The 70,078-nt window shown below is 51.0% G+C and overlaps 3 protein-coding genes across 10 annotated transcripts in view; all 3 read right to left on the reverse strand.

The window, feature by feature from the left end:
• Window positions 1-1,445: 1,445 nt before the first annotated feature.
• Window positions 1,446-28,965, reverse strand: PYROXD2 (pyridine nucleotide-disulphide oxidoreductase domain 2). Its single transcript, XM_021700038.1, is given in 21 exon segments — window positions 1,446-1,516; window positions 2,251-2,371; window positions 3,894-4,000; window positions 4,700-4,798; window positions 4,801-4,853; window positions 6,992-7,148; window positions 7,391-7,463; window positions 8,995-9,020; window positions 9,023-9,128; window positions 9,549-9,690; window positions 11,773-11,870; window positions 11,967-11,992; window positions 11,995-12,024; window positions 13,877-13,948; window positions 13,951-14,029; window positions 16,462-16,617; window positions 21,761-21,834; window positions 21,916-21,951; window positions 21,954-22,008; window positions 24,249-24,268; window positions 28,839-28,965. Coding segments are annotated over 21 exon segments (1,728 nt in total).
• A 1,784-nt stretch (window positions 28,966-30,749) lies between these two features.
• Window positions 30,750-55,719, reverse strand: HPS1 (HPS1 biogenesis of lysosomal organelles complex 3 subunit 1). 8 transcript variants are annotated; one of them, XM_044916123.1, is made up of 21 exons: window positions 55,687-55,719; window positions 54,097-54,210; window positions 52,171-52,278; window positions 51,946-51,954; window positions 47,252-47,389; window positions 46,890-47,032; window positions 46,396-46,504; window positions 44,060-44,220; window positions 43,459-43,561; window positions 42,790-42,888; window positions 42,632-42,701; window positions 40,705-40,760; window positions 39,331-39,498; window positions 39,056-39,235; window positions 38,044-38,105; window positions 37,386-37,520; window positions 37,238-37,303; window positions 36,045-36,189; window positions 33,831-34,049; window positions 31,957-32,039; window positions 30,813-31,491 (listed from the first exon to the last, which is right to left on the reverse strand). In XM_044916123.1, exons 3-21 carry the CDS (start codon window positions 52,276-52,278, stop codon window positions 31,329-31,331), a joined length of 2,217 nt encoding a protein of 738 aa, XP_044772058.1. In that variant the 5' UTR covers window positions 54,097-54,210; window positions 55,687-55,719; the 3' UTR covers window positions 30,813-31,328. The 8 variants fall into 8 exon arrangements, 7 of the variants coding, with proteins under 7 accessions (XP_021555361.1, XP_044772058.1, XP_021555363.1 ...); XR_002480874.1 differs by lacking the exon at window positions 51,946-51,954 and having other exon boundaries at window positions 30,813-31,080; window positions 31,272-31,491; XM_021699686.2 differs by lacking the exon at window positions 51,946-51,954 and having other exon boundaries at window positions 30,750-31,491.
• Window positions 55,720-68,062: 12,343 nt separating this feature from the next.
• HPSE2 (heparanase 2 (inactive)) overlaps window positions 68,063-70,078 on the reverse strand; it is a 683,675-nt gene continuing 681,659 nt past the window's right edge. The window contains exon 13 of the mRNA XM_021699985.1: window positions 68,063-68,228. Within this exon, the coding sequence (XP_021555660.1) occupies window positions 68,063-68,228 (166 nt within the window). The remainder of the gene's footprint in view (window positions 68,229-70,078) is intronic.

The following is a 70,078-nucleotide window of genomic DNA, read 5'->3' on the forward strand; positions in this document are numbered from 1 at the left end:
ACATGCTTCTTCCTCCCTTGGTTCCTTCCTGTCTTCTAAACATTTCCCCCCCCTTGGGTCCCGGGAGGAAGCCTGTAGGGGGTTGAGGGCAAGTGAGGAAAGTATATCTCAGAACCCAGACCAGAACCAGATTTTCAATAAGCTCAGAAGGTCACTTGTGCCAGAGCCGAACACAGACCCTAGGTTGGCAGCCGTTCTTATGGAAAAAGCTCCATGGACTCAAATTTCACTCTGCTCCACCCTAGACACACTGCTGCTAGCAGGCTGGTTTCAGTTCTGGGCGCCAGGTTAAAAAAAGAATATTGAAGAGACCACCTTCTGCAGAACACAGAACGACAGTAGCACCTTCCCTAGCAGGCTTAGCAGCCAGACCGCCGCCACATGCTGAATGTTGGCGGTGAGCCTGGTCCTGGACCAAAGCATGACCTATGGTCTTATTTGATCTTTAAAGCAACTCCTTTGCAGATGAAAAATCTGAGTTGAGCAAGATTAAGTAATGAATTAAGAATTAAGTAATTCATCTTAATCTGTATAAATTTTCCTGGGTAGGGGAGGGAAGAGATTCCCCGGGGAACCTTCTGCTTTCCCTGCTGACGGGGCCCCCTGGACCACAGCAGCCCTGGCTGCTGGAATTGGAGAAGCAGGCTGGGAGAGCTGCACTATATATGGGGCATCTGTATGAATCTTTCTCATCAAGAGTGACGACTCAATTCACTTGAGAATAACACAGGTTTCCATCTAAAGGTTTCAGTGATGTGCCAGGTATAGCTAGTGAGAGGTAGGAAGTTGAATGCTCTCGAATCAGGAATGTGAGCTCCCAGGTGGCCCTCAGCTGCATCCACTTCGCCCTTACCCTTGACTGCAAACTGGTGGTTTTGATGGCTTGAGATGCCAAACTTCGTTCGGACCCCTGGCCCCTATGGATGGCTTTGTGGCTCGTTAGGGAATTGGGTCCTTTCTTACAGTTTGCCAGGAGCGTGATAGCAATAGATGAGCCCCCCCCCGCCCAGGGCAGTCCCCTGGTCTAGCTGGTAGTGGGACTCTGCAGTGAGTATGCGGTGCTTGAATTAAAGCCTTCTGCGGGTCATATGGACTGTTTGCAGCCGAGGTGAGAAGGCTGAGTATCCTAGACAAGCTTATCCCACCTATTATTACATAGTCCTATGCACTTACGAATACGCAGAAAAAGCTAACATATAGGAAAAATGCAAATATCTACTCATACATAGAAAATATATTTAAAACCCCCCCCACAAACTATCTATATAAAACACTGCTTTTAATAGAACAAAACCAGTTCATCCAGGAAGTCAGGGGTGCAAGGTTAACAAGTATCAAATGTAACCGGTATGTGGCTTGAGCACGAGGGCTTGTCGGCCCCAGCCATATCCTGGGGCCCTGACCCAACGGGGACTTAAAATCTCAAGGTCAGAGTTGGTTCAGGGTCACATGCTCTTGGGGTCTCTGAAGACGACATGGGCTGCATTGCGTCCAGCGGCTCCCATGACGCCCCCTCCTGGAAGCCAGTCACCCGGGAACCTAAGCTGTGCTCACAACCCTGCCCAGGGAGCCCGCAGGGCCAGAGCTAACAGAGAAGCCGAGCATCGGTGCCCACGGGCCGCTGCTCAGACTGCGGGCATCAGAAGCCCTAGGATGACTATTAAGACAGATTCCGGGCTCGCCTCCAGGCTTCTTCCCCCAGAGCTCTGCGCAGGGGGCCCAGCGAGCAGTCCAAGCAAGGGCCCCCCTCAGTCTGGAAGTCAATGTGCTGGGTGGTGAAACTGACTCAGGGTGCGAGGGGGAAGCTGTGGGGGTACAGACCTCTCTGGGACGTGTCCATAAGGAATGGCAGCCTTGGCGAGGTCTGTTAAGCTTGGCATAGAGGCCGGGAAGAATTTTTAAATTGGGAAACGCAACGTTACCAATGTTACCAGCCTGTACTGGTCTAAACTCTGGAGGGGGGATTCAGGGACATGGGTCTCTCTCAGCCCAAAGTCGGCATTTGGAGAGCCGCCTCTGCGACCTATTCTCAGGCCTCGTGAGGAGGAGGTGTGAGCTACCCCGAGGGTGGAGGGTGCAGCCAGCTGGCAGAGGCCCCGGCTGCTCCTCATTTCCTGAGCGCTAAGAAGCCTGGGTATGGGGGATGACTTGTTCTCGTTCTCGTGGGACTTCCCTGCTCTCCCTCCTCTCCCCCACCCTGCCGCACTGCTGATCCCAGCCGCACAGGGAAGGGGGCCCCGGGGCACTCACCCGGGTGGGCACCACTTCCGCAGAGATACAGACCTCGGAGGGGACCGTGGTAGCTGGAGTGCGGGGGCTCAGGGCGGGCGAAGTAGAGCTGGTCCAGGGTCATGGCACAGTGGAAGATGTTCTGCGGGAGGCGGGGCCGCAGTGGTTAATGTAGGAGTGTTAGGAGTTTTACAGCCTTTGCGAGTTTCTCCCCCTCCTCCCCTCCCAGGAAGGTTCTTCTCCTTCCAGCATATTTTCTTGGATTCTTATGAAGCAGAAGGTGGAGGGGAAGAGAGAGAACAGGTGCATGTCCTTGGGCTGCAGATGGAGTTTTCCAGAGGCACTTTTCAGGAGGAAAGAAAGGTGAGGAGCATCTTCAGAGTGGGAAGGAACTGAAAGGGGAAAGAAGAGGGAGATTTTAAGGGTTTTATTGAGGTCAATAAATCCTCCTCATTGTGTTTGAAAAATGGAGGATTTGACTTATTTTGGTAGCCTTGGCCAAGAGCCTGGGCCCCCGGGGGTTCATGTCCCAGCAGAGTCACTGTAGATGGCAGACAAGGGGCAGGGGACTCGAGCTCAGTTCTGCTCCCCTGGCCTGGGTCCAAGCAGCCAGGACGTGGGGAGCAAGGGCCAGGGGGAAGGTCAGACTTTAGGGACAGGTCTGGACAAGAAGACTGACACCTGCTGGATGTCACCACAGGGATGTCCTTCCGGCTAACCTTCCCAGCATGTCCCAAGCTGACCTCATCCTCCCCTGTTGAGTCTGCTCTCTCCCACCTTCCCCACCTCGGAGGGCGGCATCACCTTCCCTGCCTGGGCCTCCAGGTGGACCCTTCCCGTCACCTCTGCCCTGACCTCTGCATGCACAAGGTACCGCGACCCCTCAGCTCTGCCTGCCCCACGCCTCCCATAACCCTCTGCTCCATTCAGTCCCCACTGCCTGGTCTCCCGAGCTCTATTCCTGGACCAGCACTGTCCAAAAAAAACATACCATGAACCACATATGCAATTTTTATTTTCTAGGAGCCACAGTAAAATTTAAAAAGAAACCGGTGAAATGAACGTCAATAATATATTTTATTTAACCTAATAGATCTAAAACATTATCATTTCAACATGTGATCAGTATAAAAATTATTAATGAGATGTGTTCCATTTTTTTTTATCCTAAGCCTCTGAAGGTTGGTGGGTAGGTGGCATGTGCAGCCCACCTCCGTTTGGCCTCACCCTACGGGAGCCACCAAGAGCCACATGAAGCTGGTGGCTGCCATATGGACCTGGCCTCCTAGCTGGTCCCTCTGTCCCCAGTGTCAGCAAGGTTTTGATAAATCAGAGAGGGCAAGTCCAAGGACTTGCTGCCTTAAGAGGGGAGCTCCCTCTGAAGAAAGCCAGATGGGAGAGGTGGCCATGGATGTCCAGACAGCGGGGGCCATGGACCTGGTGACTTGCTTATCAGGCACTGTCTCTCCTGTCTGATCTCCTCACTGTTCCCCACTCCCTAGGTCAGACTACTTCTCCGTCCCCTTCCACTGTGGTCTCTGCACCATCCTCCCTTCCCGATACAGGCTGGGTGTGGAGGGACAAGAGAAAGCTGAGTGGGCATGCCAGGGGGTGGGGATGCAGGGAGAAGAATGTGACGAGGGACCCCCCGGTCTTATACTCACCCCTTCAGGAAGCCTGAAGATTCTCTCCAAATCAGGTAGTGTGAGGACGTCCCTGCCCATCACGGAACCCTTGAAGCCAGGAGCGTAGGCCTTGATGCAGTCAAACACTGGGTACCAAACAGCAGAGAAATGAGATGGTGTGAGGAGGAAGAAGATGAGGCGCTAGGATTGTACAACTTGGCCAATTTATGAAAATTCATTAAACTACACACTTAAAATGGGCTTATTTTATCATACGCAAATCATATCTCAATAAGCAAAAAATAAAAACAGTCCATGGGCAAGTAAATAATTCATTACAAAGGCCTGTGGGTCTACCCCACTTTCCCACCCACTCACCCCAACCCTAACCACAAAGTTACTTGTCTCCCATGAATATGCAAAGCTTTCTTCATTTCCTCGCTTTGCTCAAGTTGTCTCTTTGCTTGGAATGCCCACTGCTGCCTGGCCAACTCCTATTCATCCTTTTAAACCCAGCTCAAATGTCCCTTCCTTTGGAAAGCTCTCCTTGTCTCTCTGGCAAATAGCTTCCACCTTTGAATCACATAGTACGTTGTATTGTAAGATTGGTTTCCCCCAAACCGTGACTGGACTGTGAGCAACTTAAGGAGAGGAACTGTGTCTTTTAGGCTTTCTTTGCCCAGTGCCTGGCCCCAGCAGGCATTCACTGTGTTGACTCAGGTTTCGTTCGGTCGGTACTTCTCTTCCTCTGGGACAGGACTTACCAGGTGTTAATCCTGAATGGGGCAATCGGGGGGAGGGGTCCCAGCTGTCACTGTGGAGACAGGACGGGCTGCCCTCTTTACCTTTGTCTGCATATGCGTTTCTCTCCTGCTCATCCCACACCTTGCCTCCAGCCAGTGTGTAGGGCGTGTACTGAGTGAAGAGGGAGACGCCATGGCAGCCGGGGGAGCCAGGGTGGAGTCCAGCGAGGAAGGGATGCAGAGTTCAGTCAGAGGCCTGCCGCAGCGGGGAGGAGAGAGGGTCAGGTGTGAAGAGAAGCAGCCGCCCCAAGGGAAGGGGCTGGGAGTGGCTCTGAGGTGACAGGGACCGGAGGAAGGCAGGCCTGGGGTGAGATGAGGGGGTGTCTGTGAGGCTGTGGCGGTTGCTGGCCCGCAGGGGCTCTGTGCCCCCTGGGACGGCCCAGACCACCCCGGAGGAGCTCCCAGCCTCGGATGCACAGCCCCCACTCTCAGGTCCCATGTAGCCTCCCTCCACCTGCGTGCCTGTCCCCGCCTGCCTCCACCACCCCGTGCGCTGTGACGGGCCCAGCAGACAGCACACACGGGGGAAGGGGCCAGGCCCAGGGCAGCAGCCGTCAGGCAGCCGATTTCAGCCCGGATTACCCCGTCTGCACACCTTGCCCTGAGCAGCCTGTGCAAACCAGAGCTGCTGGGGCTGCAGCCACCCGCCAGAGCCCCGACGGTCTCCCGCCCCTCCCCTGCTTACAATGCCGTGTCTACTCGGAGCACACTGCCCTCCAATCTCCAAATATGACCACCTTCGAGGCCGCGTGAAACGCCCTCTCTCCCCGCATCCCTCACTTGCGATGTGTCCTCGGAACCTGGATGTCCACTAGGCATCTCCAGAGTCACTTGTCCAAACCCGAATGCCTAAAGCCTGCTCCTCCCCGCACACACCAGGTTCCCCTTTTTTATAAAGACAAACACATTCTTCCAGTGGCCCTTCTTTTGCTCACACCCCACTTCCTGTCAGCAGCAAATGCGGGCAGCTTCACCTTCAAATACCCAGTTATCTGGCCACTTCTCGTCACTTCCGCCATCCCCACCTTGGTCCAGGCCACCGTCTTCTGTCCCTTGGATTCTGCAGTAGTCACCAATTGCAACAGATGCCTTTTTTCCTCCTCTTTCCAAAATGGAAGTCAGGCTTGGCACAAACTTTCCAGGAGTAAAAGCCAGGAGTGGCTGACAGGGCCCAGCTGTAGCTCTGGGACCCTCCCCACCTCCCCTCGCTCCCAGGTTCTCTTTCTCCAGCCTCTCTGGCTACATCCCTGTGCCTCCAACACAGCAGTCCACTCCTGCCCCAGGGCCTTTGCACATGACTTGCCCTCTGCCTGGATGTTCTTCCTCAGATATTTATAAGACCTTTATTCTCATTTCCTATGGGTCTCAGCTCAAACACCATGCTGTCAGAGATGCCTTTCTTTCCTGACCTCCTTATGAAGACTAGCGAACCATCTGCTCCTCTGACTTATTTTTCTCCATACTATCAGTGCATGTTTGTTGATTGTCTTGCCTTCCACCATAGCAAGTCAGTGAACCGAGGGCAGAAGCCATGTTGATTTTGCTTGCTGCTCTGTGCCCAGGTCCCTGGACTAAGCCTGGCACAGAGTAGAAGCTCCAAAATATTTATGAATGAATAAATGGACATTGCCTTCTAGCCTTCTCCCAGGGTGCACATTCTCTTTACACCATGCTATAAGAATTTGTGTGCCTGCCCTGTGATAAGCTTTGTGTCTCTTTCAGGCCCCTGCCTGACCCCAACTCCCCTAACCCACACTTAATAGAGAGTCCCACACAGAACAGGTTTTCAATAAGCTCTGGGGGACAATTGACAGTATGGAAAGATACTTGCTCCTGAAACATCCCTGCCTGTCTCCGAAGCATGGAGATTCAGCTGGGCTGGGAGGTCGGAAATGCTTTTAGAAGTTTTGCATGAAGGCGGCTTATCAGAGACAAGAGAATATGGAGCAGGGAGATCGGGTGAGTGTGTGCCCTCTGATGGGCTGCTGAGTCAGAGAGACCTCTTCTCTCCCAGAAAGCATTTTCTCCAGTTCTTCCCAAATGCCAGCGCTGTTCTCTCTGCAATCCTTTGCCCCTTCTGCTAATCTGTGACACTTGGCTGCACCGCATCCTACTCTTTACTCTTCACCTGCCCTGGCCCACAGACTTATCGCCTGGGATGAGCTTCCTCTCCTTGGAACCTAAGTATGGATTTAGGTAGATCCTAAGACACTGTGACTGTTAAGTACCAGGAGGAAGAGGCAATGCCCTCTGTGTCTAGATAGTCACCCACCCCTTCCCCAGCCCCTGTGTGTAGGAGTGTCCCAGGGGACACAAAGCCCAGGGCCCACCCACCTGTGGGAAGGCAGGCCGTCCACGGCATCTTCGAAGGCCTGGTGGGGGAGGAGTGTGTCTTCACAGTTCAGGTGGATGGAGCCCTGGTGATGGGGCAGTGGCTGGCCGCCGGGAGCATTGGGGGCCACCAGGAAGTCAGGCAGCCTGTCGACAGCCACTGAGGGACCAAAGAGGAGGGCGAGGGCCCAAAGGCTTCAGTCCTCGGCTTCCAGGATCCTCCTTCTCTGCCCATCACCCTGCTCACCCAAGTGGTGGATTGGAAAGAAAAAGTATGGGGGGGGGCAGGGTGGAGGCGAGGGAGTAGAGATGATGATATAAGTCAGTTTTTCCAAAACTGGGAGATTTCTCACTCAGATAATGTCAAAAGAGACAGCTTTGCAATCTGTGTGTGCCTCTTACCGTTGATCTTGGTAACAGGTGACTTGGTGTCCAGCTGGGAGATCCTCTCCGTGAACTCCTTAGGAAGCCATTCCTGGAAGAAGGTTCCATGAAAAGGCCTGGGGATGGCCGAGGCCCCAAGGGGGCTGCCTTCTTCCTTTGCTCAGGATGGTCCCTCAACCTCCACTGCCAGGAATCCTTTCTATCCTTCAGAGCTCAGCCAAAGCACATCTTCTGTGAGGGCCTCCTGGATCCCCCCTGCCCCCAGCTCATCACTAACCACTTCTTCCTTCGAACTCTGCTGGAGCAAATATAAGTGGTCCACACCAACTCCAACTTTGGATGTGGCCAGTGGGCTGAAGGCCCCTTTCCTCCTCCAGTCTGTAAGCTCTTGAAAGTCTTTTTTTTTTTTTTTTAAGATTTTATTTATTTATATGACAGAGAGAGGCAGCGAGAACAGGAACACAAGCAGGGGGAGTGGGAGAGGGAGAAGCAGCCTTCCCGCTGAGCAGGGAGCCCGATGTGGGACTCGATCCCAGGACCCTGGGATCATGACCTGAGCCGAAGGCAGACGCTTAACGACTGAGCCACCCAGGAGCCCTGTAAGCTCTTGAAAGTCTTGATTATCTCAGAATTATCTCGACAAGATGCTTTTGAACTGATGTTTGTTGAATTTTCTTAGTGGAATCACTCAGAAAAAGTGGTGCCTTGTCCCCCCAAATAGTCCCAAGAATTGTTGGAAGATCCATACTCATATACATATTATCATATGTTTTGGTGACAGGGAAGGTGCGATCAGTTGCCACAATTGCCCCCAATCCTCACCCCTCCCTGTATCCAGACACCTTTGTAACCTCTTCCCACTGTGACTCTGGGCTTGGGACAAGGTGAACGCTAGCAAGTAGGATGCAAACAGAATCCTGAAAAACACGTGCATGAGTGAGTTTGCTCACTTTTGCCCTCTGCCAGATTGGAGAACATGCCTCACTTATCATACTGGAGGATGAAAGACACATAGAGCAGAGCTGGTCAACCTGGTCATTCCAGCAGAAACGGTCTTGGACCAGCCACAGCCAGCCTGCCTGGGCACATGAGCGAGGCCAGCCAAGATAGCAGGGCCCACTAGTTGACCCACAGCTGTTGGAAGGTGCCTGAGCAAGCCCAGATCAGCTGAACTCAGCCAAGTTCAACTGAATTCTCCAGTTCTGAGTGCTAAGTCAGTATTTCTTATTAAATGCCCAGAGGCTGTGTGGTTGTTTCACGCGGCCTTGATATGGCCATAGATAACGGACACAGACGGTGGAACCAGAGTTGGTTAGAGCAGCGAATCAGGGTGGTAGGAAAACTCTGGATTAAAAGTCAGACCTGGGTTCTAACTCTGGTTCTGCCAATTGCCAGCTGCATAGCCTAAGTCACCTCATTCCCCTGGACTTTTCTCCCCACATGTGAGGCTTCTTCCCTGTTTGCTACCTGCCTGTTAGGTAAGGGAGAGAAGGACTGGCTTCCCCTAGTGCAGAGAGAGTGGGCACTTGCATCTCCCATCCTCATGTAGTCCTGGCACCCTTGACCAACACCCCCGCTCCCCCATCTTGGCAGACATCTTGCCTCCAGCCCCCAGGCCTCACCTGTGGTGTCAGCTTCAGGAAGCTGGCTGTGGGGATGTGTGGGACAGCACCACTTTGCTCCTCAGCTCCGAGCCATCTTGCAGCACGACTCCTTGGATGCGCCCTTCACTGCTCACCAGCACTTTAGCCACTGTCTAGAGCCCACCAGAGCGAGACCCTGGAAACTCCCCAGGAAGGAAAATACAGGTTGGATCTTGGGGGATCTCCACTGTCTGTGCTGCTCCTGGGTGCTCACAGCTTCCGCATCTGAATCCACCCTGCTGGGCTCTGCGGCAATGTGGTGAAGCCTCAGCCCACCCACTCCAACGCAAAGGCTCGGCTTGAATGGGGGCTAGGGGCCAGAGCATTCAAAGGGGGGTGGTCAGAAGAACTGGGACCTGGTTGACAGCTGCTCAGCCATTAATAGGCTGCTCAGCCATTAACAGGCTGCACAAACTTAGCCCCTTGATTCCAAAGCCCCACTTTGTGCATTGGTAAAATGAGGAACCCTCTGAATTTGACATTTGGTTCCATACTGGGATCCATGCAAATAATCGGGGTGGCGGGAAATTCACCTTTTCAGTGAAGATGCTTGCTCCGTGTGCGGTGGCTGAGCTTGAGATGGCATCAGAGAGGGCACCCATGCCACCCTGGACATAGCCCCAGGCCACCTGCATCCCCTCCAGGCCCCCCATCACGTGATGGAGAAGCACATACCTGAGGACAGACCACTGGGGTCAGTGGTTGGAGGTGCGGTTTAACTCCCCAGAGCTCTAGGGGAAGACTGCAAACAGTCTTCTCTTTCTGGTACCTTTAGCCTCTCCCTGTCCCCGTGCTGCCTTTCCCATCAGCCTTTAAACGGGCTCTAGGCTCCTGTAAGGGCTTTTGCCTCACGCCCCACATTCTCTCCCCATGCAAACGTGTCTGCGGGCGGAGCGTTAGCACCAACCACACGGCGGCGATGCCCAAACCCGCCGCCTTAACTCTCTCCTGAGCGCCAGCTGCCCCGAGATCCCCACTTGCGGGGGCTTTTCTGGCTGGCAGCTGAAACCCACCTCCTTCCCCATTCCCCAACCCGTTTTTCCTTCATTCTCCCCATTCTAGTGATGGCAGCTTCCGTTTCCCACAGAAAGCTGAGGGCCAGTCGCTTGAGTCCCGCCCATGCCTCACCACCTCCATGCCGTCAGGCGCCACAACCCTGCCTCCCAAAGAACTTTCCAGTTCCCCCTCCCTGAGGCCTCTTTCCTGGGCCAGGCCTCTCCTCCCTTCCTTCAACTCCTGCGGTGCTGTCCTCCTAGTTGGACCACCTTCTCCCACTCCTCCTTCCCTGAAGACCTGGAGCCCCATCACAGACTTAGCCAAGTCCTGCCACTTCTCTCCTTGGATGCCTTTGCTGGCTCAACGTTGCTCTCAGGGGCATGGCCAGTTTCCGGACATGCCTCCAGGGCTCCAGCCTCATCCCTCACCAAGCTCCCCCTCTCAGCCTGCACCCCTGCCAAAGCAAACCTCCACATGGTCCCGGCTCAGCCCCCAGCATTTGCACGGACTGATCCGGCAGCCTAGAAGCCCCTTCCTCCCTTGTGTCTGTTTAGCTAATTCCTCCTGTCCTGAGAGTCTCAGATTAAACCTCTCTTCCTCATGGAGGCCTCCTCTGACCCTGGACAGCGTTGCTTCCCTGCCCCACCCCCATCCCAATCCTCACAGAACTCCACTATCGTCATTTGCTCTGTGTCTACCCCTCCTAGGAGGGTCTCAGTGCCCTTCATGCCCTGGCCCTGCACCTGGCACAGGTAAGGGCTCCATCAATATTCACTGGAGGAATTAATGAAGAAACAAATTACTTAAAGGCGCACTTCACACACTGGGCAGTAGCTACGCCTCCCGGAGAGCCACAGAAAAAAGGACAGGAGGCCCCAGTGGAAGATGCAAACTGGCTGGTGGATCATAGAGTAGGCCAAGGTAGGGCAACCATTGCCAACCCCCCTTTTCCATGGCCCTGGGGAGTTCGGAGCTGGCTTAGTGTGTGCTGAAAAACCCCTTCCAAGGGTGGTTCTCATCCTTTGAGAGGAAAGCCACATTGACACCTCCTAGCTGCATCTTCTGATGCACTGGAAATGGCCCAACACTTGGCAGCCTCCTCTATCCCAAGACACAAGCGCACACACACACACACACACACACCCTCCATTCCTGCTCCTACAAGGGGCTCATTAAGTCACACCACAGGTACAGACTTCACTGGGTCTTGCTGCCCCCTCTTGGCTCGGCTGTCAACATGCCCCCCTCACAAAGGGAAAGGCAGTGCCCCCCCCCCACCGCCATGAAGGCATCTGTGCGTGTGTGTCCTGGGACCCCAGGGAAAGGATCTGTGGGGGACAGAGGGGCAATGGAACTTTGTGGGAGGAGAAGAGATAGAAAGAGGGGAGAGAGAGAAGAGGGGTAGAAGGGAGAGAGAGAAAAAGGAGGAAGAGGAGGAGGAGGAGAAAGAGAGCTGTTCATGTTGAGCTATCATAGTGGGAGAGAGGCTTTTCTCGCTGGAGCATTAGGGAGAAGTGGCTAAGAAGGAAGATTTTGGAGGGTCAGCTGGGAATCAGCTCTGCCACCACTAGCTGTGTGACTTGGGGCAAGACCTGTCCCTACTCTGAACCATGGCTCTCAGGTGTGGCTTTGAGGGTTCGATGAGTGCCTGGCTTCGTGCCTGGCTCACTGGGAGAGCTTGGTGAGAGACAGCTGTTAGCACTTTTGTTGGGAGATTCACTCTGCTACCGCTGCACCCCACCCCCCCTGCCCTGCACTGACCCCCTCCCCGGAGTGTGGGGACTTGTCATGGCTCCAATCACAGCATCTGTGGCCAGAGTGGCTTTTAGAGGCTCGAACTCAAACCACTGATCCAGCACCTGGGACAGCAAAATGGCAGGGAGAAGGGCATAGGGGCCCCGGGGAGAGAGTCCCCTTCACTGTGGGGTCCAGCCTGAGGCTGGGGAGCCCCTCACCTTTGTAATTGGAGCTATGAGGACTAATACTGGGGCAGCTGGGCTTCTAGCACATGACCTGAAAGAGAAGACCCATAAAACGTAAATTGAGACAGGAAAGAAGGAGTCATTCCAATCTGCGGTATCTCTGTTCTTATTTCTTTATCTGTAAAATGGGAGTAATATTTCATATCCCCAAGAGCTACTATGAGTTCTCTGGGAAGCTACAATAGTAGCTACTATGAGTAGCTACAATAAGCTATTATTTCATATCCCCCAGAGCTATATAAGGAATAAATGACATATGTAAAGTGTTTGCAAGTTCATAGGCACTGAATACGTTTTAGTGGTTGGAATTATTTTTGGAAAAATGTTAACTTGTACCTTAGTCCCTTACTTCGAACTCTGTAAGGCCCATGCCCTGGGAGGTAGCCAGCTAGGCCGGTCCACAGCTCTGAAGCTGATTCACACTATCTCAGAGAGTATCTGGGCAGTAAGGCCCCGAGGGCATGGATCGTGATCTCTAGCAACTTTAGCCCCAGTGCCTGGCTTAGTGTGTGGCACATAGCACTTGCTTAATAAATTTTAACACATGAAGCTTCTTGGACTGGTCCTCTGAGAGGCCATGTCTACTTCTGGCATTTGTGATAGATGCTACTGGTTCTGATCCTTCACTCCTCCCCATAGCCACACACTTTTTCCAAGCAACTCTGCAGTGCCTCCCACTGTAGCTGGGATGACCTGCCCTGCTCCTTGAGTCTGGGCTCACCCACGTGATTTGCTTTGGCCAATGGGATGTTTACAGATGGGAGGCAAACAGATGCTTGAAACTGGCCCACACATTGCTCTATGCTTCTGCCATTGACGTAAGATGGCCATCCCTGGGCCAGCCTGCTGCTTCCAGGAAGAGGGTGGGAAGCACTTGGAGCACAGCTAGCCTGGCTGATGTGCCCCACCCATAAACCCACCTGTGAGACCAGACCAGACCGGACTGTGCAGACACGTGAGAAATAGAGGTTTATTTTTACATGCTACTTGAGTTTTGTAGCTGTTACACAGCAATTTTGTAGCCATAGCTAACTCATTCAGCACTTTTCTAGAATGCAGAAGCTAACCTGGTCTTCATATCCTGGAGGAATGGCAGAAAATAGCAGCATGCTTGGTGAAATGTCCCTTCTCATACCCGTGGCAGGCATCACTAATTCATCACAGAATTTTTTCTTGCTGAGCCCAAATCTAGCATCCTTCCGGTATGGGGGCATCTCTTCAAACTCTCTTGGCCCCTCTCTCTTATTCTAGCCAAGACTATGGTGACAAGCTCCATGCAGGCTTCAATCAGCTTCCCACGGTAAAACCCGGCAGCATCTCACCTCAGATCTGTAAGATGTGCCTCATCATTTCTTCCCCGGGGTGTCCCTGGCACCATGACAGGACACCCACAGGAACCCACTGGGCACCCATGGATGCACTGCCCAGAAGTTAATGCTCCAGGTGGGAGTTAAACCCCGTGGGGCACTCTTTGACCAGTGGGGGACAGAACCTGATGGATAAATGTTTCCCCTTTTTTCTCTTGGGAACGGTCCTGATGTGCACTTCCTAAGGCCCCCTGGGTGGTCCTCCTAGGATCCAGCACCTGTCACCTGTGATCCAATAGCACACCTGGGACTGACCCTTCCTCTTTCCAGTTTCACTCCCCCTTTCCTTGGGGTCACCCATCAAAATGAACTACGTGCATACAAGGCTTCACCTCAGGCTCTATTTCTAGGGCCGCCAGGCTAATATCTGCTCAGCAGAGTGCTCTGGGCAGCCCCTATTCATGGACGGCAGTTGGCAGGCTTATGAAGGCTCAAGCTCATGTCCAATCATCAAGAAAATGGGCTCAACATCCTGAACGTCACTCATCATGCCTGATGCCTGCACTTTGGACTTACCTGCCTGCAGCAGCGGCTTGAGCGTGGAGAGCGACTGGAGCCTTTGCAGCAGGGAACCCCTCTGGAGGGCCTCATGTCCACGGGGACTGCGTCCAGCAGAGGGTCTATGGCTAATGCCAACTGATTCATGAACGCTTCATATTTGGGAAAGGCCTGGAACAGAGAGCTCTGAGTCAAGGCCCCATTGCTTAGCATCCCACGAGGACATTGCCCCCACGCTCTGACCTCCATCCCATCCCCACATGGCCTGCGGCTCCTGGCCAAGCCTCCGTGGCTCCTCAGGCCTCACGCCCAGCCTTGGCTCAGCTCGGCCATGGAAAATTACTCCCAGTTCCAGGCCTGTGAGCTGACGTCAGCACTAGGGGAGGCCAGAGAGATCTTAAGCAGATGAGCCACCAGGGTGGTGGCAGGGACAAGGGGTTATGCTGGCTGAGACCAGCCGTCAGCCACAGAAAACTGGCAAATATCCTAGCATGTGGTCTCTGTGATAAACCAGAAAACCACTTAAAGTTTCTTCTCTCGGTCCTGTCTTTCCACATATTACTGGTGGAAGTAAGATCTCTTCCCCTGTATTGCAGCATGATGACTGTTCTTTCCTGGTCGTCTGCAAATCTATGTCCTCTTGACATACACAGAAACAGAAGCCTACATCCCTTCACTCAACAAGCCCCAATAACAGAATCCATTTCTTTTCTCTTTTCTCCTTTCTTTTTTTCTCTTTTCTTTTTTTCTTTCTTTTTCTTTCTTTCTTTCTTTCTTTCTTTCTTTCTTTCTTTCTTTCTTTCTTTTTTTCTTTCTTTTTCTTTCTTTCTTTCTTTCTTTCTTTCTTTCTTTCTTTCTTTCTTTCTTTTCTTTCTTTCTTTCTTTCTTTCTTTCTTTCTTTCTTTCTTTCTTTCTTTTCTTTCTTTCTTTCTTTCTTTTTTCCTTCCTTCCTTCCTTCCTTCCTTCCTTCCTTCCTTCCTTCCTTCCTTCCTTCCTTCCTTCCCTCTCTTTCAGAATCCATTTCAATAGTGTGGTTAGAACACACCCTTCCTTCGCTGGGTGGGTGACAGGAGCATGGATGGATGCCTGTTCCACCGGCAGCCCTATCTTGATCCCCAGCCCCCAGCTTTCAATTTTTGGTTCATCTATACTAATGAATATATCCATAGAATTTTAATAAGGTTGCATAAAAAAAAGTTCTGCACTGAAGTATGTTTGAGAAGTCTTGATAAAAATGACCTTAAACAGCCTACAGTAGGCCCTCCATGTGGCAACGTGAGAAGACAAGACCAGAAAAGGGTTTCCTTACTTTCCACAACGGGATGTGGCCCCTGCCTCCTCCTATGGTCACTAGCATGCCAGCCACTGTCCACCAGGCCCAGCAACGTGGCCTCGCCCTGAATCCTCTCCAGTGCACCTGGGCAGTTCAGGGTTTTGAGGAGAGGGTGGAGGCACTGGCCCCCAACCCCCTGCACAGAAAAGAGGCCGTTTCAAGAAGCAAGCTCCCCAGGTGATTCTGATCATCAGCCGGCTTTAGAAGCCACTGATTGAGGAGAGATACTGTGGGGCCGTGGTTCTCTGGGTTTTACCCAACACTAGATTACAAAAAGCAATGGGATAGGAGTTCATGCTGTGCCTTCAGCTTGTATTTAGGCTTGGTACAAAAATATGTCCCTTCAAAGGATCTATATCTGCAAAACCAATCACATCAGGTCTGTAACATTATTCAATGGCTCATATACATGAAGCTACCCAACAAATTCCTAATAATGCAATCCCAAGAAAAAATGTGCATTCTCCATCAGACGTATGTCTTCCTTCCACCAGACCTGCATGCTTTCATGGAAAATTTCTTGCCTTGGGCTGCCAGGGGATTGATGCCAAGTCAAATGAATATTTATTACAATTCTCTTATCCTAAATACTTGGTCCAGTTCATTCTATCCTTAATTGTCTTTGATCCTCCCTTCATCGTTCTTTTTGGCTTCACGGGCTTTAACATTGATAACCACCTGGAGTTCTTTCTAAAAGCAAGAAAGATGGAAAACACATATAGTATAAGTACATACCAGTGGATTCCCTTTTGAAATTCAGCTGGCTGAGACCACCTGAACAGTGGCCTCATACTGAACACACACAGGTTTGAGGGTGTCCAGTGTCCACTGGTCTTTTTTTTAAAGATTTTATTTATTTCAGAAAGAGAGAGAGAGAGCGAGTGAGAGAGAAAGCACAAACTGGGGTAGGGGCAGAGGGAGAGGGAGAAGCAGACTCCCCGCTAAGCTGGGAGCCTGATGTGGAGCTCGATCCCAGGACCCTGGGATCATGACCTGAGCCGAAGGCAGCCGCTTAACCCACTGAGCCACCCAGGTGCCTCCAGTGTCCACTGGTCTTAATCAGTGTTCTCCATCCCCTTCTCTTCGAAGTGCCTGAGATCAGAGGCTACCTCAGACTGGAGCCCTCCTAGGGCAGGTGGAATGGCCTGTCCAAGGCCTCATGGTCTTTGGACAACATGTTCTTGGATGACTAACCAGGCCCAATTCCTTTCAAGAGCCACCTACATGCTGGCGAGGGAGAAGGAGATCTGTTGCCGGTCCCCTTCCCTACCTGGGCATCTTGCCATGAGAACTGGGCAATCTGCTTCTGGTTTTCCTCAATGTCTGTGCCCAGAAGAAGGGAACTGGGCACCTTGCTCCCCATACCCTCTTCCAGCATTGGGGTAAAGGAGTAGGGGTTTCGAAGACGAAGCTTCAGCCCGTATTTCTGCAGAACATAGATAGCATAGCAACATTTTAAGGGGTCTGTGTCCTCTGCCCTTGACCCTTCTCTGATTGTGTTTGCAACCATTTAGGTACCTGCATACAGTTCCCCAAGGCAGGCGGTGCTGCTTCTTATTTTTTAATGTAAGTGTATAAAAAGCGCTCTTGCCCAGGCATCCTTTGGCAGGCCATATCACACCACACCACACCACCCCACACCATGCCACGCCATGCCACGTCATACCACACCATCTACACCCCACCATGCCACACCATGCTACCCTGATCACCTCACAACAACTGTAAGTATATCATCCTCATGGTACAAATACAACAGAGGCTCAGTGCAGGGAAGTAAGTTGTCAAAGGTCACCTTAGGAGGTGGATCTAGGTTTCAAAACCACATCTCTGTGACTCCAAAGCTCTGGCCCTCAGCACTAGTCTATAACTACCCCCACTTCAGAAATAAATAATTAAAATGTGAAAATCCATGCTTAGAAGATGGATAAATTATTCACATCAAAAAATTTTATTTACTTTGCAGACTCATTTACGCCAGGGTCACTTTAAATGGAAGTTCCCTCTATGTATTTAAAATATGATTTGATTTACAAATATTTGACTGGCAAACAGAACTTTCCAAGAGCACAGCTACTTCTTCGATGGAGGTACAGATAAAACAAAACGGGCCTGTGCTAGCCCCACAAATAAGACCTACTCTTCCCACTAGAGACATCTTTCCCGAAACCACTCTACTGAGGTATGACTGACATACTGAAAGCTGTACACATTTAACGTGTTTAGCCTGATGAATCTGGCATCTAGAGCTTCTTTCCCAGCTTCCTCCCCTCTGTGACGGCTCTGCTCCCATTATCGCCTGAGCGGCAAGGCCTCCCTTACACACCCAGCACTTCCTGCCCCCTCAGCCTGCTTTCTTTGTCTCTGAAACACTCACTGCCACCTGGCTAATTGCATACTTAGTTTCCCCGTCTCCCCTGGGGTAGACTGTGAGCTCTGTGGGCTCAGGGGCATAGTCCCTTTGCTCAGCACCTGGATGTACTGCAATCAATACGCATTCTGTTGACTGAACAAATGAAGGCCATGTTGCAGACAGGGGACATGTCCAGAGACAGAAACGAGATCTGTGAGGAGAAGTTCTGGAAAACACAAGGAAACCAAAAAAGCCTCTCCAACAATTACAGCTGAAGTTTCCCCAAGCCAGAGATACTCCAGATGGCGGGATTGCCATGGGTGGAGCATACTGTGGAGGTGAATCCAAACAGTGGTTGGGGTTTGGGCTGGGAGACTTCCAGGGTTCTTTCTCACACCAAGATGGGGAAAGCTGGAGGAAGTTCCAGCCTGGTTTCCTTCAGGTTAGTAAACTCTTTCTCACCCAGGAAGTATCCTAAGTTTCTCCTTTTCCTTCCTCCTCATCCTGTCCATTACCAAGTCTCACTGGCCCAGTCTCTCCAGAAGTTGTATGCTTCTCTCCATCTCCACTGCCCCTCATGCCAAGCTGCCATCTTGTGAACCACTGCAGCCACTGCCTTGCCCGTCTCCCTGAGACCACAGCTGCTTCCACCACATTCCACGCCACCCAACATGTGGACTGACCTTTCCTGAAGTTACAAACCCCACCCCTCCACTTCCTCTGCCCATGGCACTCCAGGATAAAATGCAGTCCCTCCTTCACAGCCTACAAGGCCCTATCTCAGTTGGCCCCCCAGCCCCTCTCATATACCATCTGCTGCCCCTCTGCCCATCCCTCATCTGCTTTCTTCCACCTTGGGCCCGACCATCTTTACTTCCCTCTGCTCAGGTGACCACAAGGCTGCTAACTTCTTAGCATCTGCATGTCAGCTCAAATGTCACCTCCTCAGGAAAGCTGTCCTGGTTGGGCAGTCCAGGCTGGACCTCTGGTCCCTCACTATCATATTGCCTTGTTTTCCTTTCTTTGGGGGTAACACTTCCTCTACCTGAAGTCCTCTTACTAAGAGCAGAAGCCTTGCCTCCCTCCCTCACCATGGTATCCCCGAGGGCTTCTCCCAGTGCGGGACACAGGGCAGGGCCTCAGAAGAATTTACTGAATGAATGAATCAATAACCCACCCCAAATAAGGGACCTAAGAGTTGCTTCAAGTATAACTAACTGAATATGAGTAATTTTTTGTCTGATTCCAGGACTTTCTCATAAATTGGACCTTTGTCATCCTTGGTGGTTTTAATTATGTGGTGTCAGAATAGAAAGAGGGATGTTAAATCACCATTAGATTTGTTTACATCATGCAGTTCTCCTCTTATAAAAACAGAACCCTTCTTCTGATTCCCACATGAGAGTTCTCAGCATGCACAGCCACCCTGGGTGGAAATTGCTAGGAAGGGACAAGGTGTATACGAGGGACCAGAAGTAAGAGAGATTCAAAAGGTGTGGTGCCTGGCCCCACCACCATCCTGTAGAATCAGCTCTCAGATCAAGGTCCCTCAGGGTCCCATCAGTTTCCAAGGTTGTTCTGATAGACCTGAAAGTTTGAGAGCCCTGCCTTAGGTTTCTGGAAATAAAGCAGGAGCACAGTGATCTGGCTGAGACCCAAAAGATTATTAGTGAGGGATGGAAGGGGTTGCCACTTGAATGGGGTCAAGGCTGGCTCAGGGAGAGCTGGACGAGGCAGCTGCTTGCTGACGTGGGAGACAAGACCCCATCAGGGCAGAACTCTGCCCTCTCAGCCTGGAGTCCACTACTTAATGTGGGGCCACTTTTAAAGCAAACCTGTGATCTAGTGGACAGAACCAGGAGGTGATCCAATCTGATGCTCTCGTTGACAGCTGTGGAAACTAAGACCCAGAAGACAGGCCCCATGGAGGCCCCATGTGGGCGGGGGAAACCATCCTCTGGCTCAGGGATGGGAAGAGGGGCAGTGGCACCAAAGGAAAGACTCACACTTTAGGTGAGAGCTTGGTCTAACTGGGGACAGGCCCCTAGCGGCCAGACCTGACAGGCAGTAGCCAGCTACAGGGCCCCGGGAGGTCTTTCTGGAGCTTGAGTTTCTCAACTGCTGCACGGGAGTAATAATGCTAGCTGCCAGTTATGCGGTACTGACCATGGCCCAGACAAACCTATTAACCACCACAATAGTCTTATTAGGTGGGTACTATTACCATCCTCATCTTGTAGATGGGGAAGATGAGGCGCCATGAGGCAGCTAATAAAACCATCAAGCAGGTTTTCAAAACCAGCCTGTTAGGTCCCAGAGTCTGTAAGCTCAGCCCCGTCCTCCGCCCAGGCCGGGCTGCAAGGGGAGCTCCTGTCTGTGACCTCGTCCGCTGCAAACCGCAACGTGCTGGGACGCGTGAGGCTGAGCAGGACTGCTCTGGGATGACTATGCCAGCAGACGGTAGCCCAAGAACGGGGAGAAGGAGGCAGGTGGACCTGGTTCAAGTTCTCTGTCATTTCCTAGTGTGTGAACCTAACTTCACAGAACCTTGGTTCCCTCGTCATAGAACGGGCCGCTAACATTCTTGTCTCACAGGTGAAGACCAATAGCTAGAGTGTTAGAACTTGTAGCCCAAGTTGTAGCACTGGTAAAATAACTGCTCTTTACTGTTGTTTGGAGATGGAACATTCCCAGAGGTCAGCTGTCTTCCTATAGACGCTGTCCAGCTTGTCAGTGTCTTGTTAGAGAAGGTGCTCCGTACTCCACAGGGGGTTAGTTCTGTGTGTCACGAAGCAGGACTGTTCTCTCCCTTGATTTGAGCACCACGCACCATGCAACCCAAGGTCAGAGATCAAAGCATATACTCAATTCAGTGAGGGGTTTCCTAGTTAAAGGAGCCCTATGACAGAAACCATTTTCAAAGGAGTAACTTTTTTTTTAAAGATTTTATTTATTTATTCGAGAGAGAGAGAGACAGTGAGTGAGAGAGAGAGCACACATGAGCAGGAGCAGAGGGAGAGGGAGAAGCAGACTCTCCTGAGCAGGGAGCCCGACGTCAGGCTCGAACCCAGGACCCTGGGATCATGACCTGAGCCGAAGGCAGACACCCAGGCGCCCCTCAAATGAGTAACTTATTTTTATAAAATGAATAGTCACGTGAAATTTTCTGTTCTGTGATCCTGAGTTTTGTAAGTTAGATTTTTCAAAAGGAGGGTCTACCCACAGCCCCCACCCCTAGCCACGTCTGCCACCATGTATAATTGGTGCATTTGCAAGCTGTCTTCAGCTATAGTCTGGCATGGACTGAAGACTGGAGACCCTTGCCCAGGCCTTGGCTAGACTTCATCAAGTCCTGCCTATGGGTGGCTCACTCGCGCTCTCTCTCAGTCTCTCTCTCTCTCTCTCTCAGGAGGCAACAGTGATTGGATAGCTTATTAACTTCAAACTTTCAATTTAGAGCAAAGTTGGTGCTAAAATGCTCACAGCTTCTCATACGGATGACACACAGGACCCTTTTTTCTGAGTGGAGGTGACAGAGGCACCAAGCGGGGAGAAGCTGAGTGGGCTCCAGGAATGTGGTCACCAAGCTTCCGAAAGAGGCAGTGGGGGTGACAGGAATCTGAAAGGACAGGGGCAGAGTTGGGCCAGCCTGTGGACTGAGGTTAAGCTGACTAGAAGTTAACAAGGGGCACTGAGCGTTCTCGGGACTCCCTAAAGCAGCCCAGGAGTCAGAGGAGGTGAAAGTCCCTGGGCGCCAAATATCTGCTCAAGCTGCCTACAGTGGTAGTAGCATCTAAAGTTTAATGAGGGCAGAAATCAGGCTTTTGTCAGAGGCCCAAGGCTTCAAGGCACGTCCCCAGCGAGGGCCAGGCGAGACGCCGGGAAGTGATGGGGCCGGGCAGAGCTGGAACCCCAGTCACATGCAAGGCACCAGCCAGGGCTGCATGTAGGAACATGGGCCTCATGTTGACAAGGCTTGTCTTCCAAAGACGCCCAATTTTTATGTGAAATTTTCCATTTTTAAGACACTGGGTAGGCCAGACAAAACCCAACTGTGGGAATGCACTGAAGAGAGCATGTGGGGTAGACAAACCCTTGGATGGAAGACAGAACCCAGGTGCAGGGAACCATGTGGGGCAAAATAGGGAGACTTCACCCCAGGTTAGGAAGCTGGAACTGCCCCCTCCCCCACCTTTGGGCCATGGGGGAGCTCTACCTTCAGCTCCAGGTCAGTGTAAATCTGTGGCCTCAGCAGGCTGAGGAGGTAGGACGCTCGGGAGAACTTAAACCCTGAAACGGAATCTGGTGAAGAGGGTCACCGGCGGTCACCAACAGTCATGCCCTGCCACCCCATCACCTCTCAGGGCTCACCTGGGATGATCTCCTCTGGGACAGCTGCACCCCCACCACAGGGCGTCTCTCGAAGACTGCTGTGTTCACCCCCAGTCTCTGCAGGCACGCTGCCTGGGGGGCACACAGGGCCCTCCTTTCATCCCGGGGGCCGACCTGCCAGCTCAGGGGCCTCGCTACAGGGCCGCCCCCTGGCTCATGCTGTTCCTGCCTCTGGAATGCCATTCCCTTGCTTCCTCCGTGAATTCCCACTTGCCCAGATGTCTCGTAAGATTCAACATGACTGCTCCTGCCCCTCCACGTCCCAGGGGCGACCTTCCCTCCTGCATGGCCTGGTGGCTCTGTCAAGTCCTACTACACCGTGCCCATCCCTGCCTGGGGTGCCCAGTTCCTCCGGGGGGGCGAGCCTCATGCCTCCCCACAAGCACCAAGAGGCAGGGGTGCCTGGGGTGCTCTGTCAGTGAAGCAGTTGCCTTCGGCTCAGGTCACGGTCCTGGGGTCCTGGGATCGAGTCCTGTGTCGGGCTCCCTGCTCAGTGGGAAGCCCACTTCTCCCTCTGTGGGCCGCTCCCCCTGCTTGTGCTCATTCTCTTTCTCTTTCTGTCAAATAAATAAAATCTTTGACAAGTAAATAAAGTTCACTTGCCAGACACTGTTTAATCCAGCCCACAACCCTAGAGGTGGCCACTATGACTCTCCCCATTTCACAGATGAGGAAACGGAGGCCCAAGGTTAATGGCTTGCCTCAGGCTCACGGAGCTCCTGAGTAGAGGTGTTGGGAATTGAACCTAGAGGGTCTGGACTGAGATCTATACTCCTGACCCATCCCAGCAAGGAAGAAAACAGCAGCCCTGGCACTGGGGCGCAGCCTGGCCCTCAGAGGTACGCTGTGCTGTTCTCGCATTAGGCACGAGCAGCCTCACAGAATGGTCTGAGACCACTGAAAATGGGATAGAGCAAGACCACTTCACAGTTTTGCCTGAGTACAAACATGGGCTCTGAGTCACCCACAAAATACCCTCCACCTCCTCTCGCAGCCAAAATAAGTGGCCACTACTTCCTTACCAGTCACCCTCTCCTGTTCCTGGCCCCCCTCCCCAGTAGATAAGGTTTATCAAGATGCCCAGTCACAGGGGGTGTTCCTGCTTTCTGACGGTATCCAATCTAGAGCAAACCCTACTTCCTTAGACTGTCCCCCCAGTCATCCAACCAGAGCTCAAATCCTAGAACAGGTTCTTCCAACCCCCTCCTTCCTGAGCCACCTCACGTCCCCCTGCTCCCCGGTCCCCCACAGCCGGTCACCCCCTGACTCTGCAAACTGCAGGTCTGTGCCCGGGGGGGGGCCTGGGTCTTGGGCCGAAGGGGCGGACACCAGCCTCCCCTGGGCTGAGTCCCCGTCTGCGAGGCTTTGTGTGGCAGGTCCTCGAAGCACATCATCTGTTAGCTCCGCAGCAGCTCTGTGAGTGGGTGTTTTTATTCTCATCTTACCATGGCTCAGAGAGCCTCAATGACTTGCCTTGACCTTCACAGATAGAAAGTGGCAGAGCTGGAGGACAAACCCATATTTATAATTACATAAAATCAATGTTTTAAATTACTGATCAGTTGAGTTATATAATGCTCCCTGTAAAATGTTCAAGTAAAACTACTATGTCAGGGAAAGTGTTTAGATTTAACACTAGTCTCATAGCCCTCCCTCCCTGAAGTGCTGAGTCGTCCTGTATGGATAGCCTAAAGCTGCCACTGCTTCAGGGAGATGTTCCAAGTTTGTCTTGTGAACACCCTCTAGCACGCATGGTGGCCTTGGAGGGGTACCGGGACCAGAGTTTGAGAAGCACAGCCTCAGGGTACCCCTGGCCTGGCTCAACTTTGGACAGAGGAGCCAGTGGTGGTGGGGGCAGGGCCCTGCCTCCCCTGCTGGACTGGCTTCCTCGCTGTCGCCGGGGTACACTTGGGGCTGTGTAGCTGCTGGGTACTTCAGCCTAGACCCAGCTGGGGAGCACGGGGGACACCCGTAATCTGTAGTCGGAGGGCCCCACCTGGCCCCAGCTTCCCAGGCTCTAACACGTTCCTCTGGCTATGCCACTTACGTATTTTCCCATCTCGTCACCATCTTGCTTCTGAATGTCCCCCGACTCTCCCAAAGTTGTGGGGGAAATGCACGTTAGGGGAAGGAGAGGAAGGGGAGCCCCTGATAGCCTCCTTAACTACTGCGGACACCCATTTGACAGCCATGGGTCAGTGCCAGGGAGAGACCAGCCGCCCCCCCCCCCTCCTGGCCAGCACCCTGAGGCTTCTCGAATTCCGGCTGACAGCCACGTGCGCAGGGGCCGGGGCAGCGGGGGAGGCACTCACAGCCACCAGCCCGTTGTGTCCTGCAATGAGACAAGGGGGAGGAGGAAAGCAGCAGTGGTCAGCGGGCAGACAGACACACTCCCTGGGGAATATGGTCACCCATCCCTGTCCCCATGCTCGTGAAGATCGCGGGGAGGTAGCCAAAAGTACCACCTGTATCTGGATGTTGTAATAGCGTCTAGCTTGATGCCATAAATCACCTGGTCTGTGGGGAGTCAGAAAACCCTGGTTCTTGCCCTAGCTTGAGAAAAGTCCTGTCACCCTGGCCTGGCCAGTGGCTCCAGGCTGGAGTGAGGGACGAGGAGAATCCCACAGTCATCAGACAAAAGCTATCTCATGAAGCCTTGCGTTGCTGGGCTTCTGTCCCTTGGGGAGGAGCAGGTGACTGGTGGAGAGCACGTCAGTTTCCTGGGCAGGAACAGAAGGGAAGCGTGGCTGCTACTGGCGCTGGACCCCCTCGCTGGCTTGGAATCACCATCCGGGTGCATGCTGGGCATGCGGACGGCTGCCGTCACACGCGGCTTCTTCTGCTCAAGTGTGGTCCACTCTAGTGCCCCAGAGGCTTTAGTCCCATGGCTTTGTCAATCACCAATATTCCCCAAATCAGAACAGTTCAAAATGAATTAAACACATACAGCTTCAACGTGTGCTAAAGGAGTGCCGGCTGGTTGGGTGAATTTATCTATCATATATATATATATGTGTGTGTGTGTATATATATATAATGTGCATATATATATATATATATATATATATTTCTTTTCAAAAATCTTAAGAGGGCTGCCCCTGGGTTGGGAGCCCTAAACCTGACTTGGGATTCCAGGTTCCCCACCAGGCCCACTGCTGGCAAGTGCGTCTCCTGCTCTGAGAAGCTTCAGGATCATCTAAGAACCTGTATGAATGTGGGCGCCTGGGTGGCTCAGTTGGTTAAGCAACTGCCTTCGGCTCGGGTCATGATCCTAGAGTCCCTGGATCGAGTCCTGCATCGGGCCCCCTGCTCGGCAGAGAGCCTGCTTCTGCCTCTGACCCTCCCCCCTCTCATGTGCTCTCTCTCTCTCATTCTCTCTGTCTCAAATAAATAAATAAAATCTTTAAAAAAAAAAAAAAAAAGAACCTGTATGAACGATCATTCACAACCCCTCCCCAGAGTCGGCTCGGCAGGGCGGAGGCAGGGACTTGGGATGGATTTCTCACAAGGCCCCGGGGTGGTTCTGATGCAGGTGGTCAAGCACGGCCAGGGGCCGGGAGTGTGTCCTCTTGCCTCACTCTCAGGATAGTGTAGCTGCTTATGGAGAAGCCCTTGTTGGGCAGAGAGCAGGCCTGGGTTGTTTTCAGGTAGTGGGGACAGGTCTTGTCTGGAACACTTGGCACACGTTTCTCCTTGGTGACAGAAGGTCACTCTGAGTCTTCAAAGATGTCAGCAGAAGACTATGTTCTCGGAGCACCAACCTGAACCCAGTGTTCGTGCAAATAAAATGTTCAGCCATTAATTTGACAAACATCCATAAATAGGAGGCAGTGATGACCCACATGACGGATTTCTTCATGGCTGAGCTGACTTTGTTTTACATTTTCCATACAGAGACACCCAGAATTTTAGAGGTCACTGAGCCAACTTCTCTTCCATTAAAGGAATCTCTGAAATAGTTTTTCAACCTTTTTTGACCACGAGCCACATGAAGAAGTGCGTCTTACCCTGTGACCTGGCCTGCACCCCACATACAAATGTATCCACAGAAACAAAAGTTTCATGAACTCATATTAACTCACCATGTGATAAGCATGTGATGATCTATTTGATTATGTTTCATTTAAAAAGACGGGTTAATATACTATTTTTATGTACTTTTGAAAAGTTTCTTAAGGTTTAAAAGCTTTGCTGGATGGGATTCATGAGCGAGTTGCAGCCCACAGTTTGGAAAGGCCTGCTCTCAAATATATACATCAAATTAAAGGCCGACTGTCCTGGGCTCAACCTGGCTCCTGCTATTTACAGGACGTGGCCCTCAGAGAGTCATTCTGACCGGCCATGAGCTTCAGGCTTCTTGCAGTGTTGGAGCGAGAATAACCAATAATATATGTAAAGCACCTGACCCTCAGCAGACTCAACGATAAATGGTAGCTATTTGTCTCTTAGATAGTGCTGATCATAAATCTTGGAAAACTAATAAAGGCTTCCACGCAACTGGGTCCAGTTCAATCATCACATGAGCCCACAAATGCACAAACAGACCTCAAATGACAAAGGTCAAGATTCCAACAGCCCAGGACCCTCGGCCCTCCACCACTCCATCCCTAGTCCTGCCTGAGCCCTCCTGGGGCTGCTGGTGACCTCTCCTTTCCCCCTGAGGGGGTCTGAAGCTGCAGACTCTGATCATCTCCAGCCTGACTCCAGGGATCCTCAGCTAGCCAGGCATGTGGGGCTCTCGAGAGAAGCTGCGCTCTGAACACGGGTTCTCAAGTGTGGCTTGCAGCTGCCTGCACTGGACCGGCTCCAAATTCTGGTTGGATGCGCCGACTTCCTCTCAATCCTAATCACCAGGGATAGGGCCCAGGAACTGCATTTTAACAAGCTCCTTGGGTCATTCTTAGGCATATTTAGCCAAGGCACTAATTAGGGTTCATCTTCAAAGTGGCCCCCAGATACTCGTGTGACCTCAGGGAGCAGAGCTAACCCTTCTCTCAGAAGATGCCACTCTGTCCCTCACTTGATTCCCAAATGCCCTTAATTAAACCGGGCTGCCCTGAATGCTCAGCAATTGAAGAAACAACATCAAGGAAAAACTCACACCTGAGACTCACACACGTATGTGCAAGTCACCCACGCCTCTGGTGACCTGGTGTCAACCCTCTGTGCCAGGAGACAGCAGGGATGTGCTGTCACCAAGGCCAGAAAAGCGGGGGTGGGGGTGGGGCATGACACCTTCCCAATCAGTGAAGCCTGGAGCTGGCTTCCCCCGGCCAGGATGTTTGTGACGCTCGTCAAACACCGCCATTATTAAAATTTAGATTATTATAAACTTACAGTGAAATAAATTATATTAAAAACAAAGGCAATAAATACTCAAACTTGTCACTTCCTCATCGTTTTTCCACAGTTTACCATGACCTATGCTCCTGCAGTTCTTCACCTCTGAGCAGCCGTCAGCGGCCGTGCCTCTCTCCCAAGTGCACGCACAGGCCCCTCATGGTGGCAACTTGAAAAAGGCCGTAGTGGGAGTACTTGAACCACGGAAGCCAGCCGACAGCACCCCTCAGGGCTTGGCCGTATTACTCTGTTGACGGTTCCGTGTGAGAAAGTGATGGAGAAAACACGAACGATGCAGATGAAACCCGACCGTGCGCTGTGTCTGCAGCTGTTCCGCGGCAAATGGCACAAAACCTCGAGAGAATCTTCTCCCAGTGTGGGAGAAATGTCATCTGACGGAGCAAAGTCTCTCCCATCACTGGAGGAGTGAAGTTCAGGTGCGACTGTTGCTTCCCGTCGGTTCCACTCTTTAAAGGCAGTGCAAACGGAAAACCACGTTCCCTTCTGAGCCGGCCTGATCGGTCGGGAGTAAGCACAGGTTTGCTGCTAAGTTTAGCAAAAATCACAGAAATTTTTGGCTCCAGAGAGCCAACTGGCTACCTGGAATTTAGTGTATCGTGTATCTTCCTTGTAAATGTGTGTGCTATACTTCCTCTATTTCAGCATTTATCATATGCTTCCGTATATATGTCCACACACATTTTCCCTGGAGGGGCGACTACAACATTTCCTGGCCATGACTGCTCTCGGAGCGTACAAGAATGAAGAGCTGGCAGGACAGGATGCAGCTTTAAAACGGTGATGAGCATCTTCTTTCGATCCTGCCATTGTCTGTCTAAACCCAGTGGGAGAGAATACCAGAAGTTGAAATTTGGGGCCCCCTGGGAGTGTGAATGGAAGGTTCTGAGCAAAGACAACCTGGTCCGGACCCCATGGCCTCCCACAGTTACGCGGCGGAATCGGACACCCTGCAGCCTGGGCGTCAGCAAAGTGCAGTAGGACCGACCCTATGTGCCCCAGACAGGCAAGACAACGGGGGCTGTCACCCTCCGCAGACATGCACTAGGATCTCTGCGACTCATTTCTATTTTTTCCTAACTCCCAGTTTCCTTGGGGGAATGGGTAGTCCTAGTGGTGAGGTGGTGGTGACCAGAACTCAGGGCACTCGGGGTGGCTGGATTTCATGGGTCTTTTATGGCAAGCTCTTTCTTTCCAACCCTTGCGTACCATCTGCTTTCCAAGAGTGGTGGCAACTAGCTAATTTTGCAGGAGATACATGGAAACTCCTGAGCTCACCTATTCCTCCCTGGTCATTCTAGAAGGGCAGACCCGAGCCTAGAGAGGTCAAGAATCTGCCCCAGACCACGAGCAAGTTGATGGCAGCCCCACAACCTCGGTGCCTGCTCACAGACCAAGCGGACTTTCCACCACCGCCCCTGCTCTGGCCCAAACCCCGGCCAGCCTGTGCCCAGAGCAGAGGGAGGTGGGGGGCTTGGGGATGCCCTAGGGGCTCTGAGCAGGGCTGCCCTCCCTGGCCCTCAGCTCTGGCACAGCCCGTTTACCTGCTCCTATCACCACGGCATCATACTCAGGCTTTAGGCATCCCCTGGCTTCCCAGTGAGCTCGTCTCCAAGCCGGGCAGGGAGAGGCACCCAAGGCCCTGCTGAAACCTGGGCCACTTGCAGCCATTTCAGCCCAGCAGTAGGCCAGGAATTTGCTTACAATCAGCTTTTGTGCAGCCCAGGTGGGGGGAGGGTCAGGGAGCAAACAGGAAGAGAGGAGAAGCTGCAGTCCAGCTGCCGTACTTGGCTTTGGGCCATGAGGACATGCAGCTCACGAGTCCACACGGGGCAGAGTCTCAGGAGGCCGCCCGTTCACCGTGCTGAAGTTGGGTCCCCTCCAGGCTGCAGAGGAGAGCCACTGTGCTGGTCACTCTAGGGCTCCCACGTGTGAGGTGCTGTGCTCACGGAGGCCCCAGAACTCCCGTTTCATGGACGAGGGGCACTGAGGTTTGGAGAAGGGGGGGTGGAGGTCATGCAGCCAGTGAGCAGGTTGGTGGGGCCCCCTCCCCAGCACTGTCCTGCTCCTCATTAAGGAGTTTACTGTCCAGGGTGTGCTGGGGAGCGAATCCTGAGGAGATACTGGTCAGACTCTGCCCTAGCTCCCCATCTTTCCACCTGCAGGATGGTGAGCGGCTCTACACCCCACAGGGTCGCCTTGACCAGGGCCTCAGCAAAACTATGGGGGTGGGGGGGGGACATCTGTCGCTGCAGTCCCTGGAGAGCTGCGTGCTCCCTCCCAGACCCTGAAACACCTTGCACTCAGAATAGACTGCCGCGGGAGCCTGCAAGGGCTGGGGAGTTTGGGGTTCGCCGCCTTCTTTTGACAGCCTGGACATCCCTCTCGTCTTTGGCACCTTTCCAATATCCCCAGAATCCTCAAGGATTAAAGATCACATCCACAAATATCTTCAGCTAACACACTTTCTTGCTATGCTTTGGACTGCCTGGAATTAGGAGCTCCTTTGTTCTCTGCCCATTAGCTAGCAGGCCATTCCTCTTGTTAGAGGAAAAAAGCACCCAAGAGTTGAGTTTCTGTACTGCCATGACATCTGTCCATATTCTAGAAACCCGCTATTAGAAATGCACCTTAAAATTGGGAGAGTATGCAGGGAAGGTGCGTCTGAGCAGGAGAGCCTTCCGCGATCCTTCTACTCATGAAAGAGACACCCGTCCGCACGTCAGGTTTACACTGTGTGTGAAACTATGCTGGAGTCTGATGCAGGATGCTTGCTCCAGTGTTACAATATTGAAAAATTCGGGGGATTGGTTCAACTAGACATGTCGACATCATGCAGCTACTAAAAATTAAGGGACAACAGTAGGTGACAGAAGCGGGTACCCTAAGCAGCAGTGGGCATCTAGACTTACTTTCCCCCGCTTTGTGCTCTCCTGTGTTTTCCACAACTGATGTTAAATTTCCATTCGTAAAGTCAAGATATTAAGGAGGCATGTGGTTCCAGGCACCTCAGGTGACTGTCCCTCACTGCCACGTCTGAGGACATTAGTGTGAGGTGTGGTTCTGCCCCCCCCTCACCCCCACCAGCTGTTTCCTTAACAGAAAAGAGTCTTTGCGTGAATTTTGGCTCAAGACTGAAGACATGGAAGGGCTGGCTGCTGTCAGCCGGTCAGAAACGCTGCCTGGGTGCCTCCTCCTGCACGGTGCTTCTCTCCTCCCCGCAGCAGATGCTCCCCAGTCCCAGGGCTCGGGTGCCCTGACCTGCGGTGGGAGCTTCTAGGTGACAGGAGAGGGGCCGTCCCCCTGAGGCAGTGGTTCTCAACCCAGGGCACACAGGGATCGGCTGGGGAGTTTTTATAAACCTCTGCCTGGGATCCAGAGGACCGAGGGACACGGATCTCTGAGGTGGGGCTGAGGCAGGAGTCAGGACGGAGCAGGGTGTGGATGGACCAGGACTTCTACGCACCAGGAAGAGCCCAGGAGCCCAGGCACGTTTGGCTTGAACAACAGTGACCACAACCAACATTTATTGAGCACCTGCCGCGTGCTGGGCAGCCCTCACAACCACCCTGAGAGGTAGGTGCTATCCCTCCGAACGCGGGGGAAACGGGTGTAGAGTGTCGGAAACCCGCCCAGAGCTGCAGAGAGGAAGTGGCCCACCCAGCCAAGGCAGCACCTTGCATTTGGGGAGGGAAACGGCTTCCCGAGGAACCTCTTTCTCCACTCCAAGGAAAGCATAAAGGAGGTATCTTCAGACACCCGCAGACCCTGGGGACGTCCTGTCTCCTGGGGATCAAGGCAGAGGCAGCTCTGAAAGCAGGTGCCCCAGTTCTAACCTCACAGCCACTATTCTTTTAAGGAGACCAAGGGACCCCCTGGCCTCCCTCCTCCCCCAAAGAGAAGGATTTGGGGGTTTGGAACCTGAAGGGGAGCCTAGTCTAGGTGGTTTCTTTAAGAGAGCCGGGGGGCTGTCCTACCCTTAGCGGCTGCTCTGCAGGGGGCCGGGGTGCACAGCCAGACTGCGGCGCCCTGGCCTAGAGCAAGGGGAGGTGGGAGGTCTCCCACAGGCGCCGGGCCAGCTCGCCGGCCTGCTGCACCAGCACGTCTGTGGGGATGACCGACAGGTGGAGGGCCAGCAGCTCGTGGCACTTGACGGCCTCGGCGGGGTGGCCCTTGCTGTAGCAGCGCAGGAGCTTCCTGGAGGAAGGGGGGTGGGATTCAGGAGCGGGGCCCCAGCAGCCCTCCCAGACGCAGGCGCCCCTCCCGGCACGGCACGGACACTGTCACCTCGCGAGGCCCCGGCACCTGGCCAACCGCACGAGGCTCGGCCCTGGGCCGCGCGGTCCACCCCTTTGGGTTCCCAGCCCTGCGTGGGGCCTGCTGACGGCCATGTCCAGGCCGCGGGAAGCCACAGAGCCGGCAGGGAAGCCCGAGGGCCCAGCACGGACGCTGGCAGGTGCTGCCAACGGCGTGGCCGCCAGAGACGGGCAGAAACCCGGGCGTGCTCCCACCCACCCCCCTCACTGAACACGGGGCTGGGCAGCAAAGAGCTTCCACCGAGGGCTTCTTGGGGGGCGTTCCTGGAGCAGGAGCTGCTCCCCATGGGGAAGTGGCACTTGCTGGGCACCCACTGTTCCCAGCAGCCTTGTGAATCAGGGTCACCTGTAGTAGTCTCCTCCCAGCACGCCGACGGAGGCCGAGTCATCCGAGAGGATGGGCACCTCTATTATCTGGAGTTTGTACCCCTGCGGAAGAGGAAGAAGGTCTTACAGGGGGAGGTGGTGGCGTGGTGGAGAGAACATGAGCCTGAGTCAGACACCATGTTCAAGGCCTGGCTCAGCCCCGCGCGCTGGGTGCTTGCTGCTTGGACCTCTTTTTACCTCGTTTTCTCAACTGTGAAGTGGGACTAACAGTAACCTCCCAGCGAACACTGGAGGTGATGTATATAAAGCTCTGAGTGTCCTGCCCGGTACACATGTGGTAGTTCTCACTCCCATCAGTGCATGGACCTGGCTCAGGGACCCGCACGAGCTCAGGTGGGCTGCCAGGAGGGCGACCCTGGGAGGTGGCATGCAGGGTCTTGAAGGGCTAGGCATTATCAAAAGGCCCAAGTCTCTGCTGTGAAAGCGACCACAATCTCCAGGGCAGGGTGAGGAGGAGAAGGGAGACGTCCGGGTGGCTCAGTTGGTTAAGCGTCTGCCTTCGGCTCAGGTCATGATCCCGGGGTCCTGGGATCGAGTCCCGCATCGGGCTCCCTGATCAGCGGGGAGTCTGCTTCTCCCTCTGCCCCCCCTCCCATTCATGCTCTCTCTCTCTCGATCGCTCTACTCTCTCTCAAATAAAATCTTAAAAAAAAAAAAAAGGAAAAGGAGGAGAGGGAATTAAGATGCTCTGGGCAGCCACTGTGCGTCGGGCACGGTCATGGGGCTCGTCTCCATGCTCATGTGGGCACCGTGGGCCCGTCCTGCGGGCGAGGAGGTACACTCAGCGTGCTAGGCGGCTGCCCAAGACGGCACAGGGCAGGCAGCCTCCACAGCTGGCTCTGCCCCCCACAGCCCTACTGCAGTCTGTCACTCCGTCGGGACAGCCACACACACAAAGCCCTGCCTCTCCCTAGAAGCTAAGGTAAAGGTCATACACACATCCTGGGCTCAGAGCGCCGATGGGAGCCTGTCGGCCAGGAGAGCTGAGCCTGGGTTCTGGCTTCTTCATTTATGACCTTGGTGGCCCTGGGCACGGAGTTTGATCTCCAGGCATCAGTGTCTCTATCTGTAAAATGGGGCCAATGATCCCTGCCCCAACCATGGCACAGGCTGGGAGGACGGGAGGTTGAGATCCAGGAAGCAGCCTGTACTCTGGAAGGTGCTGGCCATCACTCTCGGGGCAGAGCGAAGGAGGGCTGTTGCCAGGGAGAGGGCAGGGCCCGGTGGGGGTGGAGGGGGCATGAGGGGCAGAAGAAATGGACAGAGAGCTGGAACACGGACTCAAAGTGACAAGTGAGGAGAAAACAAAGAGAAACAGGAAAGAAAGAGAGAGAGAAACAGGCAGTGAGCTCCCATGACCTGTGCTTACACTGGAGTAACAGTGAGGTCTAGAGCGAGAAATACCGGGCCAGGAGGCCATACTGTCCTCTTCACCTTGCGCAGGTTGCTACACGGCTCTGAACCTCGGTTTATCGGCCTCTACAATGGGAACGACAGCGTGCCATGCTCTGTAAGCGCAGCTGGCGACGCGGAAGCAAGTGTGAGCAGCCGTTCTCGAGGGGCATGCGTCCATGTGTTCGCGTGCGACCTGGACACCACCTTGAGTGATAGCACGAGTCGTTCAGACAGCTGCTGGAGGGGTCACAAAGCACCCCTGAACACGGGACCCCCGAGGTCTGGGTGCCCACAGCTGTGCCTCCCTGTCAGCCCCACTAGGGACGAGAAGAGATGAGAGAGAGACAGACTGAACGCAGTGCAGAAGAAAGGGGTCCCGGAGTGAGCAGAGAGGAAAGCATTTCGGACGGTCCTGACCAGGGACCTGGCCGCACCCACCATCTCGTTCTCGAACCACAGGAAGTAGGAGAAGCAGAAGTCGCCCTCCCGGAACAGCAGCGTGCTGTAGCCCTTCTGCAAGTATCTGCGCGCCAGCCGGATCAGACACCAGACCTGGGGACAGGCGGAGAGCGTGCTCGTGGCGGCCCCGACGGCCTCCCCAGGGCCCGCGGCGTCGGCCCTCTCCCCACAGGGGGCCCAAGGCTCAGGCTCCCGGCTCTGGAAGAAAAGCACTCGAGGAGGAGGAGCTCCCGGAAGGCCAGCGGCTGCTCCAGCTCACCTGTTTCCTGAGTGCCGGGCATGGCCTGGGTCAGAGCAGGAGCTCAAAAGTAAATCATTATCGGTTGGGTGGGTGGATGGACTACCCCTCCTCAGTTACTGTGACAATAAAATACATGTAAAAACCCTTCACGTAACTTGACTATGCACAGAGGCCATAAACTAGTAAACTGATCATTCAGCCCAGAAAAAAGACAAGGACATTGTTAGGTAACACAACAGGAGACAAGGGTGTGGCCACCTGGAAACCCGACCTGCTGTCCAGGGCCACCCGCCCACCAGTCCCCGCCAGGGGCGTAGGCTCTATGCCAGGAAGGTGCTGTGGGGCGTGTGAGCACAGAGGACCCTGAGCCAGGCATGCGCTCTCTCCAGGGCTGAAGTCCCAACCAGGGCTCACCAAGAGGTCCAACAGAAACATAGGGACCGAGGGACAATGTGCCTTGGATCCCCTCGGGGACATTCTCTTGCCTAATCCAAGGGCTTCCATGCTGCCTGTGACCTGCCCGGGGGAGGAGAGCAAGGGCAGCCTGACTCCTCCATTCTCCAGGGCTGGAAAAGGCCTGATGAGCTTAGCTGAAGGCTTACATGATTCACGGCAAACCTGACTACAGCGTAATGTCTAATTACATCTGCAAGCAAATACGTGGATTTGCTGTATTTTCAGGAAAGCAATTTGACAACGTGTATCAATAACCTTAAAAACATTCCTCCCATTTGACTTAGTAATTCCATTTCTGGGAATCCATATTGAGAAAATAATCAGAGATGAGGACAAAGATGGATGCACAAAGGTGTGTGCTGCAGAATTATTTATGACCGCGAAAGCCTGGAAACAATCTAACTGTTCAACATTGGGGAAATGGCTAAGGAAATTATGTTACATCCACATGATGGACTATTGTGGACTTGTTAAAAATCATGTTCATGAAGAATTAATGACATGAGGAAATGCATCAGATAGAAAGCGAAAACGTGGGTAAACACAATTGCATCTACGGAATGATCCAAGATTATGACCAATGGCAAAAAACTGCACAGAAAAACAATGCAAAGAAATGCAGCCAGAGAACCCCTGACAATCTCCGGAAACATGGCTGGAGAGGCTGGTACCAGCAACTGCTCCATGAATTCTGTTGATCTTCTGAGCCACATACCGTGCTGAGTATTTAACCCGCAGCATCTCACGTGTCTGTAATTGTTGCCCCCCGTGTACATCAACAGTAGCACCAGCTTCTTTCACAGATGAGCACACAGACACTCTAAGTAATGCCCTGGGGCCACACGGCCAGGGAAAGGCAGAGCCCACCCCGCCTTTTGTCACTCTCTTGATTTTAACTATTAGCGTGTACTTTAGATGAATCTAACAGATGTTTATACTAGACTACCTACCACATGTATAGTATATAAATATACACATACTAGTTTGCCATGAAACAGTCTATTAAAGAGAATATAAGAACCCCCAGTGAATGTTTCTTTAGTACAAACCACCTAGTGTTAAATCCTGTATCCAAACTGGATAACCTTGTGTTTCTTCTTTCCATTTGAGTTCATTCAACAAATACTTATTGGGATTTATTTATGCCAAGCACAATATTAGGCCCTGGCCGTTTCCCCCTCTGACCTCACTGCCCAGACTTGCTCCTTCAGGCACATTAGAAGACACCGAGGAAGGTGCCCCTGACATCGACTGAGGCCCATGTGGCCCCGGATGCCAGGACCCTAGAGTGACGAGGCCCAGCTGCTATCCTTAGGAGCCTGCAGACCAGCTGCGTGCAGACACTGACAGAAGAGTACAGTAGGGTTAAAGCGGGGTGTGCTCAAGGCCTCAGGGGAGCCCCAAGGGTGGGGGGCATCAGTCTTTCCTGGACAGGGGTCAGGCCAGCACGTCTCATCTGACGGGGGTGAAGAGGACCCGGGCCGAGCAATGGTTACCTTGGTTCTGATGAAGGTGGCCAGTGGCCCCCTGCCCAGCTCCGACGAAATCCTTTTACTGCTGCTGAGGGAAGGGGCCACCATCTGGCCGGTCGTGCGGTCCACATAGATGAAATGCACCAAGCCCGGGAAGTCTTCTAGGTAGGTGAAGGTCGGAGTTAAGGTGCTCACAAAGCCAGGGACCAGGGAGAATGCTACTCTGTCCTCCACCTAGGCTTTCGGCAAGGCTAAGCAGTGGAGTCCGGAGGCCAGGCCTGCCATGCCCACCTCTCCCCACAGCTGCCATGTCAGCCAACCTCCTAGGGTCCCTGTTTTCCCAGGCCTCTTTACCTCTGAACCCCCAACCGGGTGAAATTCTCCTATGCAAGTACAACGGATTCCTGGACACTGGCACATCTAACCTGGGGAGTTCTAGACCCAACAGGAATAGCGAATGTTCTTTTTTCATCATTTTCACGAGGGAAGAGTTTAAATCACATACATGGTGAGGCTGGTGTGAGAGCAGAGCTACCTACCTACGAATGAGCCTAGCTGACCGCCCAACCCACACACCTCGGCGTGGTTTTGTTTCCCTCTCCACACTTCACCTTCTGAAGCTGGAAGGTTCCCACTGGAAGGGAACAGCCAACATGGCAGGGTGGTGGCTGGTGGCTAAAGGGGGCCTCTGTCATCCCTTTCACCTGCATACTGAGACCTTAATACAGGAAAAGCTGCTTTATATAAAGTTCCAGAGGAAATCAGTCTTCGATAAAACTAGTATTCCAATAATAAAAGGGTTAAACAGGTCTTGGATAGGGTTTTTTAAAGAGGGATAAACATTTTTGGTGCAGGCCTTCTCAGAGCCTTCACGTTCCACTGTGTACTGTGACATCTAAGGAGGACACAGCCTCTCTAACCTACCTGACCCCAGGACCCCTGCCCTGCCTGGAATAGCTGTTACCACTTTGCTGGCTGGACACTGTCAACATAATCCCCAAAGCTTTTATGAAGTCACTGAGGGACAGCTGGGATTTGTGAAATTTCAGTCCTGGAGCATTCCTACAGACAAGACACCCATGACCATATCTCCTATTCTTCAGAGAAAAGATGCTGAGGTGGTGGAATATATCTGCTCCTTCCCAAAAGTCCAGAGTCCTGCAGAGTGGGCAGGTGTGGGGGACATACAGACATGAGGGACTCGGGCATGAGGATATGACACCATGGTGACGTTCCTCCTACTCTTCACCAACAAGAAGTCCTTCCAGTCCATCAGCTTCTCTCTGCCGGGGAAGCAGGGGGAGGCGGGTGGGGTGTGGTGCCTCAGCTCCCGCTCCGGCTAGCGGGGGCCGCACCCATACTTACTGCATGATGGCCTGCACCTGGCCCTGCAGCTGCTGGGGCAGATGGGGGCCCCCCCGGCCTGGAGCTGTGGTCAGGAAGCTGAGACGGTAGATGGCACAAAGCTGCCGCTTCACCTTCCCACACGCCTGGAGCAGCCTGGCATCAGGAGAGGAGAGCATGACAGTGGGAAGGGCCCTGGAGGGGGGCTGTCCGCATGTGCGCTGGGGACACACACACCTAGGACCCACTTCATCCCATGGGTCACCCCCTGACCGGTGACAGACACAGCTGCTGAAGCACACCCCTGCCCTCAGAGACACCGGAGGCAGCTCCCCGGGTTGCCCCCAGTGTAGTGCACGGTACTTGGGTGGAAGCTCCTGGAATCTCGCCCCACCCCCATGGTTTATTTTATGGAGAAATGAGAGGAAGAGCACCCTTCAGGGCTGAGGCTGGGCGGGAACCTGAGCCCTCTGTCCCACGTTAAGTCCTCAAGGCCCTCTCCTCCACCTGCAGCCCCTCTGCCTCCCAGCCTCCCTCCGGCGTCTGCGGGCCGGACTCCGCTCTCTGGGAAGCCCCTCGCCCTCCTGAGCACCTTCCTGAACACCCTCTCCCTCTTGGCCTGGAGGAACCTGCCCCTCTGTCCAAATGACTCCCCCCATCCTCAGAGCCCACCACTCACTCCCAGGACGATCCAGGTTCACTCCTGGAGAAAGCCTTGCTCTTGAACTCCAGCCAGGTGCTCTGTAGGACAGGGGACAGGTTGGCTTCACGCTGACAGCCCCACAGTGAGGTCCAGAGGAGACCCTTGCAATGTTGCGCTCAGTGAGGGACCCACACCTCTCGCCCGCTTGAGTATTTAGGCTCGGCACGCAGCTGCCCTCACACAGTCAAGCTGGCTCTCTGGCAGGTCCCCCCCCAGCTCTCCGCACCCCGCCATACATACCGTTCTCTTCAGTCAGTGGTTCTTTAAAGAGCAGTTTCTGTGCAGCAAGCACGGGGCTCACTGCCGAGCCCGCAAAGACGTGTAAACTAATGCTGTCGGAGGGCAGGCGAGGGCCCCAAACAGGAGGACGTGGAGCAGGCACTGGGGTGCTGAGGTGCGGCCCTAGCGAGCTCCTTAAAGGGGGACTTTACATCCGACCCCCACACTCACCGTGATGGCCCGAGGCACTCCTCGCTCTGCCTCCTCCAACCCTTCTTCTCATTTTCAGACACACGTGTGTGGCGGCCACAGTGAATCTCGGGTCCTCAGATGACCCAAGCGCCACCAGCTGCTTCCCCTGGGTGACCTACCCCTCCTGAACTCCTTGGAGGCCCCCGGAGGAGACTGTGCATTTCTACCGTCTAGGCCCCTCCAGCCTCATCTCCGACCTGGGCTGTGAGGGGTGCCGGGCGCAGGCTGCTGGCCTTCACGGTGGTGTAGAGTCAGGCTCTGCTCCTGCCACTCACCCGCCCAGTAATCTGAGCCCCAGTTTCCTCACATAAAACACGGGAATTCGAATTCATGTTCTGCCAAACTCACGTCAAAATGCTCTGAACATACTGCTAAGTTTCTGTTATCACTTCGTGATGCGGGAAACAAGGATCACGGGCCCGCGGTGGGGCCACCCCCCCGAGTGTGGACAGAACAGATCTTGCCACCCCGGCCCTGCTTCTCCCAGAGGCCGCTATATCTGGCAACTGAGCCTCACCTGAATCTCTTGCCCCCCGCGATTCTTGACAAACTTATCCATCCTCTGCCGCAGGTCGCCCATGAAGGGGAGGGACCGCAGGGTGCTCCCGGCCTCCTGCCCCTCCTTCAGCTTCTTCTCCAGTAGGGAAAACCCATCCAGCAGCTGGTACAGGACGAGGGCCAGGGGGGTGCTGGGGCCCTAAGGGAAGAAGCGCAGGGCAGGATGAACAGGGGCAGCCTGCGGGAAGGCGTCCAGGCTGGGGCACTGCTAAGGGAGGTGGGGGTCGCTCCTACCTTGGTCAGGAGCACCATGTTGATGCCCGGCCACAGGGGCAGGCAGTAGGCGGTGTGGGGCACCATGGGGCAGTGGCTCTCCTTCACATTGGCATCTAGGAAAACCCTTCTGGGGCCGGAAGCGACTGGGGAGGGAGGCACCAGTGTCTGGAGGGTGTCTTCAGCTATCTGCGGAGAAGAAGAGCTGTCCGTGGGAGGGCTGGGGTGGGGGAGCCGCCTGGCCTCTGCCTCACGCACCCACCCATGGTTGCCCATTCGCTGTCTCCCCTGTGAACCATGGGAGTAAACACTTTAGCTCCACGAAATCCAGCTCTTCAATTCCTGCGCTCTGTTACCATGGCCCCAGCAGCTCCCCTGCCTCCTCGGAGCCATTCTACCCGGAGTCAGGACTGGGTGGCAAGCCATGAGGAACAGGAACTGGGGTGGGTGGTAGAAAAGAGACTTAAAGGGCAGAAAGGTCGGGGGTGGGGGGAGCTCTGTCCCGGGCCTTCACTCGGACAAAGGCATGTCAATAACGCTGTCATTCTACCCACCCTGAGAACATCCAGACCGCTGGTCCCATGGGGGAAACTGAGGCGTGGAAGGACTAAATGAGCAAGACTCTAGCCTTACTAAGTAAGTAAGAAGGGCTTTAGTGGGAAAAAGTAGAGAATTGAGGAAATCACCAGAGATGCCACGAGACCTTCTCTATCAGGATGGCACTGCACTGTGAGAACAGCCAAAAAACTAGCAACAATGTACTAGCTGTTGTGCGGATCTGCTAAATAAGTAATGGAGGCACGTGACGGACTCTTATTCCTTACACACTAGTGCGGAGTAAATGGAAAAATGCTTAAGGAAAACAGTGTAATGAAGGACATTAGGATTCAAATTTGGTAAAAGAAAAAAATACATGTAATGTATAAATATACATACATACATGTATACATACATATACGAACGTAAAATCAGAGAGAAGACAGAAACACCCCAAAATCTTAATAGTAGTTAACATCTGGGGGAAGGATTAAGAGTGACTGAGTGATTTTTATTCCTTTTCATACTTTTGTATTTCCTAATTTTTCTACAATGAATATACTTACGTTCTAACTTAAAAAGTCATCACAAATTAAGTTGGACTTTCAGTCCCAACAACAGTGAGGAGGGTGGGATTCCTCAGGAGTTGAGGTCACCCTTCACCCACCACCCACCCTCCTGGCCCCGGCCTCTGGGACGAGCTCTGTCCCCCGCACTGACCAGCCCTGAGGTGGCAGCAGGAGGGCCGGCCCTGTGCGGAGTTACGGGGAGCAGACACCTCAGAGTCCCCAGTGTCCACCGCAGCATCTCAGATCAGCTGGTGCCTGGTGGATCTTCCCTCCCCCAGGAGGAACTCACCTGGACCTGGGGAGCATCCGTGGGTGGGGTGCCCCCATCCAGCCAGATGGTGCTACCTACAGGACACAGGTGATAATATAAATAACGTGAAAACGTGAACAACGGCTCAGCAGTGTGTCAGAAGGGGAGGGTGGGGCAGAGTACCTGGCAGGGGCGAGGGCACTTAGTAGGGGTTGGAGCAGCACTGCCCTGCTCATCTGACCCCAAGTTGTAAGTGCAGGGTGCGCTCTGCAGTCGCAGGTTAGAGCAGCCTGGGCAAGAGAAGCTCCCCGCAAGGCCAGCTGCTGGGTGCAGGCTCCTGAGGATATACCTGGCAGTGGCGGGGGGGGGGGGGCATGCCCCCCCTTGGCCCCCTGAATCCCCTCCTTGATTCCACCCTCTCACTCCTTCAGGTCCCTCCCTGTCTACCACGGTGCCTCTCTCCCAGAAGGCAGCACACTTATTCAATCAGCAAACTTTTACTGAGCACCTACTATGCACAGGGAATTGAGCGGCTTCCCTTTCCCAGCAGAGCTCACAGAAACTTACTGAACCCACTACATATCTGAAATATTACATGTTTGTAATAATATTGTTCTCCCTTATATTTCATTGCAAAAAGCCATCATTTGTAATCATGTCTCTCTAGGGAAGCCCGTTGATAGATACATTCTGAACACCTGATTTACAAATGAATGAGTACAACTCAAGCCATTCCTAAGCGGTGAGTTCCAGGCACTGGGAAATGGCATTATTTACAGCTCTGAGGCATAAAAACTAACCACTGAGAAAGAGGCCAGGAGGAGGACTGTGATGAATGAGAGAAGGGAGCAGTAAGAAGAAAAAGGAGCTTTGGTGATCACCCCAAAGCAGTGTCTCTTGATGTGTTCTGGGCTCACGGAGAGCTTAGGGACCAGAGGACAGCCACGGACCCCGGGGCCCAGAGGAATGTGTAAGTCTACAGGAGCTGGTGTGGGATCTCAGGGGTCCCAGGCTCCTCGAAGCCCATCCACGGACTTCAAGTTAGGAACATCTAACCCACTAGTTTTCAACTGCGGCTGCATGTGAGACTTTTTGAAAATCTTGATGCCCAGGTCACATCTCAGATCCATTAAGTCCCAACCTCTGGCACAGGCAGGCCCGGCTTCGGGAGTTTTTAAAGATCCCTCGGTAAGCCCACCATGCAGCAGGGCTTAGAGCCACCGCGCTAACCTAGATCTGCGCCTAGGGCTGGCTCCACGCTGATGCTCACTGGCCTCACAGGGCAAGTTTCTAGAAGTATTCATACCTGGGTCCCAGCCTACAGACTATAGCTTCACTGGTCTGGCTGAAGCGGCCTGGCTGGTTCTCACGTGCAGCCAGGGTTGAGAACCAGTGGCTTAAGGACACCACACAGTAAATTCCTTTCAAAACTCAGTCCCTGAGAAGTGTCTTCTCCTGAACCCCTGGCCTTCCTCTATTAGGTGACGTGAGCCATACGATCCTTCCTTCTCCCCAGGAGCTGCAGAGGTAAATGTGATGCCCATTCAGAGGGACTACAACAGTACGGATTTTGGCTTATCTTTTTTTTCAGCAGTGTTGTCTATTGTCTTGTTAGCAACATTTTGATTATTTTTCGTTTCTGTTTATTGTTTACCCACCCACATCGTCTGGAAAAACAGGTAAGGTATAGAAATAGAATATGTACCTTTTAAACCATTATACTTGAAATCAAATGATTATTACTTAATTTTAGTCACGGATTAATTGATTTAAAAAAAAAGGCAGAGAATACACCTATGGGAGATGACTTTTCAAATGAAATCAGCTTGTCACACAGCTTTAGGAATCATCTGAGTAGCCGAGCTTTCATTCAGGCTGGAGCTGGTGAGAGTGGGGGGGCAGAGGAGGACCTGTGGGCAGCATCCTGTGCTCCAGCCCCCTCCTCCGGCTCCTCCCCAGGCCTCACCTGAGCTGTGCTCCCCGGGGGAAGGAGCTGGTGTGAAGTACTCCTCAGGGAGGGAGAAGCTGTCCGTCTCCTGGGAGGGAGAAGAGGGCATCTTGGGCCGAGGGCTGGGAGAGCGTCTCCTAAGGGCTCAACCCTGGGCCCCGCTCCCCTCCACACACGGTTGCTGCAGAACTCCTCCTGGCCCGAGCTGTGGAAGCAGGGCCCCAGGCCTGCTGCACGGGGATGCTCTGGCTGCTCCATGGCTTCCGCGGGGAAGGCTGCCATCAGCAAGGGAGACCTAGTTAGAGCTCCTCCTCTGCTCACTCCTCCCCGCCTCCCCAGGGAGCCCAGCACTTCTGCCCACAGCCCTCCACCCCTGCGCCCCCCGCCACCACGCAGCCCTGGGGGGGGGCGTCCTCAGTTTCCACCCAGGTTTCAACTCTAGGTGGCCTAGTCTTTCTCCAGAACTGCTGAAATTCCCGAAATTCCAACACACTGGCAACCAAGCCGCTGCCAATAACGGGGACGGTATGGGCGAGGATGGTGGCTAGCACCTACCGAGCACCCCAGGCACCGCTGGCCTCTAGGTAAACTGTCCCCTCTACTCCAAACAACCCTTGTCCCATTGCACAGATAAGGGAACCGAGGCCTAGAGCAGCAGGGACTCCAAAAATCTGCCCTTCTCACTGACTAAAGCACATGCATTCTAGAATTCCTGTTACGTCTGAACACAGCAGGAAGCCAAAAGCCTGCCCAGAACTGTGATGCAGAAACACAGCCTCCCCAGGTGGCCTGCCCAGCACTCTGCAGGCTGGGTTTTGGAACTGCCCGGGGAGCTGGCCCAAGACCTGAGGGTCGTCATCCTCCACTGTGCTCTCGCTGGGGTAGCGATCCTGGACCAGGAGGATGAGGGCGAGGAGGTCAGCTGGGCGCAGGGAACTGGCACTGTGGCTGCAGAGAGAGCAGCCGGCTGTCAGTGCACGCTGGCGCCCCCTGCAGGTAACAGCGGGCGAGGGGCAGGCAGGTTAAGGGAGTTTGGAGCAGGGTCCCTGCTCTCAAGGAATTTATGAATGTGTCAGCTGGCTTCATTCTTCTTGGAGAAAGGCAAGGTACAAATAAAATTAATCAGTTCATTAATTTTTAAAATAAAACTTGGTGTATTAAAGAAAAAAAAACCCACCAATGAGAAACCACTGGGGACCAGTCACAGCCTATGGGGAAGTTCTAGAATTCAGATTCGGAGACAGTGTTCCAGAAAGACCTAATTCAGAGGAGGGAATGAACTGAGAGGGTCAAGAACTGAAGAGTTAAGGAGGCTTCAGGGAAGAGACGGGTCTTGAAGATCTTCTTGGCTGGGGAGGTGGTGCTTTTCAGGTAGAGGGAATAAGGGACTGGGGGTGGGGGCGGAGGCAAGGGTCTGGGCCGCTGCCTGCTGGGACCAGGGCTCACCTGGAGTAGAAGGCCAGCAGCTTGGAGTGTACAAGCAGGAAGGCGTGCAGGGCCTCCTCGCCGGCCCTCTCGGGGCTGGAGTTCACAGCCTGGATGACGTGCCGCTCCAGGGCCTCTATGCACAGCTCACAGAGCTGAGGGTGAATCAACCGCTCCACAGCCTGGCGGGCAGGGAAAGGAAGCCGTGTTACCGACCACCCTCCCCTGCTCCAGGTCCTGGCTGGTGGGTATATTCGCTCAGTCCATGCTGAACGCATGCTACGTGCCAGACACTTGGGAACAGGGCGACCTGGGCCAGCCTTCCTGGGGCTTATGGTCTGGTCACTGGACTCTAGTGGGTGAGACAGACAATATGCAAGGAAAGAGACAAGAGAAATGCCAACTCTAAGTGTTGTGTAGGAAACACCTGGTACCAACTTGGGTAGGGTGTCCGAAGAAAATGTCCTTGAGGAAGTCACCTCTAAATTGATATCTAAAGAACAAGAAATCCTGTTAGAGAGAGTAGAGGGGGAGAAGGCTGCAAGCCAAGAAAAGAGCATATGCAAAGGCCCTGAGCTGGGAAGAGAGTTTACAGCGGTGCTGTCGGATGGATCTATAAGGTAAGCCCTATGCATAATTTAAAATTTGCTAGTAACTACATTTAAAAAGTAAAAAGAAATAGGTGAAATTAATTTTAATGATTTATTTTACCCAATATACCTAAAATCTTATCATTTCAACATACAATATAAAAGCATTATTAATGGGATGTTTGACACTCTTTTTTTGTACTAAGTCACCAAAATCCAGTGTATATTCTACATGTACAGCATAACTCAATTTGGACAAACTAGATTTCAAATGCTCAATAGCCAAATGTAGCTAATGACTACTGAACTGCACAGAATTAAATATCCAGTGCTCCTGAAATGCAAAGAAGTCCTGGGAGGCCAGGGCGCAGTAAGGGCAGAGGGGCATGAGGTGAGGCTGGGGCGGAGTCCTGCAGCGGCAGGTCATACAGGGCCTGGTCGGTTCTGGAAGGAGTGTGGATTTTAAGTTAACTGCATTAGACCATCTCCTACAAGAAGCCTTTTCCGATGTCTCAGAAAGAGCTGGTAACACCATCCCTCGTGCCACCATGGATTCAGATGGGAAACCAAATAGGCAGCACCCAGGATGCTTTATTGTGTTTTCAGGCATATATGTACAGCTGATTTCGTCTCAAGGGCAGTGACGGACCTTACTCATCTCTGTTCCCGGGGCCTGGCACACCTCTTAGCATACAGTAGGTACTACACATTTATCAGAAGAGTGAGGGAGCGGGGTGTGAAAACAAATCCTTTAGATCTATTTTCCAGTCCACTAACTCTCTTTCTACTTATGTCTCATCTACTATTTAAACCATCCTTGAGGTTTTTATTTTAACAATTATGTTTTTATTTCTTAAGTACCTATATGGGTTCTTGTTTAGCTTTTATGTCTTTAAATATTTCAGAGTTATTTTATGTTCTGGACCTAATAATTCCAGTATATCAAGCTCCCTGGGATCTAAATCTATTGGTGACTGGTTTTCCTCTCACTCGTGGTGGCTCATGTCCTTGTGCGTCTGTCAGTTCTGAGCTCCTATTTGTTTGCTCCGAACCTGTCCTCTAAAGCAGTAGCTTTCAAAGTGCAGTTCCTGGACCCACATAATCAGCTTCACCAGCGAACTTGTCAGAAATGCAAATTCTAGAATCCCCAGACCACCTCCACCCATGAGAAAAGTGGGGCCCGGCAACCCTTATCTCACAAGCCCTCCAGATGATTCGGATGTACCCTGAGGGTGAGAACTGCCACTCGGGAGGAAATCTGTGTTTGTCTCTACAGGGAACCAGCAGCGGTACCTGCAGCGACCACCTGAGCTCCTCAGGCCGGGCCTTGGCGCGGGGATCTCGGGCTCAGCCCCCAGCTGCTGAGGGCCTAATTAAGGCTCTGATTGCACTCAGGCCTTCCTGCCTTTAGTGCTGCTGCTTTTTCACTACTGTCCATGCTAGTTTCAGCTCAATTGGGGGGGGGGGTGGCGATCAGAATTGAGGGAGCTATCTTCAGAATTTCCATAATTTACTGTGAGCCCCAAACTGCATTAAAAAGCCTGTTTTATCTAGGATCTCACTGTTTTATTGTAGGGAGCCCCATCAGAGTATCGAACCCACCATGAGGCCACAAAGAGCAACCTTCTAAAGATAAGAGTCTGAGGGTCTATGACCTCACTCATGACGTGGGGGGTGGTGTGTGTGTGTCAAAACTTGGCCTTAAAGCTCCTCAGCCCTCTGACCTGACACCCCTGTGGCCCGAGGCCTCCCGTGCCCAGTAGTCACCTCCACAGCGAAGCACTGCTCCTGCTCCCGCAGGCGGCCGTACGTCCACAGCAGGCTCTGGAAGTGCTCCCACACCTGGATGCGCTGCTCAAGGTCCGGGGGCCGCAGCCTGGGGGCAGAGCAGGACAGACCCTGAGAAAGCTGCCTGTCCCCACTTTCAACCAAAGGAGCAGAGTTACCGTCAGGGCTGGGCGAGCTCGTGTGACTTGAGGCGACAAGCAGGAGAGCCCTCTGAGCATGGAAGGGCTGGTCCAGGCTGCGCCCTGGCCGCGGAGGGGGACTGGCACAGAACCAGGAGGTAGGCGCCTGAGCAAACACTTCACCTCTCAGTTTCCTTCATACACGGACATACGACACGAGGTCAGCTAGAGAGTCTCCAGAAAGGAGCCAGGGGTGGAGTACGAATGAGCAGCCTCACAGAGGCCGGCCACCTGCTGCACGGCCTGACAGGGTGCTTGGCAAAGGACCCAAAGGGGACCGAGACGAGGACTCACTCCTTTCGGATGAGCTGGCCATCCATGGTGACCAGCCCGAAGTGCACCTCGAACAGGTACTTGAGCACGCACAGCTTCTGCCGCAGGTCACCCTCGCCCTCCATGTGGTCTCCATTGATGGCAATGAACAGGCATTCTCCAAACTGTAGGCGGAGGGGGCTGGTGTGAGCCAGCCCCAGGGGACCCCTCACCTGGCCTGATCCCGGAGGAGATTGAGGGGGGGCCTAGGTCCCAGGGGATTTTGATAGGGCGGTTTCTGCTTTCTAAAGGAGTCTGAAGTTCAAGGTAAGGGCGAGGCATGTGGACAGACCGCCCACGGCACCGAGGGAAGAGGAACATGGGCTCAGGGGTTACACACTCACCAGGTGAAGGACGTACAGATAGTTGCCATTTTCTGTTGAGAAGCACGTGTATGTATCTGAGAGCTTCTCCAGCATGGTCATGGAGGAGATGATGACTGGGGCCAGGAGGGTGCTGAGCTGGTCCTCCATGGGAGGAAGCTGCAAGAGGGGAAGAAAGTAACAGCGCTTGGAGTGCCAGACCCTAGCGACAAAGGAATGGACAAAACCCAGGCCTCACTAGCAAGGGTGTCCGTAGTTTTAGACCTGCCTGGAAGGTACCACCGCCCTGACAGGAAGGAGGCAAGAGGAGACTGCCCCCAGCACCTGGGTGCTAGTGAGAAAAGGCTGGGAGGGGTCGGCCAGCTACCTGTGCCGTTCTGCCTCCAAATCCAGAAGGAAACATTAAGGACTTAGGCCACATCTCCACAGTGGAACGTGTGGGGCATTTAACGGAGCACTGACCGACTCTAAGGAAGTTCTCTACGTGTCCTAAAGTCCATGCTTTTTGTTGCAGTTAGGTCTACTTCCAGGGAATGTATCCTAAGGACAATGATCAGGGATAGGGCAGAGATGCGCACAAAGATGTTCACTGCAGCATAATGTACAGCAGCAAGCAACTGTAAAAACCTGAAATGCTCTGCACCAGCGAAACAGTTAATAACAGCTCAGCTAAATGACGGAAGAAGGCAAAGCCACCTCAAATAGGGGAATGTTTCAATGACATGGAAGATTCTTCTGATGATATGTTAATAAAAATTGTTGTGAGTAGTATTTTAAAACACATAGAAAAAACCAAGTATTGAAAACATATTAAGAAAGTCAATGCAATGCTGCTAAAGTTATTCCTTCTGGCTGAGAGAGTATGAGACTTCCCGCACTTTTTATGCTTCTGTAGTGCCCCCGTTTCCATAACAAGCCCACCTTCACTTTTAGGAGCTCTTCCTCCAACCATTCTCTCCGCCCTCCAAAATCAGGAACAAAACAAACAGAACCAAAGAGAAACTGGACAAATTTGCTGGCACCACTCAAACCCTCTTCAATGGAATGGGAAAAGAGAACAGCTGATCTTCCCTATGCTGATCTTGGAAGACTTGACTGCAATATGGAGAAAGCCAAATCCTGACTCTGAGCTTGTGAAATCTGAAAGGAGACGAGTCAGACCTTGCCTTGAAAAGAAAAATAGGCAACCAACCAGGGGCAATGATCAGGGATAGGGCAGAGATGCATGTTGTAAACGTGCAGCATTTACAACAGGAGCGGGACGCAGTGCTGTGGTGAGGATTTCCTTCCAACTTCCTCAGCACTCAGGAGCCGACGTGGGTCCAGCTTTAGCAGTGGTTCCTGCCCACCCCCTGGGCCCAGCTCAGATGGCCCCTCTCCTGACCATCTCGGCCACCCTGACCCGTCACTCCTTACCTCACACCGTTTAACTTCCTCGGTACATTTAACATTCCCTGAACTCATGTGTTTATTTCCACCCCGTTCACTGTCTTTCCTCCTCCCTCTGCAGCCCTAAGTTCCGTGACAGCAGATCATGTTGTTACGGTCACTGCTTCACCCACTGCTTCACGCATAGTAGGTTCTCAGTTAATATTCATTGAATGAATATCCCTCCACAGAGGCAAACGTTTGTTGAACTGCTCATGTGCCACAATTTTCTTGAACTGTCACAAACAGATTATGTTAACAGAAAGTCACTTAAAAATCTAGATTGCGAACAGCAACTCGTTTTTTAAGTAGTGGCTTTTTCTGCAGGTGTAGCAAGTTTTTTTTTTTTAAAGGTTGGGAAGATGAAAATATTTGGCATAGGCAGAGTGTAAAGGAATTACTATTACTTGGAATTATAAAGTGGTACATTATCTTTGAACGGCTTTTGAATCAATGTTTCTATTTATAGGAAATTATCCTAAGGAAATAATGAGATGTGGGATCAAATTCAAGCATAAATGTTCCCTACAGCAATAATTTTAGCAAACTAGAAACAATATACATGTCCAGTATGGGAAAAATGGTCAGATAAGTGGTACATTTATTTATACACTGGAATATAATGCTTCCATTAAGATTTATGCTTTTGAGAATATTTAACAAAAAAGAATAATGCTTTTGATATAATGACAAGTGGAAAAACAGAAAATAGAACTGTAAATGTGGTATGATCCCAACTACATATAAAAGATAAAGACCCAAAGGAAATACATAGAAGAGCTAATGGCTCTGGTACTAGAATTATGGGTCATTTAAAAACGATTTCTCTATATTTCCCAATTTCCTACAATTAATTCATGTTATTTATAGAATCGGGGAAAAAAATAAGTGTTGTGTACATAAAAATAAAACTTTAAAGACATTTTTTTCTTTAGTCACTTAGGAACTGAAAAATCAGGATTTTGTTCCTTTATAAGGCTTTCAATAAAGAAGATAAACACCAACAGATAACTTGCTTCTTTTGCTTGTTTTATTCGTACATTCACCAATATACTGAGTGCCTTTCTGTCAATATTATGGCAGGTTCTGGGGATACAGAGGCCTACTGAATGTTGGCTTCTTCAACTGACCTGATTGAAATAGAAGTTTAAGAACAAAAATATTAAAACTTTATGTATTGGGGTGCCTGGGTGGCTCAGTCAGTTAAGCATTCGACTTGTTTTCAGCTCAGGTCATGATCTCGGGGTCCCGAGACTGAGTCCCGTGTTGGGCTCTGCGCTCAGCAGGGAGGCTGTCTGAGATTCTCTCCCTCTCGCTCTCCTTCTGCCCCTCTCCCCGCTTGCACTCTCTCTCTAAAATAAATCATCTTTAGAAAAGAAAAAAAGAGGGGCGCCTGGGTGGCTCAGTCGTTAAGCGTCTGCCTTCGGCTCAGGTCATGATCCCAAGGTTCTGGGATCGAGCCCCACACTGGGCTCCCTGCTCGGCGGAAAGCCTGCTTCTCCCTCTCCCACTCCCCACTTGTGCTCCCTCTCTCGCTGTGTCTCTCTCTGTCAAATAAATAAATAAAATCTTTAAAAAAAATTAAAAAAAAAAAAGAACTATATGTATTGACTGCTAAAAATAAAAAAGCCTCATAGATGGACTTATTTTTTAGCTTAAAGAAAACCACTAGAATGTCATGATCTCTGCTGATATCTTTATTCCTAAAGACTGTGACAAGAATATTGGTGATGTTGGGTGGATTAAGCTGCTCATGCAGAACTGGCTCAGCTGGTGATCACGCCCAGTAGAGCGAGAAGGGGCTGGCAGGCCACCCGTCAGGGCTGTGGCAGAAATGCCAGAACTCTCTCTACTGCTTTCCCTGCGGAAATGTTGAATCCAAAATTCATCTGGAGAAAATTTTCAAAATAAATCACTCCTTTCAAACACAGAGTAGAAATTATGAGTGAAAATGACAACTATCTCCGAGCTGTAATATTTCAGGGTCACTCTGGATGTCCATACGCAAAAGATAAACCTTCATCCATACTTTACATCATATACAAAAATTCAAAGGGGATCATTAGACCTAATATAAAAGCAGAAACTATGAAACGTCCGGAAGAAGATAGAGGGAAAACTCTGTGATCTAGGGTTGGACAAAGATTTCTTAGATATGACACCAAAAGCGTGATTCCCTAAAAGCAAAAAATGGATACACTGGAGTTATCAAAATGAAAAACTTCTGCTCTTTACAAAATACCAGTTAATGGATGGGAAGACAACACACAGACTGGAAGAAAATATTTGCAAAACACTTACCGAATAAAGGACTTGCATCCAAACTACGTAACTCTCTCAAAACTCAGTAAGAATCCTAAGAAATCACCTACCCAACAAAAAGATGGGCAAAATGTGAACCGACTTCAATGAAAAAAGACACAGAGGGCAAATAAGCACATGAAATGATGTCAAAATCATCAGCCAATAGGACATGAAAATTGTAAGACAATGAGATTCCGAGAGACACCTATTAGAATGGCTAAAATTAAAAAGACCACAGCAAGTGTTAGCGAGGGTATGGAAGGGGAAGTCTCCTACATGCGTAGTGGGCTGGATACGCTACAACCCCTCTGGCCCAGTCTGGCAGTTGCTTACAAAGTTTAGCATATACCTCCAACGATCTAGCCCTTCTAGCCCAGCTATTGACCCAAGAAAAGTGAAAGGCGACGTTCATACAAAGACCTGCACATGAATGTTCATATCTGTTTTATTGGGAAGAGTGAAAAATGGGCCACAGTTCCCATCAACAGGTGCACGGACACACCAACCATGACACGCCGATACCACAGACGACCTCCCGCCCAGCAGGGACAAGGAACACACTACTCCTACCTGCTGCAACATGGATAAATCTCAAAATTATGCTGAGATAGAAGCCAGACCAAAGCCACTTTGAGTGTATACTGTATGACTTCATTTACCTAAAAGCCTAAAAAATACAAAGTCCTCTCTTGTGACAGAAAGCAGACTGGTGATTGCCCAGGTTGGGGAAGGTGGGGGAGGGGTCACAAACTTTCAGGATGACAAATGTATTTTATTGATTGTGACAGAATCACAGGTGTGTGTGTGTGCACGCGTGCACACGCATATCTCAAATCGTACCCTTTGAGAATGTTCAGTGTACAGTATGTCTATTATACCTTAATGTAGCCGTTTAAAAAATTGATGTGTTAAGCTTATGCTAAACTTTTTAGGGAGAGAAAACGAGGACACCAAATTTCTCTGTTGTGGGATTTAAACTCTACCTCCTCCTCCTACTCTCATTTAGCCTGATGAGCCCTGGTGGAGTAGGGGTGAGCTCACTAACTCGAGAGCATCAAGAGGCCAACCTCTGAGGATGAGCAGCTGGGTGCGCAGGGCTCTGGACCGCACGCACCACCCTGTTAGTTCCTCAGGCTGGGCCAGGAGCGGGTGGGCAGGTTCTCCCTGTGCTGTTGTTCCCTCCCAAACCCCTCCAGCCCTGCACTCACCTCTTCTCCCTCAAACCCGAACTTCAGCCGCAGACTCTCGGCAAACTCCTCGTCTGCCCAGTAGAAGAGGACCTCTGCACCTTCTGTGGCCACTAAGACGCACTTCATCTGCCAGGGAGAAGCAAGGTCAAGGTCACCTCCCAGCCCCTTTATCCGGAAGCTCAGCCCGAGTAACGAAGAGGATCATAACCCCAGCAAACACCTACTGAGCCCTCACAGGGCACCGGGCTCCAGGACAAGGGCCTTCCTGCTATTATTTCGTCACACCCTCACAACCAGCTGAGGAGGTAGGGATCTTTAGTTCCTCCCACTTTCTAGAGCAGGCCTTAGCACAGCTTGGAGCTCCTGGGATCTAAACCCAGGCCTAAGGCTGGGGCTCTTGCCTCTGTTTTCCAGCGCCTCTTGCCAGATCGTCAGACTCATCATGGGCCCACCTACACCGAGCATACGGAAGGACCCCACTCCGGGTCTGGACAGAGGATCAACTGCCCAAGAGGGGCAGGCAGGATGGTGGCTCATGGCCCTCAGTGCCTGGTCTAGGTGGAGGGAGGCTAATGCACCTCTCTCCAGGCAGTTCAGAAACGTGTTTCTCCTCAAGGCAAAAACAGCTCCAGAAGACAAGCTTCAAAGCCCCTGGGAGTGGGTTCAGCATGACATAACGTCATTCACGAGTTCCTCCTGCTCTGGGTGGAAGCAGAGGCTGCCTAACCTTGTCCACAGTTCACGCTCACACTTTTTTGGCTTCCTCAGCCACACCCCCCTGGACCTTTGGCCCTCCCAAACTGCCTTCCCCACCACCCACACATGCACCTTCTGTGCCACATATTTTAATGCCTGATTATACAAAATGTGTCTCATTATTCATCAGTGGGGAGAGTCTCAGCCCAGAGCGTCCCACACTGTGCCTTTCATTCCCCGGGGGGTTGGGGGGGGGCAGCAAGACATTGATCCTCTCAACCCGGGGGCAGCCTGACCAAGCCAGGTGAGGTCCAAATTCTCAGGTCAGCTGCTTGCAGATGAGAAAACCCCAGGCAGGGGTTTCACATCTCTTGTACCTCAGTGCACCACACGGACAAGATCGCGTTGTACGTGTGCCGAGACATGATAATGACCAGAAAACTCTGCTCTGACTGCCCCCTGAGGAGATGTCCAGTTTCAAACAGGATCACAGCATCTTAAGGCCTCGGACTCAGTGACACTCTTTGGGATCCCCTAGGCGCCCAGCTTGGTGGCCCCACTTACTGAATTCCTCCCCAGTCTCCCGGGGGGGGGGGGGGGAGTTTATCAACTCTAACTCCGAGCACCTGGCCTCAAGGTGGTTCCTCGACAGTGAACAAAGAATGCAGCCTATTCCCATGGAATTGCTCAACACCAGGCAGAGATGGGGAGAGCAAACGAGTGTGAAGCAAAGGCTGCTGGCTGAGGGCAGGTGATGTGGAAGAGGCGGCTCTGGGACTCCCAGGTGAGTGTGACAAAGACAGGGGCTCGAGGGGCAGGCCTGATGGGAAGGGAGCGTGTGTGCGGGGCAATGGTGGGCTACAGCATGGAGGGTGGTCAGCAGCGGACAGCCCTCTGTAGGGTGGGAAGGCTATGGGGAGTGACGTGCTGGGCGCAGGTGGGTGAGGTTAAGGATCCTGGTGTGAGGTAATGGGGGCTCACTCCTTGGGCGGAGGCCAGGAGAGGAAGGGGCCGATGCAAGAGGTGTAGCTTAGGGTGGTAGGCCTTGATGACGGCCCGGAGGCAGGGGAGGAAGGAGCAAACAGGCAAAGGTGACATGAGCAGGCAGAGCTGGGGCAGGGGGTGGGGGGGACAGGGAAGGCTCAGTCCGCTGCCTGCCCTGGTGTGTGCCGCCCGTTGCCCCAGAGCAGCCCCAGAGTGGGTGCCGTCTGCCTCCGCTCCGCCCCCAGGGCAGGCAGGATCATCCACCTTGGCAAGGAGCACCGCGGAGCCTGCACACAGCCGGAGGTTCACAAGGCTGCAGGAGGCACACTCGACGACCAGCTCACGGAGAGCAGCACGGCATCTCGGGTCCTGCAAATGCTTAACACAGAGAGGTCATGAGGGCAAGCAGAGCCTCTCATCTGACTGCTGTCCATTTCTGGGAGTACCAGCTGACGAAGGACTCAGCAGTCACACGTCTCCCTCCGGCCCTTAGGCCGTCTGCTCAGAACATACACCCCACAGCCAGGAGGCGCGGGTGCCCTGTATCCCTACCCCCGCACTCCCCGCAACACGAACCCGCCAGCACAGTCCTTTCCACATAGCAGGGGCCCACAAACATTAATTCCCACCTCCTGTTTCCTTCCGGGCACTCTCATTTTACCGTGGGTCACTCAGAGCCCTGGTGTGGTCAGCAAACCCGCCCTGAGCAGCCCCAACGGGCTTGCTAGGAGTGACTGGGGAGACAGCACAGCACACCCCAGACCCACAGGGAAGCAGGCCCAGAAGGGAGGGGACATCCTGGGACGATGAAGGAAACCAAAAAAGGCACCAGAGACCTGGTTCTAGTTTCGACTTGGCCAAGGCAACTCTCTGTCTCAAACCCCTGCTCTACCTCCCTACAGGGTTAAAGGGAAAAACAGAATAACCAGGCGGGAAGCACTTAGCAAACTCTGCTTTCTTACACAGAAGTGGGCTTACTTTCCCTTGTTATTTCCCAGCTTCCCTTTGTCAAATAACAGGGTGAACTATACTGGCTCCAGAATCATTCACATTTTGATGATAAAAGGCAGGAATAACATAAAGCTGTAACCTAACTCGGAAACCAAACGTTGTAAGCAAGTAAGAGGCAAGAAAGGATAGTGAGGGGCTCAGCATCTTTTGCAGCGTAACTAAGACTAGCTACATGACCGGCATGACCGGCCTTAATGACCTATTCCCGGAAAAGTGGAAATGCTTTGCAGTGGACATTAGGTTCTACTGTTGTTGGAAAGCGAACCTTGCCGGTGGTGTCATTTTGTGATTTCCCTGTTCTCTCTATCCTGCTCTCAAGAGGTCCCACAGGCCTCACTGGAGCTCCAGATGGCGCGGGGCCAACCTGGGGAAAACCCCCGGCCCCATTTTCACCACCTGCCCCAGCGAACGCCCTCAGGCCGCCGCGCCGGCCTCCCAGCAGCTCTGTTTCGGGGCGCTCGGCTCCGTCCGGGCCCCGGCCTTGCCCCTGCTGGGCGGGACGACCCGGGAGAGAGAATCCGCGGGGCGCCCGCCCCATGGCGCCTTCCTGTGTGCCCCGCACTCCACAGTTTATGCAGCACCCCCAAGCCCCCGCGAAGCTCACAGCTACCCTGGGAAGAAGGCCCGGCTGGGGGCGCCCGCCCCATTCCGTGGCTGCAGAAACTTAGGCTCCGAGAGGTGAGGCGGCCAGCCCCGGGCCAGACGGGCGGGGTCTGTGCGGCCGAGGTGGGGCCCGCCCCCACTTCCGGGAGGGCCGCGCGTGGGTGGGGGAGCCAGGAAGCCCCGCCACCCACGGAGGGGCCGCACGGGACGGCGCTCGGACCGAAGGCGAGGCCCACGTACCGGCTCGCCGCCCTACACCGCCCAGCAGCCCGGGCCTCGCGGGCGCGCTTCCGGGTGCGGCCACGTGACCTCTCGCGTCCCCGCCCCGCCCGGAGGAGGGTCTGGAAGGCGGTGCGGGCTCCGAGGGTTCGAGCCCGCCCCCCGCCCGGCGTCGCCTCTGCCCGCGGGGCCCTTCGCTCCGCTCGGCCTCCCGGCTCGGCGAGCCGGGGCTCTTCCCGTTCCGCGGCCGCATTCCTCCTGTCGTCGAGGAGCGCGCGGAGGCCTGCGGAGTTGGGGGTGCTGCCCGCAGCCGTCAGGGGCACCTGCTGCGTCTGCCGCTGGGCTTGCCCCTCCGGGGCTGTAGCTCTAGTGATTCCCCACCGAGACACTAGGGACATGTCCCTTTTCGCCCCGCTTCACACAGGGGAAAGCAAGGCCCAGAAAGAAGAAATAATTTGCAGAGGGCCCGAGTTAGGATCAGAGCCCAGGTCTCCTGGCTTCCCCCGCGCGGCTCTTTCCCACCCTCTGGCTTTACCTGCTGAACCGCAGTTCCCGAACGAGAGCTGCCCTCCGTGACTGTTTTCCGTGGCCTGGGGAGAAGACAGCCCGCACAAGGGCCCGCTTGGCCCCACTGTGCTAACGCTGGAATTTCGTTATGAAGGTTCTCAGTCCATTTGGGAGGCGGGGTGCACATGAGGGGCTTTGTTTAGAACCCGTGTTTTCAAGATTTTCTTAAATTGCGTATTTGGAGTGGCTGAAGTACGGGGTTGCTGATGAAGATCATGGAAGGGAGTAAATCCCCTCCCAGGTCACCCCTCAATGCCTTGGTGCTCCCTGGGGGCTTTGGGAGCAGCTCAGCGGAGGATGAGTTGTGGGGACTGGTGGGGCCCAGCAGATTGCACACCCCCTGGGGAAAGGCAGGGACCAGGAATTAATGGCCCCACCACCTGCAGACAAAGCGAGCATCACTACCCCCCCCCCCCAAACTGTTCCCTCCCTCCCTCCCCGCTCACCTTAGGGTCCGCACCTTCCAACTCCCCAAGTGCTGCACATACCCGCTGCGGGCATCGCTCTCTGCAGCCCACAGTTGAGCTTGGTCTGGCTGTGCGCTCTTCATCCTGCTATTTTTCACTCCCCTTGTTTCTCTTCTATGTCAGACTGTTCATAAGCATGAATTTCAGTGGTTGAATAAATTCCATCAAATGGATATGCTGCCCTTCTTCTCTCTGACTGCTGGTAGTTTCCAGTTCCCACCAGCAATGTAGGAGGGTCCCAAATCTCCACATCTGCATCAACACTTGTTATCGTCTGTTTTTATTTAGCCATCCTAGTGGGTGTGAAGTGGTATCTCCTGATTTCCATTTGTGTTTTCCTGATGACTAATGGTGTTCAGCATCTGTTCATGTGCATTTTGGCCATTTGTATATCTTCTTTCAAGAAATGGCCATTCAATTCCTTTGCCCATTTTAAAATTGTCTTTCTATTATCAAATAGTAAATTCTTTATACTGGATACAAGTCCCTTAGTAGATCTATGGTTTGCAAATTTTTTTCTTATTATGTGGGGTTTTTTGGTTTGTTTGTTTATTTTTGCTTTCTAAATGGTATCACTTCTGGCACAAATGTTTTCAATTTTGATTTAATCCAATATACCCATTTGTAATGCTTTTGTGTCAACGTAAGTTTTTATTTTACTTGGGTAAATATTTAGGCGTAGGACGGAGGGGCTGTATGATAAGTAACCGTATGGTATGGGCTGTATGGTAAAGTGCCTGCACTATTTTATACACCCCTGGCAGCACTGAGAGTTTTCACTGCTCTGTAGCCTCCTTAACACTTGACATTGTCCTTTTATAATTTTAGCCATTTTACTAGGTATATTGTAGTATCCCACCCACTGGGGTTTGAATTTCCATTTTCCTAATGACTAATGACGTTGAACTTCTTTTCATGTGTTTATATGCCATGTGTATAGTGTTCAAATCACTTTCCCATTTTAAAATCGGATTGTTTTTTCTTGTTATTACTTATATGATTTCTTTATATATTTGGACACAAATTCTTTATCAGATATCTTTTTTCCTTTTTTTTTTTTTTTTTGCCAGCCTGTGGCTTTGTCTTTTCATTTTCTTTACAATGACTTTTGAAGAACAGAAGTTTCTGAGCTTTTTGTGCCACTGCCCAAAACATCTTTGCCTAAACCAAGGTCACAAAGATTTCCTCCTGTCTTCTTCCAGCAGTTTCATAGTTTGTTTTGCACTTAAGTCTGTGATCCATTTCAAGTTGATTTTTGTAGAAAGTGTGAGAGAAATGTTCAGGTTCATTTTTTGGTGTATAGATATCCAATTTTTCTAGCACCATTTGTTGAAAAAATATCCTTTCTTCATTGAATTACTTTGACACATTTGTCTCAAACAAATTGACTATAAATATGTGGATCTATTTCTGGATTTTTCCATTCTGTTCAGTAAATTTAGAAGGATTCAGGTCACATAAGGATTTTATTAATTTTCTCAAACAGCTTTTGGTTTCAACAATTTTCATTGGTTTTTCTGTTTTTTATTTCACCAATTTCTACACTATTTACTATTTCCTTTCTTCTGTTTACTTTGGATTTAATTTGTTCTTTTTTTTAGTTTCCTAGGGTAGAAACTGACCCATTGATTTGAGACCTTTTGTCTCAAACAAGGGAGTTTGCTGCTATAAATTTCCCCCAAGGTACTGTTTTATCAGCATCCACAACTTTTGATATGTTGTATTTTCATTTTCAGTGAGTTCAAATGCTTTCTAATTTTTCCTTTGATTACTTTTTTGGCCCGTGGATTATTTGGAAGTGTGGTATTAGTTTCCAGCTATTTGACGGTTTTCCAGATATCTTTCTGTAATTGGTGTCTATTTCAATTCCATTTGGCCAGAGAATATGCTTTGTATGACTTGAGTCCTTTTAAATTTATTGATGGCCTAGGATACGATCAATCTTGGTGAAAGTTCCAGGTGTACTTGAAAATAATATATGTATATTTTTTGTTGGGTTGAGTGATCTACAAATGTCAATTAAGCCAAGTTGGTTGAGAGCTACATTTAAGTCTTCTCTCTCCTTAATGATTTTCTGTGTACTTATTCTATCAAATATTGAGATAGTGATATTGAATTCTCTAACTATAATTTTGATTTTGTCTAGTTCTCCTCATGGTTCTGCCAGGTTTTGCTTCATATCTTTTGAAGCTCTGTTATTTGATGCATATACATTATGATTGTTAACGTTCTCTTAATGAATTAGCACCTATATCATTATAAAATTACCTTTTAATCTTTGACCCTATTCATTGCACTAAATCTACTTTGTTTGAGAACAATGTAACCACTACAGCTTTATTTTGATTAGTTCACATGGCATGTGGAAGAGGTCAGGACATGCAACCCCAAAATATGCCACTTTGGTATCTTGATTATTGTGAGCTAAAGGCACTTGAAACACAGCAGGTGCAAGAAGGGCATGCTGACCTTCCCTTTTCTTTCTGCAAGCAGGAGATGAAACTCCCATGGGAAAGATGCCCTCCCCTTTCCAGGAGGAAAGGAACTTTCTTCTCATCAGAGAAAGGGAGTCTAGGCAGAGAGAAATCTGTACAAATAGACTGGGTTAAAATAACTCCTTTCTGTAGTCTTTGCGTACAGTTTAGTTACTTTTCCACATTTGCCACTCTTTCTTCAACCTAGTATATAAGCACTTAGGCCTGGCCAGTTCTTCGGATCTTCGTTTTTGGGGGAGCTCCCCTGGACATGTTAAAAATTATTAAATAAAAATCTCTGCGCTTTTCTCCTGCGACTCTGCTTTACAGCAGCCTCAGCCAGAAACCCTGAGAGGGTAGAGGAGACATTTTACCTCTTCTGCACATGTAATCTTCCCTCCTTTACTCTTAACCTACTTGTGTCTTCCAATGTAAAACACATTTTTTTGTAGGCAGCATATAGTTGGGTCTGATTTTTTTATTCAGACTGACAGTCTCTGCCAGATGGAATTGTGATTGTGTGTGAAGAACGACTCACATGTAATGTGATTATTACTATGGTTTAAAGTCTATCAGTCATTATCTTGCTATTTGTTTTGCATTTGTCCCATCTTTGTTCCTTTTTTCCCCCTCTTTTTATGCCTTTAAAAACATTCATTGAGTACTTTTATAATTCCATTTTATCTCCTTTATTGGCTTCAGGACCAGGACTTGGGTGGGGAGAATGAGATACTCGCCTTGATTGCAGAATTTAAAGGGATGTCAAAAAACTTGGTAATCAATTTAATGCTACTTTAATTAGTGTTTTTAAAAGTCAAAACTAATGCAAAAATCCATGATGAACAAAATATCAAAGTTTTAAATATAAACACAATCAGTATTTCTGATTTCTCTTTTGGCCTCAGGCTCCAGTATAGCTCGACATAACATTATTACTGACTGTGGGTCATAGTTTTCTGCTTTATATATGTACACAAAATACATATATATGCATATATATATTTGATTAAATGTCATTTTAGAATTTATGCATCAAATTTCATTTAGGTGAAATTTGTTAATTGTATTATCTAAATTTTCTATTCTCTCTGATTTGGTCTGCCTTTTCTCTCATTTTCTGATAGAAATGTGTTTAGAATCTCCTATTACGATTGTGAATTTGTCTTTTCCCCTTTTATTTCTGTGAGGCTTTGCTTTAAAGATAGGGTTTGTCATTAGGTGCATGCAAATTTAGAATTTTTACTGTTAAAAATTCTTTATGAAACGTCCCTCTCCATTATTAACAGTGCTTTTTGTTTTACAAAAGTATTTATTGTCTTATATCAACATTACCTTTTGTTGCATGGCATATCTTTTTTTAACCCTTTTACCTTTTATTTTATTTTATTTTTTTATTATTACGTTATGTTAATCACCATACATCATTAGTTTTTGATGTAGTGTTCCATGTTTGTTTGCGTATAACACCCAGTGCTCCGTGCAGAACGTGCCCTCTTTAATACCCATCACCAGGCTAACCCATCCCCCACCCCCCTCCCCTCTAGAACCCTCAGTTTGTTTTTCAGAGTCCATAGTCTCTCATGGTTCGTCTCCCCCTCCAATTTCCCCCCCTTCATCCTTCCCCTCCTGCTATCTTCTTTTTTTTTTTTTTTTTTTAACATATAACGTATTATTTGTTTCAGAGGTACAGGTCTGTGATTCATCAGTCTCACACAATTCACAGCGCTCACCATAGCACATACCTTCCCCAATGTCTATCACCCAGGCACCCTTAGCTTTTATTTTAGATGTTTCTTTTTAAATGGCATTTAGTTGGTCTTTGTGTCTTTTTATGTCATCCGATAATCTTTGTCTTTTAATTGGAGCATCCTATTTACATTTTATAACATTACAAATAAATTTGTGTTCAAATCAATCAGCTTAATATTCTCTTTCTATTCGTCCCACCTGTTCTTTGTTATCTTTCTTTTCTTGCTTGCTTTCTTTCAGATCAATTATTTTTTATTTTGATTCCACTCTCCCCCCTGCCCCCATTCACTCAGAAATAATACACTCTTTTAATATTCTTTTAGTGGTTACCCTAGAGACTAAAACATGCATCCTTGACTTATCAAAGTTTAATATAAATTGGTATTTTACCTCTTCCTTGAAAATGGAAGGATGTTAGAATACTTTCTATTTGTCTGCTTTTAAAATGTATGCTACTGTAATGCATTTTTAATTCTCTCTATGAGACATTATTATTATTGTTTTATATTTATTTAGATTTTCCCATATATTTACCATTTACGTTGCTCTTCATTCTTTCCTGCATCTCCCTTAGCATTATTTTGATTACTCATTCTTTTTGCTTTCCGCCCCCCATCTTTCCTTTCATTGCCCCTCCGATTTCCTCACCCCTCCACTGCCCAGCCCACCTATAAATAGTTGACTTCCAGGATATCAGGTGTACACATGATAAAATTCTACTGTGTTACATTTCAGATGCTGCTGTAGCAATCCCATGTACAAGTCTCAAAGTTCAATTTAATTTCTCAAAAGTGAGGTCAACTTTTTTTTTTCTTTTAAAAACCTAAGAACAAGGTGAGTATACTTTGGGGCATGCTTCATTTATATTAAATTTGCACTAAATCCCTGCTTGGAAGAAATTTGGATGGAAGGAGTCAAGTCATTGACTCAAAGAAAAATCATGACCTTACCTCTAGAAACAAAAATCGTCAAATTTGTGTTGTCTGTGTTAAATTTCATGTGCATGCATCCTGAAAGGCAAGTTGCATTTATGTAGAAACAGTGCCAAAAAATTTAAGGCTAAGTTTGAAACCTATCAAAAAGGTATATCTAAGTCTGTCTGTATGTGTGTGTGTGTGTGTGTGTATTTATGAACCATCTGACACAGGCTCAGACAGTGGGGAGATTCATGTGACCCTGGAGCTCACTTATTCTGAAGCCCTCATTTTATAGATGAGGACTCTGAGCTCCAGAGAGGCTCAGTGACTTGTTTAGCATCACAAAGTGGATGGAGAGTCAGGACAAGAATCAAGGTCTCTGGACAGAGCAGCCTCCTTCAATTCCCTGAAAGTATAGTTTTCTGCTCCCCTCAGGTGGATTCAACCAGCAAAATAGTGTTATCTCCAGGTACGGGTACCCATGTAACCATGGCCTCTAGGATTCTCTAGTGATCCCTTAAGCCACTTTGCTATTTGAGGTTTTAAATTAGATTTCTGATGTGTCTGGTAGAGACACAGTGTCCAGTACTAGATGCATCCTAACTGGATAGCAGTGGAACAACACAAAGACTGTTTTCTGCTAAAATTCAGCCAAGTACCAGGAGTGGTGGGACTTAAGGAAAGAGGCAGAAGAAAGCTCCTTTAGGTCATTCTGAAGTAAGTAAAATAAATCCTTTGAATTTAGATATTACCACATACGGTCTGTTTGTAATACTCACTTGATGTGAAATTAACTAGAGAGACCTAATATCATTGATACATTTTCTGGTCTCCTAGCTGTCCATCAAAGTTTTGTGCTCCTTTTTCATGAATGTCTTAGTCTGTTCAGGCTGCTATAATAAAAATGCCATAGACAGAATAGCTTATAAACAACAGAAATTTATTCCTCACAGTTCTGGAGGCTGAGAAGTCCAAGATCGTGGTTCCAGCAGCTTCAGTGTCTGATGAGAGCCCACTTTCTTGTTCATAAGAACCTTTGGATATGTCCTCACATGGAGGAAGAGGCCAAGGAGCCCTCTGCAGGCTCTTTCATAATCCCATTCATGAAGGGATCATGCTCTGCCCTCACGATCTCATCACTCCCAAAGGCCCCACCTCCAAATACTATCAAATTGGGAATCCACATATAGGGTTAGGTTTCAACATATGAATTTGGGGGGGATCAAAGACATTCCATTTATAGTAATGAAATATAATTGTTGAGAAGGGACTGTCCAGCCACGAACTTCATTTCTGAAACCCCTGCATCTAGATGGGACCATGTGACTGACTTATGGCCAGTGGAATTGAGTGGAAGGAATTCATGCCAATTCTAGGTGAGGCCCCTAAACTACCACATGTGGTTCTGCACACTCACTCTCTCCTTGTCTGCCGGCTGCATGTGGATGCCGGCAACCTTGGAGGCCAAATGCTGAAATGGCAGACCGCCTACCAGTCTGGGTCCCTGAAGGGCTACAGGGAATGGAACCACTGCTCACCCCACTACCACCAACTGAACTTTGCATGACCTGTTAGCAAAAAAAACGTCCATTACATTAGGCCATTGAGATTCTGGGGTTTATCTGTTATTGCAGTTAACAGTTACTTTAACATAGTCAATGACATCTAACTTGAACAATAACATTTAATTTCCACTTAGAGTACTGGAGGCCAAGCTTGTGGGGAAGAGGAAAGAGGGAGAGGGCAGCACATCACGAGATCAACACGAGGCCCCACCACGTGTTAGTTCATTGGGTCAAAGTGTAGTGTGGACAACAGTGACCCCCCTGCCCCCCAGAACACCCTGAGAACAGAAAGTTAGAGTAGTCACATTTTATTACTTACAGAATGTTACCTCAAAATATAAACTACCTCATGGGCCCTAACTCTCTGCAATCGCCAAGCTCATATAAACCTTAATATAATCTGATTTTGGAAGCAAATATTAACACCTGTTCAAATCCCCTGCAGAGAAGAGACTTTCCCTGGGAGGTGTTCCTGTACTCATTTTGCCAACTTCCAGATGAATAAAGCTTAGGTTTCTTTTTGCTTCTTCCAAAAATATAATTTGTTACATAACATTTATAACTGAAAAAGGATCCTAGGATATTTTCATGAATAATAATTAGAAGAGTAAAGTTCATACTGTGGGCTGTAAAGAAGGGCCCCCTTTTCTCTGCTGGGTGTATAGGACAGTGGGATTTATTCATGAGCCAGTCATTTGGAACTTGGTCAACTCCTCCTGAATGCTTCCAGGGCTCCCCAGGGGGCTGCTCTGGTGTTTGGAAGGAAGTGGGTGTCAAAGCAGTTGGTTTCTTGTATTTTGGCTTTCTTGTTTTAGAGCGATCTTTGCAAAATACCGCCCCTCCGGCAATTGTTAATGGATTTATTATTTAGTCTGGAAGACAAAGAGAAACTTCCAAATCTCTTAGTGGTGGGACGGGGGAGCAGTGTCGTCAGAAGCGGTGCATGCTTGGGTGCCGACTGGCTCTCCGGGACTTGGAAATACCAAGAATCATCACCTGTGGTGGGTGGTGGTGTTAGGAATGGTCCTTTAAATTATTCTACAGAAGAATACAGGGCAGGAGCGGCCAAGAGGGTCACTGGTGGGCCCGAGGGGAGGCTGGATTCCAAATGTTACAGCCAAGGTTGGTCGGTCACAGCACTACTCACGACTCATCAGAACCGCTAGTCTACTTTATTGCCAGAGGTATCCACCTGGTTCATCTCTGCTTCTGCAGAGTTCAAACACTGCCCTTTTGTTTTCAGAAATAAAGCCACTCTCAGTGGATTTCCAAGGCGAATCCAGCAGCTGCATCCCTCCCAAACATGGGCCTGGAGTGCATGCGTGGAGCACACCTGCCGACGTGGGGCGTGGCCAGGACCATTCCATCCGCTCAGCAGTTCACAGCCCTGCTGGGTCCTTCCGCGCCCCACCTCAGGAGGCCTCAGCAGCTCCTGGTGCTCAGGGCCAGCGCAGGCCTTTCACATAGAATCCACCAACAACCTCTGCCATTTGGGAGGGTGCAGGCTTGGGCCCATCTGCCTGGGGACTGCCCAACTGCTGGGGAGGGGATGGGGCTACCAGGGTGAGTGGGCAATGGGGAATTGTAGTTCTGGGCGTCCCAGGCCTTAGTCTCATTGTAGCCCAGTTCTGGAATTTTCAAGCTTTTCTCCACCCGGAGATAAGCTAATATCCCACAGTTGCAGCTTTTTCAGGGCACTAGAAGAATTGAGACTTTTTCTTCAAGTAACAATGAGAATTTGTTCTGAGCCTTTGTGATAAGAAAAGAGAAAGAAAATCATTCCTAGAGGCAGGAAGAACAGAAAATCGTCTCAACAAAAGGCACAGACTTCTCATTATACCTTATTATGCTTTCAAATAAGCATTTCTGCAAGCCCATTCTTCAGTTTAAAGTAAAGTGGCTCTAAAGTCTTAGATGATCTCGGCCATGTCTTGTCTCAGGAGGAAAAATCTGATGTGGGAAGCTGGTGGATGAACTCTTTTGTCCCAGGGCCCAGCCTGTGCCCGTTGTGAGACTGAGTTTTGCCACAGGCTGTCTTTTGCGGGGAGTGTGATAGGGGAATCCCTTATAGGAAGTGATCCCTACTGATTTAGTAATTATCCCCCATCCCAAAATGGAAAAGCTGGGACAGATGCCCTGTACTGAAATTCCTAAAGAATGTGATGTTATTATGAGTTTCTCAGTATCCTTTGAATAATGCAAATACTTCTTCCATGAGACAGTTGCAAAGTTAGAAGTGCAGGACCCCAAAGATAAATTTCAGTGATTCCCTCCTCCCTTTTTATTAACTAAAAAAACCAAAAAACAAAACTTAAACGTCTTGGGAGCATTTAATACACAGAGAGATAAAAGAAGCAGAAATGGCCCATCTTCTGCAGGCTTGGAAGCTTAGTGAAGAATCAACACTTATTTACAGAAAGTGTGCTTGACTTGAGCTCTGAAGGTTTGGCCACACTGAAGTAGCAGGTAAGGGGGTGAGGCTGTGAAGTGGGCAACCACTGGGCTTGGTGGTTAAAGGAACAGGCACTGGATTATTCTGCGTTCAGCCACCCACTGCCCTGGGTTGCCCTGGGCAAGCTATGAACGCTCTCCACGCCTCATAGGAAGGCAGGGATAAAACCAGTGACTCCTTCATGGGGCTACCTACCCGGAAGCAAACTGGCCAGGGCCAGGCCCGTGGGGACCGCTGCTTACTTGTGTTCTCATCCGGGGCCTGCAGCTCTGCCTACACCTGTCTAGAGAGATTTTGCTATCTGCACACATTTTTTAAAGTTTGGGGAGACAACTTGTCTCTCTTTTCCTCTCTCTCCCTCACTTGGGCTGTCCTCTGCCACTTCTTTCCCTGCTTTCTACCCCAGTCTGGGCACTTCTCCCTCCTCCCCTCACAGAGCTGAGGCTTCAGCAGGAGATGTCGGCCTCCCAAGGAAGCCGCCTGGGTAGCCTTGAACGTGGCGGTGCCGGAGTCCGCGGCCCTCTCTCCCTCCGCCTCCAGGCTGAGCATGCCCACTGCCCAGGTCCCGCCCATTCCTAATGCCCCCCCCCCCCCCGCCCTTTTTGCTGGCCGTAGCACACACCTCCAGACCCGCTGACCAACATGGCAAAACCAAGTCCACTCTCTTACTCAAGCATAGAGCGAGCCTGTTGGCTTCCCTCTCCCCAATTCCCCGTTCCCTTTTCTCCATGCTGAGTCTCCCAGACTTCCTCCCTTGTCTCATCTTCCTCCGGTGTCTCACCTCAGACCCGGCCCTGTCCTTAGCCCCTGCCATTCGTGTCCTTTATCCTGAGAAAGAAAATCAAACCCACAGGGAAGTTATTTCAGTGGCAGCTTATTTGCATCTTGCCCCTTGAATCCTACGGGTTGATCACGACCTATAAATCAGTCCACTTCTCCCTGCCCGGCTCAGGGGCTTCCCACCCACCACCCCACAGTTCCCCCATCAGACCTCAGTTTCCAGATTCCCCCTCCCCTCAGGGAGTGCTCGGAAGGCTTTGGTCTGGGCTCACACTGGCTGGCCTGGGATAGCGTGGACCTGGTCGACTCTCAGGACTGGATTAGATTTCTGCCTAGTAAATGGCATTTGAGGCACCCAGCTCCCTGGGAGGAAGCGGAATGGTGAGCTTCAGTTGTGTCTTACACTGATGGTGTGGATTTACACCTTTTTTTTATGGTTTTGGTCAAACAAACCATTAAGGGCTTGACCTACAAGCCCTTAAGATTCCTTCAGATTTGATGCAGGTCTAATTATTTGCTTATTCAGTTGGTGTGTGCGTGTATGTGTGTGTGTGTGTGTCTGCGTTCGGTGGCTCAGTGTGCTTTCTCTTTGTGCTGAAACTCTCTCCCTCCCAGCCACATGACGGATGATGATTACTTTTTGTGGTGCCTAATACATTGTTCTCCACTCCATGAATATTGTTACCTGACTCCCATTCCAACCCAAGGGGACTCTGGATTCACAGAGGAATAGAACCCTCTTACAAAATCTGGAGTATGATTGCAATTTTACTTTTGAAGCACCCGTTTCCCAGAGGAATAGCCGGTGATTGATGCCACTGTCAGAAACCCAGATGCACACACTCATACATCAGCTGGGAAATGACATAAACAGCTCACCCAGCGGGCCGGTGCTGACCCACTCACTTGCTCCCCAGGGAGAAGAGAGGTGATAGGAAACCCGGGGCAACAGCGGGGAACAGACAAGGAGAGGAGTTAGAAGAGGACTGGGCTCCTGAAGGCCCGCCTGGTGGTTTCCTTCCTCATCTTGTGCCGAGGGCAGCGGTCACAGGTTAAGGTCCATGGTGACATTGCTCCGTGACCCGGATCATGGAGAGCTCTTTCATCTGTCCTGGGAGTGCGCCACCAGCTTCTTTTCATGGTGCGTGCACATGGATACAGACAGCTCTACAGACATACCTTCATCCTTATATAGCTACACGTGATGTCTACATTTTCCTTTGGGCTGGATGTGGCCTACCTAGGTGAAGCTCATGCTATGGCATTTGTCTCTTTGGAGAGCAAGTCTGTGCTGATTCCAGCAGGATGGGGCAGCAGGGACTGGTTTGTTGCTAAGAAGATGTCTGAAAAATCAGGATACTATTAGGGCAGGAGAGTGAAAAGCAGTCCAGCAGGCCTGCTGGTGACTTGTGGGTGTGAGGGTGGTTTATCGGTAGCGACAGGCCAAAGCGTTGACATTCTTGACCACATAAAAGCCCATGGTGACTGGAGGGATGACCAATGTCCGGCCGGCCCGCAGGGGGCGGGGCTTCAGTTCAGGGAGGGTCCCATCATCCACCATCACTAAGGGCTGGCCGTTCAGCTGCACTGACCTACGGGGAAGACAAATAGCGTGGGACTTGTTATTGCATTATCACAGCAAAGCCTGGGCAGCCCCGGATTGCCTGCCAGCCTGTCTGATACCGGCCCAGCGATCCCTTTCTGACGCTTGCTATGCCCAAGCTCTCACCCCCACGTTTTACTTTTAAAAACTCATTAAATACTCCAGCAATGCTCTAAGAAAGAAATTGCCATTATCCACTTTTACCTAGAGTCGCTAAGTGACTGGTCCAAGGTCATCCAGCTTGTAGGTCTGGGAGCCAGGATTTAAACACAGGTTGTCTAGTTCCAGAGACACATCATTTAGGCAAGTGAAAGTCTGTGATACAGAAGCTGAAAAGTGTATTACACCTATTTTTTTATTTTTTATTTTATTTTTTAAAAGGTTTTTATTTATTTATTTATTTGACAGAGAGAGACACAGCGAGAGAGGCAACACAAGCAGGGGGAGTGGGAGAGGGAGAAGCAGTCTTCCCGCTGAGCAGGGAGCCCAATGCAGGGCTCGATCCCAGGACCCTGGGATCATGACCTGAGCCGAAGGCAGACGCTTAACGACTGAGCCACCCAGGCGCCCCTATTTTTTTAAATCATAATGGCAGTTCAGTTTGACTTTATACCTAAATAATTGTTTTCTGTAGAGTGATGCACAGGCTTAAGATGATTTCAGAAGTCTTCTATTTAAAAGATCTCTTTTATTTGAGAGATTAGAGAATTAACATCATGTTACTTGTCACTTCTACCTGCCTCTCAGATGGTGGGGTTCTTGGCGCTTTGTCTTTGAACCTCTTCTCCCACACTCCATACTCCTGCTGAGTTCTGAAGGAGGAGAGAGACACTTAATGACTCTCCTTTTTCTGAGAATGAGTTTTCAAATCTTTTGTTTTTTTTTTTTAGGGAGAGAGAGAGTGTGCAAGCGGTGGGGGAGGGGCAGAGGGAGAGGGAGAGAGAGACTCTTATGCGGGCTCCACACCCAGCGTGGAGCCCAATGCGGGGCTCGATCTCATGACTCTGAGATCATGATCAAGAGTTGGATGCTCAACTGACTAAGCCACCAAGGGCCCCACATATCTAATATTTAACAGATGTTTCTGTTTCAGGAACACAATGGAGTAGGTGATAAAGTAGGCATTTTTTAAATTCCAATTCACCCATTCTGTTTGCTTTTCTTCTTCCTGTGTACCAGCCGTCTTCAATCCTGAGAAGAGGGCCACATACAGAGTACACTTAGGAGAAAGGGAAGTAGCTCATCAGCCATCCTTGGCCTGTGGTACAGAATCCAAAGAACTTCCCAGCTGTTCCTGACCTGGAATGACTTGTACAGCCATGTATCCAGATTGAAGCTCAGTTTTCTGGGTCAGAAGAAAAGGCCAGAGCCAGACCACCAGCTGGAAATAAGGCTGTGAGTCACCCTCAGAAAATCAACATTGCATAGTTTTGGGGTCTTGCCCAACCTCCAGTGTGATAACAGTGCAGTGATATTATCTGAGCTGTAAAGAGAATGAAATGTTAGAAACTGATAGAGGTATTTGTTTCATGTTACTTCTGTGCTATGAATGATAGACAGGTTTAGAGAGATAATCAGACCTACGCCTAGAGCAGTGAATTCCCAGGGATAAGTGTGTTGTGAATTATTCCCAGCAGAGGACAAGGCAGAGGCAGGTCCAGGCCTCGTCCCACATGGATAAGTTTGGGTCTGGTCCAGATCTCACAGGCCAGAGGGGCAGCCGCCCTCCTTTATTGGTGTGATTGAGGAATGAGTGAGCAGGGGACTCCTCTATGGAGAGTTAGACCTGCCTCTGGAAAAATGCAGAAGTAGGAGAACTGAGATCTGGTAAGTGTTGAC

The sequence above is a fragment of the Neomonachus schauinslandi genome, chromosome 6 (genome assembly GCF_002201575.2).
Source record: "Neomonachus schauinslandi chromosome 6, ASM220157v2, whole genome shotgun sequence".
NCBI classification, from domain to species: Eukaryota; Metazoa; Chordata; class Mammalia; order Carnivora; family Phocidae; genus Neomonachus; species Neomonachus schauinslandi.

Bases quoted from the DNA above. Each gene is read 5' to 3' on its own strand.
- HPS1 (XM_044916123.1), bottom strand. From the start codon at position 52,278: ATGAAGTGCGTCTTAGTGGCCACAGAAGGTGCAGAGGTCCTCTTCTAC. The intron at 38,106-39,055 runs GTGAGGCTCAGT...CCTGTCCTACAG, and splicing joins GCGGGGGGCAAGAGATTCAG to AGCACCTGGCTGGAGTTCAA. The intron at 32,040-33,830 runs GTGGGTGCGGCC...CCTCTTCCGCAG, and splicing joins TGTGGTTCGAGAACGAGATG to GGGTACAAACTCCAGATAAT.